Source organism: Heterodontus francisci, chromosome 30 (genome assembly GCF_036365525.1).
Source record: "Heterodontus francisci isolate sHetFra1 chromosome 30, sHetFra1.hap1, whole genome shotgun sequence".
Classification (NCBI taxonomy): Eukaryota; Metazoa; Chordata; class Chondrichthyes; order Heterodontiformes; family Heterodontidae; genus Heterodontus; species Heterodontus francisci.
In genome coordinates, this window is record NC_090400.1 from 35989421 (window position 1) to 36056578 (window position 67158).

General features: G+C 39.6%; 1 protein-coding gene across 1 annotated transcript; it reads left to right on the forward strand.

Annotated features, from left to right (window-relative positions):
- Positions 1 to 8493: 8493 nt before the first annotated feature.
- On the forward strand, positions 8494 to 57275 carry prpf8 (pre-mRNA processing factor 8). Its single transcript, XM_068010364.1, has 42 exons — positions 8494 to 8611; positions 11501 to 11605; positions 13286 to 13454; positions 14514 to 14678; positions 15776 to 15994; positions 17999 to 18211; positions 19748 to 19873; positions 20965 to 21070; positions 21190 to 21500; positions 22771 to 22960; positions 23938 to 24057; positions 25434 to 25568; positions 26226 to 26355; positions 26540 to 26736; positions 27357 to 27563; positions 27975 to 28138; positions 28301 to 28427; positions 28593 to 28785; positions 29411 to 29598; positions 30194 to 30432; positions 31115 to 31261; positions 35956 to 36166; positions 36803 to 36919; positions 37217 to 37464; positions 38872 to 39051; positions 39134 to 39269; positions 40393 to 40562; positions 40950 to 41079; positions 41174 to 41320; positions 41742 to 41902; positions 42082 to 42273; positions 42642 to 42879; positions 43069 to 43197; positions 43590 to 43703; positions 44146 to 44319; positions 47312 to 47505; positions 49610 to 49849; positions 51696 to 51837; positions 53130 to 53270; positions 53654 to 53793; positions 54788 to 54990; positions 56826 to 57275. The coding sequence occupies exons 2-42, from the start codon at positions 11512 to 11514 to the stop codon at positions 56978 to 56980; spliced, it is 7002 nt and encodes a 2333-aa protein (XP_067866465.1). The 5' UTR covers positions 8494 to 8611; positions 11501 to 11511; the 3' UTR covers positions 56981 to 57275.
- Positions 57276 to 67158: the final 9883 nt, after the last annotated feature.

The window sequence follows — 67158 nt, forward strand, 5'->3', positions numbered from 1 at the left end:
ATCCAACTCTCTCTCTTTTAAGAACCTCCCTAAATCTACCTCTATATCCAAGCTTTTAGTTACGAATTCTGATGCTGCCTTCTTCTTTATTCTTGTGTAAATTTTGTTAAATTAAGCTCCTGTGAAATGCCTTGGGACATCTTTCAAAGATAAATACATGATGCAAGTTGTTGTTATTGCTTTCCTGGCCAGCCTCCCATCCTTCAGCCTCAGTATACTTCATCTCACCCAGAATGCTCGCTTCACCTATCATGCTGCGAATCATGCTCAACTATCAATCCTCTCCTTGCTGATCTATATTGGTTCCCGGTCCTCCAATGCATCCAATTTAAAATTCTCATCCCTTCCTGTCCTTGCCCATCGTGATCTCTGTAAGTCCTCTAGTCCTACAACTCCCCTAGAACTCAACATTCCTTTAATTCCGACTTTTATGCATTTCCCCCACTCTTGGCCCACCATTTGTGACTGTGCTTTCTGCCACCCAGCTTCCGCACTCTGGAATTCCCTCCCTAAATCTCTTTGCCTTCCACCTCTTCTCCTTCAAGACCCTATTAAAACCCACCTCCTTGCACAGGCTTTTGATCAATACTGCTAACATCTTTGTTAATTCGATCCCATCCCTCCACAGATCACATAACATATAATTTTAAACTTTCCAAATTAAAGAAAGATCCAGGCAAATTGTATCATCTATTAACCCCCGAATGAGGCTAACTGAACCAGGTGTCTTTAAATCAACAAATTAACTGTTTAATTAGAAAAACTAAATTCTTAAATGCTATGAAGATATAAACAACATTTAAAATAGAAAAAATTAGAGTCCTTACAAGTTTATGCTCCTGCCGGAGGTGAAAAAGTCCAAGGTTGCTTGAAGTCCTCACAGTTGTCCAATGGGGGAGAAAAAGGTTCTTCAACAGTAGAACAGTCCGTAGTCTAATTCCAGCAGTAAGTGATGCTTTCCTTTTCCAGCGATGAATTTCAACAATTAATGACTTGTAAACACTTTTTAAATGAATTAATTTGGCTTTAGAATTTTTGAGGGATAAAAGATTGTCACAGTCTAACTTCCCTTCCTTCAGTTTAAATTATCAGAAATCTGCATTTTGGCTTGATTTTTTTTTTGAATTTTGAGAAAGAATAATAAATAGACAGACTAAATTCTCTTCCTTCAGTTTAAATGGTCTGTTTCTCCTTTTAGGTGCTAATATGTAGCTGACTGTGTCTCTGTTGGAACAGACTGTTTGCATTATAGGCCAGTTCAAAATTAAATTGTAACAAATGTATCTCTCGATGCTCAGTCCGAGTGGCTGTATCCAAGGCAACAAGAATGCACCCTTTGAATCACAGTCTCCAAATGGCTGTGTCCAAGGCAATGAGAATGCACCCTTTGACTCAGTCTTTAGACCTTGCTGCCTTAAAGCAGTATGGCTCTTTTCCAGCTTTAAAGGCATACCACATTCTTCCCAGAAAAAGACTACAGGATCATAACAAGTTGTATAAATGCTAAACACTGTCCTTGTTGGATACAAGGTGTTCAGGAAAGACAGGGATAGAAAGAAGGGGGGAGGGTCGCAATATTGATTAAGGAGAACATTAAGGTGCTGGAAGGAGAGAGGATGTTCCAGAGGGGTCAAGGCCAGAATCTATTTGGTTAGAGCTAAGAAGCAATAGAGATACCATTACACTACCTATATTCTATAGGCCACCAACTAGTGGGAAATATATAGGGGAAAGAATTTGCAAGGAAAATATGGAGTGGTGCAAGAATTATAGAATAGTTATAATGGGGACATTAATTATCCTAATATAGAGTGGGAAAGTAATAGTGTAAAAAGCAGAAAGAGGGAAGAGTTTATGAAGTGTCTTCCGGAGAATTTTCTAAATCAGTATATTTCTGGCCCAACAAGGAAGAAGGCATTGCTGGATCTGGTTCTGGGGAATGAGATGGGTCAAGTGGATCAAGTATCATAGGGGAACATTTAGGGGACAGTGATCATAGTATCATAAGGTTGGCTATGGAAGGCGGCAAGGATCAATCCAGAGTAAAAGTAATTAACGGGGGGAGGCCCAACTTCATTGGGGTGAGAACTGATCTGACCGTGGTAAATTGGAATCAAAGATTGCCAGGCAAAACTGCAAAGGAACAATCTGCTGCCTTTAAAGAAGAAATGGTTTGGTTACAGTTAAGTTACATTCACATGAAGGGGAAAGGTAGGACAAACAAATCCAGAGCTCGCTGGATGACAAAAGAGATAGAGTAAGATGGAGCAGAAAAAGGGTGCATATGACAGATGTCAGGTGGATAATACAATTGAGATCCAGGCTGAATATAGAAGGTTCAGAGGGGAAGTGAAAAAAGAAATGAGAAGCCATGAGAGAGTATGAGAAGAGACTGGCAGCTAACATAAAAGGGAATCCAAAAGTGTTCTTTAGGCATTTAAATAGTAAAAGGGTGGTAAAAGGAGAAGTGGAGCTGATTAGGCACCACAAAGGGGATTTACATGGAGGCAGAGGGCATGGTTGAGGTACTAAATGAGTACTCTGCATCTGTCTTTATCAAGGAAGAAGATGCTGTCAAAGTCATAGTGAATGAGGAGGTAGTTGAGACAGTGGATGGGCTAAAAATTGTTAAACAGGAGATATTAAAAAGGCTGGTTGTACTTATAGTTGATCAGTCACTAGGACTGGATGGGATGCATCCAAGGATGCTGAGGGAAGAAAGCATGAAAATTGCAGAGGCACTGGCCATAATTTTCCAATCCTCATTGGATACAGGGGTGATGCCAGAGGATTGGATAATTGCAAATGTTACACCCTTGTTCAAAAAAGGGTATAAGGATAAACCCAGCAACTATAGGCCAGTCAGTTTAACCTCAGTGGTGGGAAAGCTTTTGGAAATGATAATTCAGGACAAAATTAACAATCACTTGGAAAATGTGGTTTAATTAAGGAAAGCCAGCACTGATTTGATAAGGCAAATCATGTTTAACAAACTTTGCTTGAGTTTTTTGATAGGTAACAGAAAAGGTTGATGAGAGTAATGCAGTGTACTGTGCCATGGTGGTTGTCTGCCCAAGGGCAGGTCCTCTGTTCTTTTTCTCCACCCAGGACAGATGAGCATAACTAAGGAAGAGGGTGTATGAGGTGGCTCCCATTGCCTTCCTCAAACCGGAACAGAAATTGAACCTGCGCTGTTGACGTGGCTCTGAATCACACGCTAGCCATCTAGACAACTGAGCTACCTTGATGTGATGTACATTGAGTTCCAAAAGGCACTGGATAAAGTGCAACTTAACAGGCTTGTCAGCAAAGTTAAAGCCCATGGAATAAAAGGGACAGTGGCAGCATGGATATGAAAAATTGGTTGAGCAACAGGAAATAGAGAATAATGGTGAACGGTTGTTTTTCAGACTGGAGAAAGGCATATATTGGGTTTCCCGAGGAGTCAGTGTTAGGACCACTCCTTTTCTTAATCTATATCAATGACCTAGACTTGGGTGTGCAGGACACAATTTCAAAATTTACGGATGACACAAAACTTGGGAGGTATTGTAAACTGTGAGGAGTTCATTTTGTGAGGAGGATAATGATAAACTTCAAGAGGACACAGCAGGCTGGTGGAATAGTTGGATACATGGCAGTTGAAATTTAATGCAGAGATGTGTGAAGTGTTTCATTTTGGTAGGAAGAATGAGGATAAGCAATAAAGAATAAAGGATACAATCCTAAAGGGGGTGCAAGAGCTGAGAGACCTAAACATAGAAACATAGAAAATAGGAGCAGGAGTAGGCCATTCGGCCCTTCGAGCCTGCTCTGCCATTCATTATGATCATGGTTGATCCTCCAACTCAGTAGCCTGTTCCAGCTTTCGTCCCAAACCCTTTGATCCCTTTAGACCCAAGAGCTATATCTAACTCCTTTCTGAAAACATTCAATGTTTTGGCCTCAACTGCTTTCTGTGGTAGTGAATTCCACAGGCTCACCATTCTCTGGATGAAGAAATTTCTCCTCATCTCAGTCCTGAAAGGTTTACCCTGTATCCTTAGACTATGACCCCTGGTTCTGGACTCCCCCACCATTGGGAACATCCTTCCTGCATCTACCTTGTCAAGTCCTGTTAGAATTTTATAGGTTTCTATGAGATCCCCCCTCACTCTTCTGAACTCCAGCAAATATAATCCTAACCGACTCAATCTCTCCTCATACATCAGTCCCGCCATCCCAGGAATCAGTCTGGTAAACCTTTGCTGCACTCCCTCTATAGCAAGAACATCCTTCCTCAGATAAGGAGACCAAAACTGCACACAATATTCCAGGTGTGGCCTCACCAAGGCCCTGTATAATTGCAGCAAGACATCCCTGCTTCTGTACTCGAATCCTCTCGCTATGAAGGCCAACATACCATTTGCATTTTTTACCGCCTGTTGCACCTGCATGCTTACCTTCAGCGACTGGTGTACGAGAACACCCAGGTCTCACTGCATATTCCCCTCTCTCAGTTTATAGCCATTCAGATAATAATCTGATTTCCTGTTCTTGCTACCAAAGTGGATAACCTCACATTTATCCACATTATACTGTGTCTGCCATGCATTAGCCCACTCACTCAACTTGTCCAAATCACCCTGAAGCTTCTCTGCATCCTCCTCACAACTCACCCTCCCACCCAGTTTTGTGCCATCTGCAAATTCGGAGATATTACATTTAGTTCCCTCATCTAAATCATTTATGTATATTGTGAATAGCTGGGGTCCTAGCATCGATCTCTGCGGTACCCCACTAGTCATTGCCTGCCATTCGGAAAAAGACCCATTTATCCCTACTCTTTGTTTCCTGTCCGCCAACTAATTTTCTATCCATCGCAATACACTACCCCCAATCCCATGCGCTTTAATTTTACATGCTAATCTCTTATGTGGGACTTTGTTGAAAGCCTTCTGAAAGTCCAAATAAACCATATCCACTGGCTCCCCCTCATCAACTCTACTCGTTACATCCTCGAAGAATTCTAGTAGATTTGTCAAGCATGATTTCCCTTCCGTAAATCCATGCTGACTCTGCCCGATTCTACCACTGTTCTCCAAGTGCTCTGCTATGAAATCTTTGATAATGGACTGTAGAATTTTCCCCACCACCAAAGTCAGGCTGACTGTCTATAATTCCCTGCTTTCTCTCTACCTCCCTTTTTAAATAGTGGGGTTACATTAGCGATCCTCCATCTGTAGGAACTGTTCCAGAGTCTATAGAATCTTGGAAGATGACCACCAATGCATCCACTATTTCTAGGGCCACTTCCTTAAGTACTCTGGGATGCATACCATCAGGCCCTGGGGATTTATCTGCCTTCAATCCCATTAATTTCCCAAACACCATTTCTCCACTAATATTGATTTTTTTCAGTTCCTCTCTCTCACTAAGCCCTGTGTTCCCCAACATTTCTGGTATATTCGTGTCCTCCTTTGTGAAGACAGAACCAAACTATGCATTTAGTTGGTCAGCCGGTTCTTTATTCCCCATAATAAATTCCCCTGTTTCTGACAGTAAGGGACCTACATCTGTCTTCACCAATCTTTTTCTCTTCACATACCTGTAGAAACTTTTACAGTCAGTTTTTATGTTCCCCGCAAGCTTGCTCTCATACCCTATTTTCCCTTCTTAATCAATCCCTTGGTCCTCCTTTGCTGAATTCTAAACGGCTCCCAATCCTCAGGTCTGTTGTTTTTCCTGGCAAATTTATATGCCTTTTCCTTGGATTTCATGCTATCTCTAATTTCCCTTGTCAGTCACGGTTTGGCTATCTTTCCCATTTTACTTTTGCGCCAGACAGGGATAAACAATTGTTGCAGTTCATCCATGCCCTCTTTAAATGTTTGCCATTGCCTATCCACCGTCATCCCTTTAAGTAATGTTTCCCAATCCGTCATGACCAACCCGCACCTCATACCTTCGTAGTTTCCTTTACTAAGATTCAGGACCCTTGTCTCAGAATCAACTACGTCACTCTCCATCTTGATGAACAATTCTATCATATTATAGTCACTCGTCCTCAACCACTAGGTTGTCAATTATTCCTCTCTCATTACACAATACTCAGTCTGGGATGACCTGTTCTCTAGTTGGTTCCTCAATGTATTGGTCCAGAAAACCATCCCATATACACTCCAAGAATTCCCCCTCTACGGTATTGTGACCAATTTGATTTGCCCAATCTATATGCAGATTAAAGTCACGCATAATTACAGTTGTTCCTTTATCGCATGCATCTCTAATTTCTTGTTTAACGCCATTCCCAACATCTGGGACCTGGGGGTATATGTGCACAAATCATTGAATGTGGCAGGGCAGATTCAGAAAGCAGTTAATCAAGCATATGGGATCCTGGGCTTTATAAATAGAGGCATAGAGTATAAAGACAAAGAAGTTATGATGATCTTTAATAAAATATTGGTTCGACTTCAGCTGGAGTATTGTGTCCAATTTTGGGCACCAAATGTCAGGAAGGATGTGAAAGCATTAGAGAGCATGTAGAAAAGTTTACAAGAACAGTTCTAGGGATGAGGAACGTCAGTTACTAGTGGCTAGACTGGAGTAGCTGGGACTGTTCTCCTTAGCGAAGGTTGAGAGGAGATTTGATAGAGGTGTTCAAAATCATGAGGGCTCAGGACAGAGAAGATAGGGAGAAACCGTTCGCGTTGGCGGAAGGGTCAAGAACCAGAAGATTTAAAGTGAATGGCAAAAGACGTAGTGGCGACATGAGGAAAAATATTTTTATGCAGTGCCTGGTTAGGATCTGGAATGTACTGTCTGAGGGTATCTTGGAGGCAGATTCAATCAAGGCTTTCAAAGAAGAATTGGATAATTATCTGGAGACAACAAATTTGCAGGTCTATGGGGAAAAGGCAGGGGAGTGGGACTAGGTGAGTTGCTCTCGCAGAGAGCCAGCCCAGACATGATGGGCCAAATGGCCTCCTTCTGTGCTGTAGCCATTCGATGATTGAATACACACATATATTACATTATATTTAGTTTGCAGTGCCTTGAGGGGCCTGCTGTAGATTGTCCAAGTCTGCGAAGCATATAGGAACGCAGGGATCACTGCTGCCTGGTACACCATGACCTTAGTCCTGGGTTTGAGGTCCTGATCCTCGAATATGCTATTCCTCAGTCAACCGAAGGTGGAGAAGGCACATTGAAGCTGGTGGTGGATTTCGTCATCTATGACTTCGCAAAATCCTTCAAATTCGTTGGCAGGCTAGGCAGTGAGAGAACTTCTGAGGAGAGAATTCCCAAGGAAGCAGAGAAGACCGCAACCCAGCTCAGCTTTCAGCACCTGTCTAAAAGACCCTGAGAAGTCCACTGTGTTAACTCATCTCGTCTCCTGTCTTTGAAGAAAAGCCTGATAAGTTAATTCTCAACGCCGCCTGATGGCAGATCAGCTATGATCTTATTGAATGAGGCTTGATGGGCTGAATGGCCTGCTCCTGTTTCTTATGTTCTTAAAATAACTGTTCTAAAAGATCCCAGTGACCCATCCACGTGTACTTGGAGGCCAGACTGTAAGTCAGTTTTGGAACACAACATATCTCCTCTGCTGTTTCTTCAAGAATGAGAAGTATTCAGCCCAAGTGTTTTTTTTTGTCTGTAACAAAGCTCGAAACAAAAATCCCTTTTATTTTTCCGGTTAACCGGTGTATCTGTGTGTGTGTGTGTGTGTGTGAGTGTGAGGGGCTAAGGTAAAAAGGGAACTATAATATTTCAATGCGTGTTTATGTTTTACTTCATTACTGGTTAAGACGTGTTTTGTAATAAACCGATAATTTTGTTGTCCATTAAAGAAACCTGGTTAGTGTGTCTTATTCTGGGAAAAATAGAGTATATTATTCACCATATCGGTAAGTGGGAAAATTGAAATATATGCTGTGACCTGTGGACATGTGGGACTAGAATAAACAGTGCACTCCTCCCGCCTCAGTCATAACAAGGAGCATTCGGGAAGGTACCGAGTACCTCGTGAGATTTCAATGGGAGTACGCAGCAACCAAGTATTGGCAGCGAAAGGAGTGCACAGGCCCCCCCACCCCCAAGTAACTCGCCTATCCAACTCTTCAAACACCATCTGCCCCTCATGTGGTAGAGGCTGCAGTTCACGCATCGGACTCATTAGCCATGTTAGAACGCACTGGAGTGCAAACAAGTCATTCTTGGCCGAGGGACTGCCTATGAAGAGGATTAAGCTTGCAAATCACCAGTGGTTGGCAAAGAATCTGTAGCTGCAGCGTTAGTTTCTCTTTTATTTTCAGACGCTGGCTAGTCTAATGTGCACTTCACCTTTTTTTAATGTTCTATTTTATTTTCCTTTAAATTTGCTTGTGATTGTTTTCCTCACCATTGATTTAGCCGGACTGAGACTCTTGTGTTCTGTATGGGTGGAGAGTCCGTCAATCGGAAATATCCGACCAATAGGCGGTTTGCTTGGGAGCCGGAAAGCCCGCCCCTCAGCATCCGGCTGTTGTGCGTCGGTCCCTCGTTCGCTGGTCGCGTTAATGGCGCAGGGCCTGAGGCCTGGGCTAGTGATGTTTGAGTAGATATTTGCTCGGTTTTCGCTGTTCAGGTGAGTCGGATAGATCGGGGTTAATTCTGTCATCTCGGTACTCGAGTTGCAGGGAATGCAGGTTGAGTGCTGCTGACCCCGTGCCTCGTCCTGCAGTGCGGCCTAGTTGGTTTCCATTGTGGCGCTTGGCAGCCGCCACCAGTCGGTGGATTCCTGCCACTCCGCCTCCCCCCAACCCAATCTCATATATATCAGAATAATGTAACAGGATTTGTAATCCGCTGCCTGAAAGGGAATTGGATTTCTACTTAAAAAGAGAAAAGTTCGCAGAGCTACGGGGAACAAGCAGAGGAGTAGAATAAAAACAAGAAATGCTGGAGATACTCAGCAGGCCTGGTAGCATCTGTGGAGAGAGAAGCAGAGTTAACGTTTCTGGAACGTTAACTCTGTTTCTCTCCCCACAGATGCGGCCAGGCCTGCTGAGTATCTCCAGCATTTCATGTTTTTATTTCAGATTTCCAGCACCTGCAGTATTTTGTTTTTATATAAGCAGAGGAGTGGGACTAATTGATACAAAAGCAAAATGTCAGGGATGTTGGAAATCTGAAATTAAAAATAATGCTGAAACTACTCAGTAGGTCATGCATCATCTGTGGAGGGAGAAACGGTAACCGTTTCAGTTGGATGACCTTATGTCAGTACTCATTGGCTCTTTCAAAACCTTTCTGTGCTGTGAGATTTTATGATTTAGTAACATTTTTAGAGTAAGTTGTAATTCCCTTTTCAAGTATACAACATGTAAAGCCATATTTATTTTGGCAAGTGGACCAGAAGAAAATTGATATAAATCTAAGATTGTAATTCTCCCTGATAATGCTAGAATGTCTTCCCAAAATCCTGAATGCCCCTACATCTTCAAAAAGTTGGGTGGTATAGAATAGGAATGCACAAGTAAACTGTTGCTCCACTGTCTCCAACATACTGAAATGTTAAATTGCACAGTCCGTTTCTGTGCTCAGTCCTTAGGGAGTTTGTGTGTGTTTAAATCAGTGTCTGGTCCCTAGCATACATATGTTTGCAATTATGTAAAGTTACGAGAATGGGACGTTTAGTTGCTGTATTTGATGGAAAATTACTATATCAAAAGAACTTTGTTTCCAAAAAAGGTAAATGTAATAAAAACAAAATACTGTAGATGCTAGAGATCTGAGTTAACAGAAAATGCTGGAAATGTCCAGCAGACCAGGCAGCATCTGTGGAGAAAGAAATGGTATTAACATTCCAATGTATCTAACTTGGGTTCTGTCCGAAATAGTGTTGCTGCTTTTGAGGGCACTGGGTAAAATAATGCTAGCTGTTCCCTATTAGTATGATATTGGAATGTAATATATTAAAGCACAAGACTTTGGAGTGCGTTTGGTGTATGTAAACAAATGGATCTGCCATTCTGTGCCAAAATGCTACACAAATACCAATCAAATGAATGACCAGTTCATCTTTTTTGGTGGCATTGATCAAGGGAGGACTGTTGTCTAGGACAGAAAAAGGACTGCCCCTGTCTCTTCAAATTGTGCTGGGGTGCTTGATGTCTACTCCAGCTTTATATCTCATTCAGGGGACAATGCAGCACGCTATGTTCTGCACAACTGTCAGCTGAGATTATGAACTCAGGTTCCATTATGGAGATCAAATCCATAATCTTTTGGCTCATGTCAAAACCCAAGTAACTGAGCCAGACTTAGTAACTGGGATGTAACAGTGTTACATGAGAAATGTTGATTGCCATTTTTGTAGAATATTTTTCAAAACTTGACTCCAATTTGCCCATTCAAAAACATTGAAAAGATAGGTTTAAAACATGCATTTCAAGTGTTAGTACTGAAAATATAGCTGTTAAGTAAATTATTAAAATGTAGCTGCTGCACGCACATCCACAGATGTGTGTTAAGATAATAAGACAGAACTTTTAATATAGTCAATGTATTTAGGCAAAAAATGCCATATCAGAAGAAATTCCTTTGCTGAAAATGTAAAATTCTCCAGATCCTCCGATCTGCAGTATGCATCCAAATTTGGGTAAAATTAACCTTTGGATACCGGTCTATGTAGACGCTGACATTTAATCAGAACCAGTGTAATTCACATCGATCTTCATATTGCTGTAATAAAAGCAAAATACTGCGGATGCTGGAAATCTGAAATAAAAACAGAAAGTGCTGGAAATACTCAGCAGGTCTGACAGCATCAGTGGAGAGAGAAAGAGAATTAAGGTTTCAGGTCTGCAACCTTCATCAGACTTGAAACATTAACTCTGTTTTCTCTCTCCACAGATGCTGCCTGACCTGCTGAGTATTTCCAGCACTTTCTGTTTATATTTCAGATCTTCATGTTGCCACTGATTTGGAATATATGTCATTACAATGAGTAAAAATTAACTCTCTAGTGTTCAGGTGTGCACATTGCATCTTCTGCAGCAGTCATTTTATTACTGCAGTTATCAGCTTCCATTAACATTTACAGAAGTTATTTTTAAACTTTTCACTCAAGCAAGTGTATAAATGTTAAATGCATATGGGAAAAATAATTTTAATTACGAGCTGCCTCACATATAGCGTCCTGTCTAAGTGGGCAACACACCTTAATCCAGCTGCCAATTTATTTTCTGTGTAGCTTATGGAGGAAAAGAATCTTGGAGAATGAATTGCCCTTTATAGCTTTTGATTGATGTCCTTGTTTGAACCTGCATTTTAATCCTTTTTGGTTTGTCTTTAAAGTGATTGGTACTGTAGCTTGCACTGTAATAGGGAATTTTTCTCCACAAATGCATCCTTGTGTGTTACTGGTGGTTCCTTTGCTAGTAGAACGTTATTTTCATAAGTAAAAAGTATGTTATGTAATTCTTCACATGGATTTGTAGATAATTAAATTTGTCTTTTTTTCCCCCCTTAGAATCTACAAATATGGCAGCATTTCAGTACAGGGCCGCACCCGGGCCCAATCCAGTTCCGGTCCCTGTACCTGATTATATGTCAGAGGAAAAACTACAAGAGAAAGGTAAATTTCTAAATTAATCTGATCAGTTATGAAACGGAAAGGAATTCATTTATGAATGCAGTAATCCTGTACAATATTTCCCCCTATAATTGAAGTACAGATGTACTCCTTTGTTGAAATTGTATTTTATTTGGTGTTTTGTGCACTGTTGTAAGTTTGGGGCCTGGGTGCCAGTTATATGACAAAAAAACCAAAAAAGCTTTGAGAAACACCCTAGAAAATCTAGAAGTAAGATAAGACTCTAATGTTGCAGCACACTTTATGCAAATAATTGAACTTTAAACTGTATTAAAATAGATTAACTCCAAACACTAAAGCACAAGTCAGCTGTCTCGTGGTTCCTGCTTGATTTATCGTTTGTGGTGTCAAAGGAAGTACAGTCAATTCCTGTTTATTTGAAGCTCTGTTTTGTTTAGGGGGAAAAGAATTGAATTATCCAATAGTTCAAATGAAGCAATTTTAATAAAACAACAAAGGGCAGTTTTCATGCAAAGGGTAGTGAGAATCTGAAACACTCACCCCAGAAAAAGTTATGGGTGCTTGGTTAATTAAAATTTTCATGACAGAGATTGATGGGTTTTTATTGGATAAGGGTGTCAAGGGATATGGAGGACTAGTGGTTAAATGAAGTTGAATTGAGAGTTAAACTGTAAAAAAAAAATGAAGTTCATGTTTTGACTTTAGTCTTTCAGAAGGTGAGTTCTTTCTTGGATGTATGTCCGGTAGCTTGAAAATGTGCTTAAAGACTCCAAATAGTGATAACTGATTTGGGTAGCAGATGTAGTTTAAGATTCAATTTTGCTTCTAGTCCTGAAATGATACAATGGACGGCTGCCCTTGGGTGCTGCAGCTAAAAATAAAATAGGCTCTTGGGTGACGGCGCATTTATGCCAGTTGCCACTGAGCCGGGCTAGGTATTCTTGTTACTTTCAGAAAGTCATTACTAACAGTTGAGCTTGAGTTGTACTTGAGTGCTGAGATTGGCATCCAGGAGCGGGAAGGATGATCCTTTCTCGCCTCAATGGAAGCCAGTGAGAGACTAATCATGCAGCATAGTTATTTTAACATTTTTCTTGCTCAGATATTTAACATGGTTATTTCCCAAGTTCACAAAATGTGTTACGGCACACTGAGCAATGAGGAACTGCTCACCATGCCGCAGCCAGGCTGACAGGTGATTGGCAGAGAATTAAAAGTAAAATTAGATTGGTGTCATTGGGTTGGTTTGAGGTCACTTTCTCAGGAAGGACCATAATGTCTAACTCATCAGCTTGTCCGCTTTTCAATTGAAGAGGGAAGTATAGCTTTGCAAGACAGCAGTAAGATACTTTACAGGGAAAAAGCTAAAGTAATGGATAAATAAAAGCAAAAGACACCAGATGCTAGAAATCTGAAATAAAAACAAAGTGCTGGAAATACTCAGTAGGTCAGGCAGCATCTGTGGAGAGAGGAGCAGAGTTAATGTTTCAGGTCTGTGACCTTTCATTTTTTTAGATGGCTTGTTGACTCCAGATTTTGACTTTTGCTTGTACTCTAACAATGTTTTTGATTAGCTGTTGATTAAGTCATGGAATTTTTTTTAAGGAGCTGTGATGCTTTTGTATGATATGGTAGTCAATTTACAATTTCTAGTGTCACTTCACCTCTTCATTTTTCATAATATTAAACTATTTTCTCCAGCTAGGAAATGGCAGCAACTTCAGGCTAAGCGGTATGCTGAGAAGAGAAAGTTTGGTTTTGTGGATGCTCAGAAGGAGGATATGCCCCCTGAGCATGTCCGAAAGATAATTCGTGATCATGGTGACATGACAAACCGTAAATTCAGGCATGACAAGAGAGTCTATCTTGGGTAAGAAAATTTGCAATTTGGAGAACAATGGCAGTTTCATATTCAACTTTAAATTACCCTGGGGGATTTGATGCTTAATGTTTTGTTCTTGAGTTCCTCTTTCTACTATTTTAAAGGAAGCATTAACCCATTTTTGGTTTAAACACAATGTAGTTGAATGATAATATTCCAGAGCATAATTTTGATGCAATTTTTAGTGCTTGGTTGGTTACTGAATTGCCATGATCTCCAGCGCTCATCTTGTTGTGCACAAAGGTTTGCACAGAAAACTGTTATGAGGTATAATGGCAGGGGTGATGGGGAGGGAGTAGAGGTCTAAAATCTACAATGACTGACAGATTGAACATCACATGTGAAGTACACAGATACTGCATAACCTGTCTACTATAAAAATTACAATCCTATTTTTAAAAGTGGTTATTTCTGGTGGTGTATTAGTTTGTTTCTTTAGATGGCTTGTTGACTCTAGATTTTGACTGTTGCTCTGTCTAGTATTCTTGCTAGTCATAGATGCAGTATGTTGGGATGGGAAGAGGAATTGAATTAAAGGCTACTGCTTGATTGGAGTTACATTTGCAGTGTTTTTATGAGTTGCATGTATACAAAGTCAGAAAATTAAAAAACTCCAAATTGCCATATTGTACTGTTTTTTATGTTTGTAGTAATAGTTTTCTTTACAGATGCCATTGAGGAAGCTCAGCACCAAAATAGATTGCAGGTTTACGTGTGACTGAACTTGTGTCCCATTTACCACTAGTAATTTTATAAAGTAATTTTGTGAGTTTATTTAATAGCTTCAAATCTGCCTATTTTCAAAATTGTAAAGTGCCATTTTGTATTCTACTTTAAAGAATCAGTATATGCTGGCCAATTATGGTAAAATATGACACTCATCTAAAATATTAAGATAATTGATTATGCTATAAATTAAAATTGATTTATTTTTCTAATTTACACTGTAAAGTAATGTTAAAATCAATCACTAATCTTGTCATAACAGTGAGGCTGTTTGGCTACGGCTAATATATTGGCAATTGTCTTTTTCTCCTCCCTGCCCAGTGCTTTGAAGTACATGCCACATGCTGTTCTGAAACTACTGGAGAACATGCCTATGCCATGGGAGCAGATCAGGGATGTTTCAGTTTTGTACCACATCACAGGCGCAATCTCATTTGTTAATGAGATCCCATGGGTTATTGAACCAGTTTACATATCTCAGTGGGGGTAAGTAAAGTGTTGGATTTTTCAAGAGCTTTTAACAAAAGTATATCTATTTATTTCTGAAATAATTTTGTAATCTTCCCGTAATCATCTCAATCAAATTAGATGGTATAGGAGGATCGGTATTGTGGCTGTCAGTTATTTATATATGGTACATTATCCTTGTCAGCAAATTAGGCTTAATACAGATACATGTTACTAATGTATTAAAGATGTGACTTAGACGTGCTGATTTCAAACCCTGCCCTCCTGAATTTGTGTAATTGTTCAACTATCTTCCAGGTTCCTGCTGCTGTATCTTTTTTGCATTTTCCCTACTTACCAGTTATCAATGCTGGTTATGGCTACCATCTCTCAAAATATGATGTAACTGTGGTATTACCATTTAGGTAAAATGTACTTTTTGCCATATTAAGGTTGAGAAGAGCCAGGTCAGCATTTGTGGGTTCAGCCAAGAGAGCAAGAACAATCAACACACTATGTGAAGTTGTGGAAAAGTATATCTGACGGGTTGTTTGTACAATGCTGATTGCATAAGCCCAGAAATGTTTATATTGCAGCTATTTCCAAAATAAAGGGATCATGTAGTTTTTCCATGCATATATATGCAATCAAGTCATCGAAAATGATTTGGCCCATTAAAGCTTTTAAGTACCCTGAATTTCCCAGTTTAACATACAACTCCATTTTGCTATGCTTTATTTTAGCCTGTTGGACATTAAGTAGAATTATTTCAGTTGAAGTTGAGCAGTATCTGTTCTCAATAAAACGTAACTCTTTCTAGATGACTTGGTTGTTTCCACTCATAAGTATCAGCTCTTGATTAGTATTCACAGCCTTTCTAGTTCATGCACTCATCTTTCAAAAACGATCTGCTTGGATTCTTTTATTCATAAAATATTTTTTTTCTATTGTACTGGTAGTGAATTTATTGTTAAAAGTTAACCTGTCAAACATATTTTCTGAATGAGCATTTTTATATCATTGGATAAACTTTTTATTGTGTTGCTCCATTGCCATATGATAAGGAGCTGCATTTTGCCACTGAGAGGACATTTTAGTAATGAAATGCAATAACTGATAGAGCCATTTCTCATTAGAACCATGTGGATTATGATGAGACGTGAAAAACGTGATAGACGACACTTCAAAAGGATGCGGTTTCCTCCTTTTGATGATGAAGAGCCTCCCTTGGATTATGCAGATAACATACTTGACGTGGAGCCACTCGAAGCAATACAGATGGAACTTGATTCAGAAGAGGATGGACCAGTGGCTGAATGGCTATATGATCACCAACCATTGAAAGACAACCCAAAGTAAGGCTTTTGAGTCTATCAGAAAGTGCATTGATGTCATGAAAGATTGAAGGGCTAACAAGGTAGTATAGAAATGGAAACAATCGGCTGATTTTAAAATAACAAGTACATTTCAGCTCATTTGTAGAAGAATGCAAATTTAAACTCTGCTTCTGGAAATGTTATGTACACTTAAGAGTAATAGAAATGATCCACTTTTATGAATGAACAATTACCTGTGATATCATTAGGACTAACAGGTTCAAAACTAGAGAATAAAAACTGAGATTGTGTCTGTTGCTTTCCATCTTTCCACAAGTGCCCTTTGGTAAGTTCACAGGTGAAAAGAAAAATCGTATTTCATAGAAGATTCTTTTTTGAAAATTTGAACAGTTTCTTCATTATTCTAAACTATTTGTGTATAGATTGTTTTAGGCTTTTGATTGTCAGTAGTGCCTCTTTGCCAGTAATTGACCTTCAAACGAAAAATTAGAACTATTAGTCAGGAGTTCTGACTGCCCTGGTAATCTTTGAATATTAAACCTTTTACTTTTAGTACTTCTTGAATTGATATATTAACACTTGATTAAGTAATAATGCTTGACAACCTTACTACTTGGTGCAGTACACCAAATTGATGCTTACAGCTTCAAATCAATTTAATAGGCTTATTGCAAGTACAGAAATATACCAGTAGGTCAAAATTGTGGAACGAACTGACGTATAGATGTAATGATTCTCAATCTGAAGGTCTGGATTTTGTGGTTGTAATGACAGTAAAACTGTCAGCGTTCGCCGTCATTACTCCACTGAAACTGACAACAACTTCAAGAGTCCACACATACAGAATAACACGGAAATCCAGAAGTTACTATCAGTGATTCTATGCTCCTCCAGAGGGTGCGTTGTTGAAGTCACCTCCAGAATGCAATCATTGAATTGACAAAAAGTTGAAAAAGTTACACCTTGTTGAATGAGATGTAACTGGGTTTTTAACTGCGCGCTAAGTTTATAATTACTGCTAAGTGCCCTCACTGACTCTGTAAAGGTAATTTTGCATTTGTGGAATGTCAGATTTCTCCATTATGATAAATTCCACTTTTAAAAAAAATCTAAATTTGTTTATCCATTTTAGCCTTTATTTAAATCCAATCATTTATTTTGCTATCTGAAAATTTAAATTAGAAGTGTTGATAATCAGTGTTTTTTACTTCTGGTTTGCTGTCTGAGAATGCTTCAATGTGTTTGGCTGCTTAGCCTGCTGGTTGACATCACTGCTGCTGCATGTCATGAGATTCCCTTCACTTTGCGCTAGGTTTAAACAGCCGTCGGGAAAGGGGAAGCCCACGCTACAGAGATCGCTAGATCTTTGTGGGCAGCTTTCTTTGAGATCAGCGGCAAGGGCCTTTGCTTCGCCACTGACTGCAAAATCTAGTTCATTATAACAAAGCATGGTAAAGCATTGTTCTGTGTGAAGAAGAAAAATGTTTTGTTCAGCTATGGTCCTACTTCATCATTTGGTGCCTGCTAGAAAAGGGACATGTGGGCACTTCAGTTGAAGACAAGGTTAGGCTTGGTGGTGATGCCTCCATGGTCCAATAGCCTATCAGCATTTAACTGTATAGGCTTGCACATGATGTTTGACCACGAATGAGGTACCAGAAGGGTGCTGGAATCTGTGGACCCAGATCCCAAATTAAACGACTGGTTTCAGGAAAGGAACATGTCGAGGGTGATGAAAGCTGGGCTCTTTGTGTTGCTTTTATGTCTCATTATTAACTGAGTGAGATTCTCAGCATAAGTAACTTTGATTTTTTATGAGTGCTTATGCTTACTCTGTGCTATAATTAGAAGAATTGGTTTGGACTAAACCTACTTTGTTGAAATAAGAAAATCATAGTTATGTTAACCTGTTCAGCTACCTATCAATGTGCAAACATCGCTATCCACTATTGATTCATTATATTAAGTTGTAAATTTCTCTTATAAAGTGTTTGAATTGAGAATTTGTTTGTCTCAATTTAGGTATGTAAATGGATCAACTTATCGTCGTTGGCAGTTTACATTACCTATGATGTCCACTCTTTATCGCCTGGCTAATCAGTTGCTAACTGATTTAGTGGATGACAACTACTTCTATCTGTTTGATCTCAAAGCATTTTTTACTTCCAAAGCTCTCAACATGGCAATTCCAGGCGGACCAAAGTTTGAGCCTCTGGTTCGGGATGTGAATCTTCAGTAAGGATTTTTTTTTTTTTTAAATCTTGTGTCAAGCTATTAAGTAAGCAGTGAATTTAGTTGCTTGTCATTGGTATTTCTATTAGGCTGTACAGTAGCTAACTACAACCATTGAATGCTTCAGCAAAGATCAGAGGCATTCCACCTATTAAGACTTCACTGGTGTTTTTCTGCATGTGAACCATCAAGTTTAATTCTACTTTCCTGCTTGTTTCCCGTGTCCTCTATCTAGTCAGATATCTAAATTTGTTTTAAAATAATTTATGCATTCTGCTTCAACAACAGTACTATTTACTGTCTTGTTACAGTTTTACTGACCGGTGGACACAATCAATATATTGTCATCGGCTTCATAATCTCGACCTAAGTCAGCACAACCCTTAACTATCTCTGTTCAACTGAATAAGTCCTAACTTCTTTAGTCTCCCTTCATAATATCATTCTTGGCAATATCTTAGTCAATCTATACCTTTCCTACTGCACCTTTTCTATTGCTTTTATATCATTCCTATAATAGGGTGGCCAAAACTCCCAACTACGGTCCTGTACAAGTTCAGTATTACCTCTTATGCCTCTAAGGTGCGAAGTCAAGGATTCCAATTTTTTTTTAATGGCTTTATCTACATTCGCTACTTTAATCACTTGTGTATCTACACAGCAAGATCCCTCTGTCCCTTTCCTCTTTGTAAAATCTTACCATTGAATCTGCATTTTATTTTCCAGTTAACTTCACATTTATTGTCCCTCTGTTCTTGTACAGATAATTTATTTGTATATAGTAAATAAGATATATCTCTGCAGAACACCATTCACCAGATTTTTGCAACCTGAGATTTTTTTACCCCTATGCTTTCTTCCCTCAATTATCTATCCATGTGGCCACATTCCCCCTTTCCCCTTGATTTCTAGCACTAATCATTATCTTTTCTGTAAGTTTCATTAGGTGGTATCTTATCAAATGCTCTTTGACTGTTTTAATGTTTGATGGCACAGTACACTGCAGCCACCTCCATGAGGTTTTACACATATTGGTTGACTAATGAGTGGTACAGTTATAGCATAGAAATGAACTGGTTTTACATTACGTACTGTACATAATTAAACTTGTCATTTTTAGCTAGCAAATGTAAGCTTTGTACATAAGGACACTGTTAAGCTATGTCCCATGGCGAAGCTATAGGTGTAGAGTAAGTCCCAGCCAGTTACATTTCTGATCTGACGGGTGCCATTCAGAGCCTGTTGCACATGGCTGTGGGTTGGGAGAATGTGGTAGGGGAAATCAAAGGGAATGTCTGGATGATCCCTGCAACTCCTGGCCTGCAACTCCTGGTTGTTGTCTTATAACCAATAAAAGTGAGAACATTCCTGCATTTTCAGTTGCATGTTTGTTTGAGGCCATGACTTGTTCTGAGCTATTATGCTTAAATAGCAGGAAATCAGTATTCTTTGAACTGCATGATATGCAACTTGTCTTCAGTTGATTGAGAATTGCAATATTAAAGTGTTGATCATTTGAGTTTGATTTGCCTCTGTTAGGGATGAAGACTGGAATGAATTCAATGACATCAATAAGATCATCATTAGACAACCAATCAGAACAGAATACAAAATAGCATTCCCATACCTGTACAATAACTTGCCCCATCATGTTCATCTCACCTGGTAAGTAGACAAGTGTAAGCTATTTTATGTCTTTCCTAGACTTAGAATGTGCACCATAAGCATCTAAATTTCCTGATAAGTTCTGTACATTATTACTGTTGGGTCAGGAAATTGGAAATCTTTTGAAACATCATCTTCTATATTACATTTTTCTGTGTAATATTTCATTGTAATATTGTAGCCGCTTCAGTGTTGCTGATTGATTCATGATGACTGCTAACCTGATTAGTGATCATTCCCAACAATAGAAGAGTACATAAGGCAGCCATTTTTTTTACTTTTATATTTAAAAATAAAATCCTCTCCACAACCTCATAATTCCTCGTAATCTGTTCAGCCCCTCAACGTTTATTGTTATTTGTAACAAACCTGCGATTTGTTTTGTGGAATGCTACAATGAAATGCTGTCAGAATGCTAGGTTGTGGGTTTTGTACCTGTAACTGATTCTTCCAGGACTGTCTGAAACAGTTTTGAGTGGTCTCTGTTGAAACTGTCTCATAGGACAACGTTATGTAGGCCCAAATAGACCCGGGAAGTAGAAAAAATTAACTGGCCATTAAACTTTTGAAACTAAATTATGAAAAAAACTCCAATGGCTTGGTTGGTTAATAAGAGTACAATAGAGCAATACTGAACTGAAGATTCTAAGGATGTTTCTTGGTCTCTGCTGAGTAATCTGATCTCAGTTAGTATAGGAGTTGGGGTCTGTTATTGGTTTTAGTATCCCTAGCGCTCAGGAGAAAGTAAGTCATGTTCCTTTGGATTGTTATCCAGTGACCTTTGTTGAGAAGTGGATATCTATGGATGTGGCGTCATGGCATGATTGGTTGGTCTTGCTGTCATGCCCCCATGATGAAATAGCCTCCCATTACTCAACATCTTGACTCACACGTGAAGAAATGTCCATTGGGTGGGGTATTGGAGGGAACCTAACATCCATGAGTCTGTTGCTCAACAGAATTGAGCTTTGAGAGGATAACGGAAGAAGATTAACACAAAAAAAGTTAAAGTATATTCTGGGGAAAAAACTTGCTAAATGTGGTATTTGCTTATACATTAGCCTTCATTTAACTTTGTATCTGGATTTTAGGTACCACACACCGAATGTTGTGTTCATTAAAACTGAAGATCCAGATTTGCCTGCTTTCTACTTCGATCCATTGATTAACCCAATCTCTCACAGGCACTCTGTTAAGGTAATCAACTCCACACTAGAGTAGCTTTGCTATAGCAATGAATTTCTACTTTTTATCAAGTTTAGTTGCTGAAATATAGTGAACGGAAGATTATCACATGCGTTTGCATTTCTTTGCAGAGCCAGGAACCATTACCTGATGATGACGAAGAGTTTGAACTTCCTGATTGTATGGAACCATTCCTGAAAGATTCTCCTTTATATTCTGATCATACCGCCAATGGCATAGCATTGCTTTGGGCACCGAGACCATTTAACTTGAGGTCTGGAAAAACAAGGAGAGCACTTGACATCCCATTAGTTAAGAACTGGTACCGTGAGCACTGTCCAGCAGGGCAACCAGTCAAAGTTAGAGTTTCTTATCAGAAACTCCTAAAGTACTATGTACTGAATGCACTTAAACACAGACCACCCAAAGCACAAAAGAAAAGGTTGGTTGAATGTTCTGTAATTTTGATGTGTTCAAGAAATGTAAACCAATGCAATGAAAAATTAAATATTCTGGAGCTCTCTGATCTAACTATACATGTTTAATGACTAGTAAGTTATCAGCTTTGTTACTTTTGAGAATTACTAATGTTGTGAAAAAAGTTAGAGGGAGCTCCAGTACTTGTGCAGAAGAGAGAGAGAGAAACTAAGAGATCAGCAGTGCAGGTGCAAGACCCATCAGCTTTTTAAACAGATGAGAAGGCTTCATGTTCTAGGATTGCCTGGCACTTAAACATGTCTGCTATTTAAGGACCAGTGCTTGGCTGCTTGATGGTGCTAGATTGATAAAGGAAACTAGTACTGATTGATCTCATCATAACTTTCCTACTTGTGATCACTGAATGGCATTAACGACGTAACAAAATCCACTGTCCCTCATAGATCAAAATGATGAATGGCTCCTGTACAGAACAGGGTGATTTAAAAAAATATATATATAAATATGAAAGTGAGAGAAGTTGATATCGGTGAATAGAATTTTTTTTCTGTTTTGGCCATCCATCTCGACAACTAACACTCCTTTGCATGTTATAACCCTCGTTAATACATGGCCGGTATAAATGCTGAATGTAGTTCTCACTGCTCCTCTGACTGTATTGCCTAAATGTTTTTTTTTTTGGTTTCAGTTTGTGCTGTTCCAACCTGTTTATGTTGGACCTTTACAATCAGCAGAGAGATACTTTCATCTAACAAAATTATTTGGATTTGTTTTGAATCAAAGTCCCATAAGGAGAGGCAATGTTCTGAATTCATTGTCTCATCCCCCTCTTATTGTGGATCTATTCAAAGCTGATTTTGCAATGAGCAATGACTTTATGATAGTGTTCAAAACCATTTTGGCAGAATTTTTAAATTCTAATGTATTATAGTATCTCACTCGGGTGGGGAGAACAATTCCCAGTCTTAATAGACACCAATATTCTGTAAATGAGCTTGCCTGTCATGTCTTAATTCTCTGGCAGAAGTCGGGTGCGTTTGCCACATTGGTAAAGGGCATCTCCAGACATTGAATGACAAAAGTAATCTTGATGCTGTGCAGTGAAATATCTTTGGGCTGGCTGGCTGGCCTCTTGTAAAGTATAATAAGCTTTTAAATGAGGAAGGAAAGGTGTTGAATGTTTTCTTTTTAACTTCAATTTAATGCTGCTTAGCTCTTCCCACATCAGATAGTTATTCCGTTCTTTCAAATCAACAATTTTTTCCCCACATCAGGTACTTATTTCGTTCTTTCAAATCAACAAAATTTTTCCAGTCAACCAAACTCGACTGGGTAGAGGTAGGCCTCCAGGTGTGTCGTCAAGGTTACAACATGCTGAATTTGTTAATCCACCGTAAGAATCTGAATTATCTGCATCTGGATTACAACTTCAACCTGAAGCCAGTGAAAACCCTCACTACTAAGGTAAAATTATCATGGGCATTGGTTCTGCTTTTGGAAGTAAAGTGTCTCTACAACTTGCCGTGCAGATATGATTTGGAGGAGACCTGGTAAAGCAAATGCGACATTTGGCAGTTGTATTCTTTTCAGTTCAGTTAATGAGTATTAAAGCTCTTTCAGAATTACTGAATTGGACAGTTATTTTATGTTTTGATATCCTTGACCTTTTGGACTTAACACCTTATTTTCACTTTTTAAATTGTGCTTTTTTGCTATTGAAACAATCTAATTAAACTGCTATGTTGTTGCATGTTTGTACTTTGTTCTTGAAACTAGAACACAGGCTCTAGTAACTACGGCTCTACCAGAAAAAGTTATTGGCAAATTATGAGAACAAGAAATTTGTCTTTACTGTAATTTGCCTAAGTTAGATTTCGTGTTCAGAGAATGTACTCCAATAGAAAGATTAAAATAACATTGAAATTTATGATTTGTAACCACCAATATAATCCCAAGACTAGGCTGTAGTCTTTAATGCATGCCATAGTGCTTGTGTTTTTATCATTTAGTGGATTGAGTTAAATTATTCATCAAGATTGTGTCAGAACATCATGGATATAAGCCCCATTCCAGTGACTTGAATGCATGCTCTTCAGTGCAGTACCGAGGGAGTACCATGTTTCAAATGGGAAGTTAAACCAGGGCCACATCTGTCTGATCAGGTTAAAGATCCCATGACACAATTTGAAGAACAGGAGAGTTTTCCCAATGGCCTACCACAAACTATCCCTCAACCAGAAAGGGATTATCTGTCCACTTATCTGTCCTGTGTTGGCTGCTGCTGACAAATGAAGCCAACAGGATGTGAAAGATGCTCATAAATCCAAGTTTTCTTTGAATAAAGATTATGGTGATTAAACTGTTGGTGCAAAAGCAGATTTTGAACAATTGCTGTGGCCTTTAAAGACTATGAAAAATTACCAATATGTTCATTTTTACAGGAACGTAAAAAGTCTAGATTTGGCAATGCGTTTCATTTATGCCGTGAGGTGCTCCGTTTGACGAAGCTTGTCGTTGATAGTCATGTACAGTACAGGTTGGGGAATGTAGATGCCTTCCAGGTACTTAAATTTTAAAATGAAACTTTTGGAAATGTAGTAACTATTTCAAGTATATTGTGTGTGTGCAGAGACCATTCTTTGGATCATCAGGATTTTGCAATGGAAAGCTTTAATTTTCTTAATACTATCTGCTTTTCCTTTCCAGTTGATCTTGAAATTGTTACTTTTTACATTGCCTTTTTTAAACTAATCTATAAATAATTAACAATTAGGCTTTACAGATATCTCATTATGAAAGGTGTCACAAAATAAATAGAACTATTTACTTTTATGGGCATGCAAAATGGTTTTGCTTTGCACCCATGCAGCAATAACATTTTAATTTCTTTTTAATTGTTCTTGGAATGTGAGCGTTGCTGGCAAGGTCACCATTTATTGCCCATCCGTAATTGCTCTTGAGAAGGTGTTGGTGAGCCACCGCCATGAACTGCTGCAGACCATGTCGTGCAGGTCACCCACTGTGCTGTTAGGGAAGGGAGTTCTAGGATTTTGGCCCAATGACAGTGAAGGAACGACAATATGGATCCAAGTCAGAGACGTATGTGACTTGGAGGGGAACTTGCAGTTGGTGGTGTTCTCATGCATCTGCTCTCCTTGTCCTTCGAGGTGGTAGAGGTCATAGGTTTGGAAGGTGCTGTTGAAGGAGCCTTAGTGAGTTTCTGCAGTGCATCTTGTAGATGATACACACTGCTGCCACTCTGCACTGGTGGTGGCGATTATGAATGTTGATGATGGTGGTTGGGGTGGCAATCAAGTGGGCTGCTTTGTCCTGGATGGGTCGAGCTTCTTGAGTGTTGTTGGCACTCATCCAGGCAAGTGGAGAATATTCCATCACACTCTTACTTGTGCCTTGTAGACGGTGGACAGGCTTTGGGGAGTCAGCGGGTGAGTTATTCACTGTATAATTCCTCTGACCTGCTCTTGTAACTGCATTATTTATATGGCTGCTCCATTTCAGTTTCTGGTCAACGGTTGACCCCTCATCAGGATGTTGATGATGGGGAATTCATGAGAACATAAGCAAGAGTGATGGTAATGCTGTTGAACGTCAAGGGAAATTGGTTTTGAGTTTCTGCTGTTGGAGATGGTCATTGCCTGGCAGAGAGTGTGGGTTATGACACTAGATGAAGCGAGTAAGACTGTCTGGATGAAAGTAACCCTCCACTTTGCTTTGGAGTCACTTTGAGCCTTACCACTCAATTTACACTCTTCAAGATTAGTGTAGTTGTGCAACACCAAACTTGCCTAGTCTACATGCACACTAACTTGTTTTTTAAATCGGGAAAAAGAATAATTGTTCTTAGTTCAGCTTGAAATAAAACATCAACTCGACTCTACATCTACAAAATTAAATGTGTTTTGTTTTCTGTCTCCAGTTGTCGGATGGGTTGCAGTATATCTTTGCTCATGTCGGACAATTGACTGGAATGTACAGATACAAGTACAAGCTGATGAGACAGATCCGAATGTGTAAAGATCTGAAGCACCTTATCTATTACAGATTTAACACAGTAAGCATTGCGTTTTATGTAACTGTTTACACATGAATTTACAAATGCGTGTTATGTTACCAATGCAAATTTTGATTGTGTCAGGCCTGATCTTTCAGTGGGTTGGGCAATATTACTCTGATTTGCATTTGTTCTTGCAGTGTTACAGTTTTGTGATGTTTTGACAGAACATTTTTTCGAACAATTTTGAAAAATGTCTTTGTTTCATCCCCTCCCCCCTGCCTATCAAAAACATGCCATTCAGTAACTGTGAGTGTAGGTGTTTTATTTCCATGCCTCAGTTTCTGATGTTCTCAACCCCTTTGGTGAGTACGGGCCAAGTGCTGGAAAACGGGATTAGAATAGATAGGCTTGATGACTGGCGCGGATACGGTGGGGCGCAGGGCCTGTTTCTGTGCTTTATAACTCTGACTCTCTATCTCCATCTAAAAAGGCTATGGTTGTTCCACGTGTGTTGAACTCTCAATCATGTACAACTCTCTTTCAGAACACATCAGGGCAGTATGCTGCACTGCCAAGACTCTTATTTAATTTTTGGACAGCCCATGATTTAAAAAAATATGAATATTCAGTACAATGTGTATACTAGATATTATGTCTTTTTAAAACCATATATAATTTGCTAATAATTGCATATGGTATCGTTTAATTTTATAGGGGCCAGTAGGCAAAGGACCTGGCTGTGGATTCTGGGCTGCTGGCTGGAGAGTGTGGCTTTTCTTCATGAGGGGCATAACTCCTCTGTTGGAGAGGTGGTTGGGAAACCTGCTTGCCAGACAGTTTGAAGGTTAATAACATTTCTATCTTTTAAAAATTTAGCTTTCATATAAACTGAAGAGAAAACCCTGTTGAATGTTTAACCTATTTTACCTCCTTCCTGCACTTAAAAAGACATTAGTAAAGCTTCTTCACTCTCAGTTCACTGAAATAACCTATCCCATCTCTCACTCCTCCGATCCCTCCCTGGTCAGGTCGCCATTCCAAGGGGGTGGCTAAGACTGTGACGAAACAGCGTGTGGAGTCTCACTTTGACCTGGAGTTACGAGCTGCTGTTATGCACGATATCCTAGATATGATGCCTGAAGGAATCAAGCAAAACAAGGCCAGGACAATCTTGCAGCATCTGAGTGAGGCTTGGCGATGCTGGAAAGCAAATATTCCTTGGAAGGTATGTATTTGAATGATTAGCCCATGAATGAGTACTTTGTGAACAAAAGAATATGCTGTTAGAGAATATTTTCTCAGACACTTAATTCTTCTATGTGTTTTAAACAAGGAACTGAATATCTTATTTGCTTCAAGGTGTTCTATGAATAGTGTAATTGACCGAGAAAGTATAGAATCCTGGCTGTCAGGTCTCAAATGTACTTGAAAATCATCTAAGCCTCTCGTTTCCCCATTACTTCCTCTGCAGTTATAGAAGTCTTTGATCCCTTTGCACTATGTTTTTAAGTCCACCAAAATCGTCTATGTGTACTTCCCCAAAACATTTAACACTATTTATGGGATTGATAAATTCTTAATTTATGACCTTTGTCTTTAAATATGATATTTTTGGCACTCAATTCAGCTCCCAGTTCTTTTTTTCATTGTTAGTGGAGCAGCAGGGATGGGCCTGTTTTTATTTGTTCAGCATTTAATTATAACACAAGCTTAATTTTAAATAGGATGTGCACACTTGTATCTGTATATATTATTTTAGTTTGCTTATAGTTTACGTTAATTAAAGTTTAAATGTAAAATAAATTAAATAGCATGACCTCCTGAGACTTGGTATTGATACAATAGGTTCCAGGTCTGCCAACTCCAATTGAGAACATGATCCTTCGGTACGTGAAAGCTAAAGCTGATTGGTGGACAAATACTGCTCATTACAACAGAGAGCGCATTCGTCGTGGTGCAACTGTTGACAAAACTGTGTGCAAGAAGAACCTGGGTCGCTTAACCAGATTGTACTTGAAGGCAGAACAGGAAAGACAGCACAACTACCTGAAGGTGCGTTCTACAGTTTGTACATTATTGAAAAACATGGTTTAATCTTTTGCTGAAAATCTCGAGAATGCAATATGGATATCTAATCACAGCCCTCTTAATGATTAGTAAAATGTCATTGTTCGAGTGAATACATTTACATCTATTGCAAATGAAAGAAGAGATACTGCTGGCACGGAAAAGTGATGGGTTCCCTAATATTTTTCTGGTGTTTTAAATAATTGCATCAAAATGTGAGGCTACTCGAGTCTGTCAGTTGCCTTCATTTAGTATTAAGCACATGTAATTTTATATAAATGATCTAATTGTAGTGAGATTACGTTAATGTAATACATTTTCTCTGAAAGCTCAAGGGTTGTTTGCAAGACTTGTCTAATTACTTGAAAGTATTAAAATCTGCTTTGTGCTGAATAGGATGGTCCCTACATCACTGCTGAAGAAGCTGTTGCCATCTACACCACCACTGTGCATTGGCTGGAGAGCCGACGTTTCTCTCCAATTCCTTTCCCTCCTCTTTCCTACAAGCACGATACAAAGCTGCTGATCCTTGCTCTAGAGAGACTTAAAGAAGCATACAGGTAAATATACGTGCTTGTGAATGAAACAGCGAATTGCATAGATTAAAACCATTACTGTGAGACTTGACTGAGCTTTATTTATATCTGACAGAGCATATGTTGAAATTGAACTGTTTTAAAAGAAATAAAAGTTTTTCTTCGATTTTGTGCACTTAATTTCAGTGTGAAATCAAGGCTAAACCAGTCACAGCGGGAAGAACTGGGTTTAATTGAACAGGCCTATGATAACCCTCATGAGGCTTTATCCAGGATCAAACGACACTTGCTCACACAGAGAGCTTTCAAAGAGGTTTGTGAAAATATCATAAATTCAAGATTGTACCTACCTAGTTCTAAATATATGCATACCTTCATCTTGCATCAACACATTACTTCTGTTATATTATAACCTAATCTTCACTTTCACAATCAGTCTTAGAATGATTTTGTATTTCAAACCTTTCTTCACTGACAGGTTGGTATTGAATTTATGGATTTGTACAGCCACCTGGTGCCGGTTTATGATGTTGAGCCACTAGAGAAGATCACTGATGCTTACCTTGATCAGTACTTGTGGTATGAAGCTGACAAGCGCCGGTTATTCCCCCCCTGGATTAAACCAGCTGACACAGAACCTCCTCCATCGCTTGTATATAAGTGGTGCCAGGGTATGTTCATTTGCAGTTTTTAGACTTTGTCATTTAAACATTAGTTTAATATCATTTAATGCACAAATAGCAGAACCAAATATATTTCAACAAAAATGAAAATGTTTGTGGCAAATTAGCTTACAAGGCAGAAGGATACTTTTGCAACTTCTTGGCACACATTGATTGCAGTGGAAGATTTTACACAAACATCTGTCTCTGACTCCTATTTTAACTTGTGTAGAAATAGAAAGCATGCAGTTTTGGTAAGTACGTAGTGTTCACCAAATTGGATACTCAGTTTCCATACACACGCACATACTCATTGAGTAGAACAATTTTTATATTGTTAAACCTTAAAAAGTATGAAATGTTTGTGCTTCCAATGAGGAAGAGGCATTTTCTATATTATAATGGCTATGTATCTTCATTTTTTTTGTGACCCATTCCACGTAGTTGTGGATGACAACCTTTTTAGATCATGGCCCTGCTAAATTGCTTTCCATTGGGAAAATGAAGCTATTTGTATTAAAATAGCAGATGTAAAAACATTTTTGAGACATTTGAGAAATCTGTATATTCCTAGGAGGGCTTTAAGTTTTGTTAACAGTAAAATTTATCATTATATAATGATTTTTTAACATAGGCATCAACAATCTTCAGGATGTGTGGGAGACAGCTGATGGCGAATGCAATGTCATGTTAGAGTCACGATTTGAGAAGATGTATGAGAAAATTGATCTGACTTTGCTGAACAGATTGCTACGTTTGATTGTTGACCACAACATTGCTGATTACATGACAGCGAAGAACAATGTTGTCATCAATTACAAGGTATGCATAATTTCTGGAATGGTGATTATCCTTTGCTGTAAGATGGATAGTTTCACAACAGTATCGAGTGTATGTTGATATTCACTGTTGAAATTGCAAGAATAAAGGATGACTTTTAAAACATTTGGGTAGAACAGAATAGTTATTTGTAAACTTTGCATATGCCAATATATTTTGTTAAAGAAGTTAAAAACAGAAGAATGCTTTATATTGTGTCATACATTTTTAATGTAATTATGTACTGCTTCTAAAACTTGATGTCGTAAATGGTATAAACTTATAAGGATGGTTCTTGCTACCTTGAATGTAGGTAAAGTAGCTTTGTAATGGTCTCATCCTGGTACATTGCAGCTTATCAAGGCTTCAGCTCAATTATTGCAGCTTGTGTAGAAATTGCAGTAGCATGAAGTTTACTGAGGTATGAAATGGATATATATAAGATTTTGGCAGCATGTTATGTTTGCTGTTGGAGGCATTGTTTTCTGAACTGGAGTGCATTATTGACAGTGCAAGTTCTTTTTTTTTTATCATAGCTTCCTTCTATGTTTTAGAACGCTATTATTTAGAAGACTTTTTTTTCTTCTCTGCATAAAAGGACATGAACCACACCAATTCTTATGGCATTATTCGAGGGCTCCAGTTTGCATCCTTCATTGTCCAGTACTATGGGCTGGTGCTGGATCTGCTTGTATTGGGTCTCCATAGAGCCAGTGAAATGGCTGGCCCACCACAAATGCCAAATGATTTTCTGAGTTACCAGGATGTTGCCACAGAAGTTGCTCATCCTGTGAGGCTTTTCTGTAGATATATTGAGCGTATTCACATTTTCTTCAGGTAAGAAAGTATTTCCTTAATGCTAAGCGTGATACTTTTTTAGCAAATGGTCTATAAAATTGCATCCATCCAATAACGAGATTGAAGTAGCCAAAATTAGATTTGCCATCTCTTGCTGTTGTAAAATGTAGACTCTCAATGCAAAATTACAATTTATTTCAACCTTAGTTATGCAAGCTTCTGTCATTGTTGATAATTGTCAAATAATATTGGAACATTAGTTTTCTAGGAATATTGCTTTTTAAGTGATTTAATTTTTTTATATCAAACCCCCCCCATTGTTGTTCCCTCTTCCCTTGAAGGCACTATCTGATGCTGGAGTAGGGGTCCACAGATAATGTCCATCATGCAGTACTACTTCTTGTGCAAGGCAAGACAATGAGTGTTGATGGGCTTTTCAAGTTCTGAGCCTAATCCTGTTTTAACTGAGTATCCACGTAAACTTTCCCACAGGTCATTTGATAACAGTTGTCTGTTAACAGAAGGGTGATCTTCTGACCCTAAAGGGATAATGAGCTTAGTTGTAATACCCAGTTGGTGCTGTTCGATTAAAAATTGGGAATTGAACTTTGGACCTTCTGATTTGCGTAGCTAAGTAGTACCTTTGACCAGTAGGCTGTTAGAGGACTGCTAAGAGTATATCTTTCTTCAAATGTGTGTAATAAAATCTTTGTATGTACAGGTTTACAGCTGATGAAGCCAGAGACCTGATTCAGCGCTACCTGACAGAACACCCTGATCCAAACAATGAGAACATTGTAGGGTACAATAACAAGAAGTGTTGGCCAAGAGATGCACGTATGAGGCTAATGAAGCACGATGTCAATCTGTAAGCATCCTTTCAAGAGTGTTAACTGGATGTTTTATCTGCTGATCATTGGAAACATTTATTAGCTCTTTGCCTTTGTCTGTTTTATATAACCTGTAATGTATTGGACTTCATCCTAGGGTGTTAAAAGAAGTGCTAGTGAGATAGTTGATGCGTTAGTTTTAGTTTTTCAGAATTCCCTAGATTCGGGGAAGGTTCCATTAGATTGGAAAATAGCGAATGTAAGTCCTTTATTCAAGAAGGGAGGGAGACAGAAAGCCAGAAACTGCAGGCCAGTGAGCTTAACATCTGCCTTAGGGAAAATGTTAGAAGCTGTTGTTATAGCAGGACATTTAGAAAAAATCAAGGTAATCAGGCAGAGTCAACATGGTTTTGTGAAAGGGAAATCATGTTTAACCAATTTATTGAAGTTCTGTGAGGGAGTTACAGGTGCTGTAGATGAATGGGAACTGGTGGATGTATTGTACTTAGATTTCCAGAAGGCATTTGATGCAACATCAAAGGTTATTGCAGAAAATAAAAGCTCATGGTGTCGGGGGTAACATATTGGCATGGATAGAAGATTGGCTAGCTAACAGGAAACAGAGTAGGCATAAATGGCTCATTTTCTGGTTGGCAAGATGTAACGAGTGGTGTGCCAGAGGGATCTGTGCTGCGGCCTCAACTTTTTACAATTTATATAAATGACTTGGATGAAAGGACCGAAGGTATGGTTGCTAAATTTGCTGATGACACAAAGATAGGTAGGAAAGTAACTTGTGAAGAGGACAGAAGGGGGCTACAAAGGGAGATAGATAGGTTAAGTGAGTGGGAAAAGACCTGGCAAATGGAGTATAATGTGGAAAAGTGTGAAATTGCCCAATTTGGCAGGAAGAACAAAAAAGAAGCATATTATCTAAATGGTGAGAGATTGCAGAGCTCTAGAGATGCAGTGGGATCTGGATGTCATAGTGCATGAATCGCAAAAGGTTAGTATGTAGGTACAGCATGTAATTAGGAAAGTTAATAGAATGTTATTCATCGCGAGGGGAATCGAATACAAAAGTACAGAAGTTATGCTTCAGCTATACAGGGCATTAGTGAGACCACGTCTGGAGTACTGTGTACAGTACTGATCTCCGTTTTTAAGGAAGGATGTAAATACGTTGGAGGCAGTTCAGAGAAGGTTTGCTAGTTGTTGCTGGGAAGAGGAGAAGGCCTGCAGAAAGAATTGCTAGACCTTGGCTGAAAAAACAAACAGTTACATATTCACACCATGCTTGTAGACAAAGGAGCTATTCCCTGCTCCAATTCAATCCACAAACAGACATGGTCAGACCAGTTATGACCAGGCGAGTTGTCTTATGAGGAAAGATTGGACAGTCTAGGCTTGTATCTGCTTGAATTTATAAGAGTAAGAGGTGACTTGATTGAAACATATAAGATCCTGAGGGGTCTTGACAGGGTGGATGTGGAAAGTATGTTTCCCCTTGTGGGAGAATCTAGAACTAGGGGTCACTATTTAAAAATAAGGGGTCACCCATTTAAGACAGAGATGAGGAGAAATCTTTTCTCTGAGGGTCGTGAATCTTTGGAATTCTCTTCCTCAAAAGGCAGTGGAAGCAGAATCTCTGAATATTTTTAAGACAGAGGTCGATAGATTCTTGAGTGGAAGGTTATCGGGGATAAGTGAAAATGTGGAATAATCAGTTCAGCGATTAACTTATTTGAATGGCAGAGCAGGCTTGAAGGGCCGAGTGGCCTACTCCTGCTCCTAATTCACATGTTAGTAATTTTTCAGATGCAACACATCCGCATATGTGCTGCAGTGTTTCTCACTTCCCCACCCCCTCCCATTTAATTTGTGCTCAGAAGTGCTATTCACTGTTGGCTTCTGCAATGTAGCTCTCAGAAATGTATGTAATGCATAATAGTGTGAAAGTTGATGACTTACAAAATTCATCTGCAGTAAGCTGAAATTCATTTTGATGAGGTTATTTATATTTTAATTCAAGCAATTTCATTTTCAGTGTCAGGTTGGTAGCATTCATCCCACTGAGTTAAAGTGTTGTGAATTCAAGTCCCACTCCATAAGCTGGCACTTGAATCCAATAACTGAGTGAGGGGTGCTGTTATTCGAATGAGATGTTAAACCAAAGCCCTGTCTCCCTGATCAGCTGAGTCTAAAAGGTCCCATGATTCTTCGCAGAAGAGCAGGGGAATTTTCCCAATAAAAAGTGACTCCTGACAACACAGCCCCCCGCTGACGTCATCAGAGCGCTCATAATTTTGCACCTGCACAGAACAGGCGTTTACTGCCAGTATGGTGCTGTCCACGCACAGCCTGCACCAGCACCTGGCTTGCCACGCGAACACGGCTAATGCACACATGCCCATAAATTAGTCATTCGTCACTCGTTACTCCTGCCACTCGGCTCTCCCTCCCGTTTCTGGTCCCCACTCCCTCATGCGATCACAGCCTTTTTTCTGAGAGAGCATGGCAAGATAGGCAGGGAGACTGGGAGCAGGAGGGATCAGGGGAGCAAGCGGCCAAGGGGGAAGAAGGAGCGAGGCCACGGATTCTGTTGTAATGCACACACAATCCTGCACATGCAACTATCCTGGAACTCTGGTCTAAACACAAAGCTCACTGAAGTGATGCTGGATCTAGTTGTTGATTTGGCTCTTACTACAACACAGAAGCAGCTCTCTGCCGGTGTTCATGCTGAACATGAACTCCCAGGATTTATCTGTTCCAACTTCCAAAATGTTAGAGATCTCTTTTTAAAATGCTCACTGGTTTAAAATTCGGGTTTGTGTCCTGAAATAATCGTCAATAAAATTCATTAAACAACCCATTGCGGGGAGCAGGAGTGGAGACCAGAAGTGGCCATTTTGCTTTCATTTGTTTTTGTTTTTGTGATGTATTGAGCAGCGCCAACATTGCTACTGGCAGCTGCCAAAACACCGCAGTGACGTTAAAGTGCAGGAGGCTGAATTTGCGCATGCGCAAGTACTGCGCCACCTAGTGGTTGCATTGTCAGCAAACGCAGCCTTCCCAATAACCTGAAATTTATCCTTCAACCAACACCACCTGGAACAGATTAACTAATCATTATCTTACTACTTACTGTTTATTTGTGGGACATTGTTGTGTGTAATTGACTGCGACATTAGCCTTTGTAACAACAGTAACTATTTCACTAATTAATTAATTAATTGTGACATGCTTTAGGATAGCCTGGGGAAATGAAAGGTGCTAGTCCTTTTCATTTTCCTTCCTTTCTCATAGAATATTTGAAACCTTACTGGGTCCAAATGGTCCTATTGCTTTACAATCAGGAAGAGATTTTATACGAAACATTAGGTTTCAAGATGTACTGTTGTCTCTCAGTGAAATTTATTAGAGGATTGACCAAATTAGTGTGTTAACCATTGCACATTGTTATGACCAGATGAGGAAGAGGTCTAGGGTTCCCTTTCAGCCTTCACCTGGTCTTCCTGTAACAGGATTTTATTTTTAAACACTGTTTTTAGCTCCCCCTTGCTGAATCCTTGTTCACCACTTACCAATTATAAGGCAAAGAAACCAGCACAACCAGTTTTCTCAGGTTTAAAGAGGAAAAGTGAAATTTATTAAATTTAAGCTCTAATTCGGTTAACGCCTACGGATACATGACGTGTCCATGCTAGCATGCATACGCGATACATGCAGATAGGGACGGAAAAGAGCAGAAGAAATAAGTGGAAAAGTTTGAGCCAATATCTGAAGAGTTTTTGTTATGGGTCTTTGAGCTCGCTGTTGAGTCGTTGATTGTAGGTAGATCTTGCTTTTCATTGGGGCCCAGTATTCTTCTTAAACCTTGTTCACTGTAGGAGACTTTTCTCTCTTGGGGTTCATGTGTCTTCAGTGGATTAGGGAGTTCTGTGAGAAAGAGATGGGCGCAGACAGACAGGAGAGGAGGTCTGCTTCAGTTCAGGAGTATTCTGCTTTCTGCCAGTGTCTCAGTTCAAATTCTGCAACAGCCAGTTAGTCATGTGACTAACTGGTCTGACCATGTCTGTTTGTGGATTGAATTGGAGCAGGGAATAGCTCCTTTGTCTACAAGCATGGTGTGAATATGTAACTGTTTGTTTTTTCAGCCAAGGTCTAGCAATTCTTTCTGCAGGCCTTCTCCTCTTCCCAGCAACAATTTGAAATTTAATGCCCATGTGGCTAAATTGATGTGCCTCATTTTTGGCAGGTGGGGGCCTGCATGACAACATAAAGGATCTTTGCAAAATATGTGGATAAAGCTTTATAGTCAAAAGGGAAGCACTATAAGAGGGTTTTGTATGAAGAAACACTTTTCTAATATAGAAACAAGAGTTCAGTAATTTTATTGCTTTCCATAGTGCTGTCTCTTATAATGCATTGAAACTGTTTGTATTGCTGCTGGCAGGTTGTAACAGCAGAGATTATTGGAAATAAACAATTGCAGGTACTGAGCCTGCCAGAAAAGGCAATAACAATCTTCTAAGCTTGGAGTAGATAGCCAATCAAATTAAAATCAATTTGAAAGTTTTCTTATTGGATGTTTACATTTGGTTAAGAGCTTAAATGAACTATATGACCAAAAGCTTAACCCAGTCAACGGAATTATTTTTAGGTGGTTTTGTACAGTCTCTGAAGGATTGTTCATGGAATTGCTTATATATTGCACCTTTTCTTGCAGTGGTCGAGCAGTGTTTTGGGACATTAAGAATCGGCTACCTAGGTCTGTTACCACTATTCAGTGGGAGAATAGTTTTGTATCTGTATACAGCAAAGACAATCCCAACCTGCTATTTAACATGTCTGGCTTTGAGTGTCGCATTCTTCCCAAATGTCGTACAAGCTATGAGGAATTCACTCACAAAGATGGAGTCTGGAACTTACAAAATGAGGTATAAACATTGCAGTAATTATTCTAATAATTTTAGTATTACTGTGCTTCATTAGATCGTTTGTTATTTGATCTATTATGTTGCAAACATAGCTTCAGTGTCAAATGAGGTGGAAAATTTACAATTGTCAAATACATATGATCGAATAATCAGGTAACAGGGAAGCAGTTTGGCAAAAGTGACAGTTAATTACTGAAATGGGCATAGCATTGTTGCACACCATGGAATCCAATATAAATAAACACAAGTTGCAATTTACAGAAGCATTACTCCATTGCATTTTAGAATTTTCTTAACACATGGTTTGACTCGCCCAAATACTACTTGTATTTCAAAAAAAGAAGCAAGAGTGTCTGCTTTATCTTACTGGTAGAACTGTTGCTTCAGAAAAGCTGGGGAGTTCTTCCAATGTCCCAGCAGACATTTATCTTTCAAACAACACTGTTAAAAACAGAGCAACTATTATTAATTCATTGCTGTTTGTGGAATCATGCTATGCACAAATTGGCCATTGCATTGGTCTACAAAACAACAATGACTTTGAAAGTCATTTATTGTCTAAGAAATGGATTGGTGTGTTCTGAGGGTTCAAAAGATGCTAAATAAATGCAAGTTATTCTCTAATTTGTATTACAGGTTACCAAAGAGCGTACAGCTCAGTGCTTCCTCCGAGTGGATGATGAATCTATGCAGCGATTCCATAACAGAGTACGTCAGATCCTCATGGCTTCTGGTTCCACCACTTTCACTAAGGTATAGTCCCTTCATTGATGCGAAACACAACATAGCACTAGTTGTATCAAGCATTTGCTTTTAAACCACAATTTTAATTAAGTCTGTCGGTGGTTATTGTGGATCCGAAGTTAGTGCCAGAAAGTTCTGAAGCGGATTTTCTTTTTTAACATAGTTTTGCTGTTGGGTCTAATATATGTTATCTGTGGCAAGAAAGGCATAGGAATTGAATAATAGGATGTTGCAACTGGTTTATTTTAAAAAGGTTTTTAACTTTATTATATTCATTATCTAACAACAATCTTTGTGCTTTTCTAGATTGTGAATAAGTGGAACACTGCTCTGATTGGCTTGATGACCTATTTCCGTGAAGCAGTTGTTAACACTCAGGAGTTGTTGGATTTGTTGGTGAAATGCGAAAACAAGATCCAGACACGTATTAAGATTGGTTTGAACTCCAAGATGCCAAGTCGTTTCCCTCCCGTCGTGTTCTACACACCCAAGGAGCTGGGTGGTCTTGGCATGCTCTCGATGGGCCATGTTCTCATCCCACAATCTGATTTGAGGTACTGTCTAAATACATATCTCCTTTTCATGAATTTAAATGAGCAAAGTAAAGTACTGCAAATTTAATCAAATGTATTGTGTGATGGTCTATAAGAATGTGTGTATGTAATCACGTGGATTGTAGCAATTATGGGGTGAGAGTGACTGCCCTTGACATCAAGGCAACATTTGACCGAGTATGGCATCAAGGTGCCATAGCAAAATTGGAGTCAGTGGGAATCGGGGAGGAAAACTCGCCGCTGGTTGGAGTCCTACCTAGCACAGAGGAAGATGGTTGTGGTTGTTGGAAATCAATCATCTCCGCTCCAGAACATCATTGCAGGAGTTCCTCGGGTAGTGTCCTAGGCCCAACCGTCTTCAGCTTCTTCACCAATGACCTTCCTTCAATCATAAGGTCAGAAGTGGGGATGTTCAATGATTGCACAATGTTCAGCACCATTTGCAACTCCTCAGATACTGAAGCAGTCCATGTAGAAACGCAGCAAGACCCAAACAATATCCCTGCTTGGGCTGATATGTGGCAAGTAACATTCGTGTTGCACAAGTGCCAGGCAATGACTGTCTCAAACAGGAGAGAATCTAACTATCTCCCCTTGACATTCAATGGCATTACAATTGCTGAATCCCCCACTATCAACATCCTGGGGGTTACCATTGACCAGAAACCAAACTGGAGAAGCTGAATGAATACCATGGCTACAAGAGCAGGTCACAGGCTAGGAGTCCTGTGGCGAGTAACTCACCACCTGTCTCCCCAAAGCCTGTTCACCATCTACAAGGCACAAGTCAGGAGTGTGATGGAATACTGTCCACTTGCCTGGATGGGTGCAGCTCCAACAGCACTCAAGAAGCTGAACATCACCCAGGACAAAGCAGCTTGCTTGAATGGCACCCCATCCACAAACATTTACTCCCTTCCCCACTGATGCACAGTGGCAGCAGTGTGTACCATCTACAAGATGCGCTGCAGCAATGTACCGAGGCACCTTAGACAGCACCTTCCAAACCTGCGACCTCTACCACCTAGAAGGATAAGGGCAGCAGATGCGTGGGAACACCACCACCTGCAAATTCCCCTCCAAGCCATACACCATCCTGACTTGGAACTATATTACCGAACCTTCACTGTCACTGGGTCAGGATCCTGGAACTCCCTTCCTGATAGCGCTGTGGGTGTACTTACCCCACATGGACTGCAGCGGTTCAAGAAGGTGGCTCACCACCACCTTCTCAAGGGCAATAAGGGATGGGCAATAAATGCTGTCCTCGCCAGCAACACGCTCATCCCATGAACGAATAATAAAAATTGTTTCAGATGTTAATGTTGACATCTTGCTTGTAACTTTAAATAGAAAAGGGTTCCTTTTTTTTTAAGTAATGTTTCAGCATAAATCTTGATTTTATAGGTGGTCCAAGCAGACAGATGTGGGCATCACTCATTTCCGATCAGGTATGAGTCACGAAGAGGACCAATTGATTCCTAATCTTTATCGTTATATTCAGCCTTGGGAGAGTGAGTTCATTGATTCGCAGAGAGTGTGGGCAGAATATGCGCTGAAGCGACAGGAAGCTATTGCACAAAACAGGTCAGTTTTGAGGTTATTTGTAATAATAGTGACAAGATTGTGTTGCTAGTTTGGTTGATTGACAAACTATTTATAATCTCAGGCGCCTAACTTTGGAAGATCTGGAAGATTCCTGGGATAGAGGTATCCCACGTATTAACACGCTGTTTCAGAAGGACAGGCACACACTGGCTTATGATAAGGGCTGGAGAGTGAGAACTGATTTTAAACAGTACCAGGTATGACTTCTTTAAAAAAAAAAAATGTTTTTTTAAGATATGCTATTCTTCACCCACAACCTTTTTAGCCTCTCTGACCTCCCTCAATCAGAGGTCAGTGCTGTTCTAAAACTGGCCATTTGTGCAGAAGATGCACCAAAATCAACCTTTGAAAACATTTCTCGTCCTGTGGCTTCCACTTAACAATTCTTTCATAGCACAGTTGAGGTTGGGAACTCGCTGTTTGTGGCACTCTGTCAAATCGTTTCATGGTTCAGCACTTGGAACGTCACCATGTCGAAACTTTTGTGTTTCGGCTGTCCTGGTGGTGAATTTATCCATTTGGCAGCTGGGCCATGCAGATAAGTAAGGTCCCCAAACTTAATCTCAGGTCTGTGCTGTGTTAACTGATCTCAGCCAGGATGGTGGCAATTAATGAGGGAAATCAATAAGAATTCCTGCTACTGGTAACCTTTTCAGAAGTCTTGCAAATCAATAATCACCTCTTTTATGAGCGATGGAAGGGAAACTAACAGCTGTGAAACTGAGACTTGATGCCATGATGGGTTGTTGGGAGGCCAATGGAGGTGGTGGTGTTGAGTGGGAGGGGGTGCAGTTTGGTCAAAAAGAATCCGGAAAGAGAAAAACTACCTCTTGAAAAGTTTAGAAGTGACCAGTTACGATAAAAGCAAACAAATTTTGCTTCTATAAATATTGGGTGTCCATTTCATTGAAATGAATGCAATATGGAGAGGGATGGTAAGCTTTTAAATGTTATAGAATTAGTAGATTGGTATTTTGTTTCCATTTTCTTTTTCTTTCTCCCCACCTGTCATGTGCATAGAGGTGGATTGTAACACCTATACTTCTGCACTGGGTAGCAGTGAATATTTGGTCCCAACTATCAGTGGTAGTACTTCAGTTTTGAAGAAGTAAATCGCAAATGGCTAAGTTGAGCATTAACTTAAAATTCCCACCTAGGACTTGAGTTTATGTAAGAGGCAGGTGCTTGTAACCTTGTTTGCTGCTAATCATAGAATTTCTAAATGATAACAGACAATGCATTAATGGTAAGGAAAATGCAGACTATCCCTGTGTCTTTAATCGTTGAATATGTGTAGCTAAGATATTTTATTGTTCCCAGGTGTTAAAGCAGAATCCATTCTGGTGGACCCATCAGAGACATGATGGCAAGCTGTGGAATTTGAACAACTACCGTACAGACATGATCCAAGCACTAGGTGGTGTTGAAGGCATTTTGGAGCACACACTCTTCAAGGGAACATATTTTCCTACATGGGAGGGTCTGTTCTGGTATGTGGTTTATTTTTTTTTAAATCTTCTTACTGATTTAATGAGTGCATTAAGGAGGTCCTATAGGGGGCATGTAAATGTTATCTATGTTCTGATCATCTTTATATGCAACTCTGAGGACCATTTGCTTCAACCATAGAACAGTTACGGCACAGAAAGAGGCCATTCAGCCCATCATGTCTGCGTCGGCTGAAAAAAACTAGCCACCCAGTCCAATCCCACTTTTCAGCACCTGGTCCGTAGCCTTGCAGGTTACAGCACTTAAGGTGCAGGTCCAGGTACCTTTTACCTTTCAACTCCTATTTTATATTTTTAACCAAATGTACATGTTTGATTTTGGGTAACAACAAGAAATTTTCAAATGTACCTAAAATTCTATACTTAAAGGGAGAAGGCAAGTGGTTTTGAGGAATCCATGAAGTGGAAGAAGCTGACTAATGCCCAGCGATCTGGTTTGAACCAAATTCCCAACAGAAGATTCACTCTTTGGTGGTCACCAACTATCAACAGAGCTAATGTAAGTTTGTGTGATTACTGTGAAATTAATCTTACATTTTTTTTAATAAAATGGGTTGTCAAAAACGAGCTTAAAATATTTTTTCTATCCTCAGGTTTATGTAGGTTTCCAGGTGCAGTTAGATCTAACAGGAATTTTCATGCATGGCAAAATCCCCACTCTCAAGATTTCTTTGATCCAGATCTTCAGAGCCCATTTGTGGCAGAAAATTCATGAGAGCATTGTTATGGACTTGTGTCAGGTCAGTGTTCACAGTACTGCTTCAGGTTTAGAACACTTTCATTGGTTTGGAATTGGATTGGGGAGGACCATGAAAACTGAAACAAAGGAGAATAGATTTAAAAGCAGGAAAAAAAAGGGTGGAAGGAAGTTTTACTGATCAAGGGATGAACTTATGGAAAAAAAGCAAGAGAGGAAGATAAAGGTCCAAAGAGCTAAATTGCTGAAGGGACAACTTCCACTGAATTTTTTTGTGTACCTATGTTTGAAGTTAAAATGCACACCTGTGATATAACTAGTCTTAATACACCTTAGCATGGAAAGAGACAAAGTGAGCAGTTTAGCTTCAGAATCATGCAAAGGGTTCAAATTATCTTGCTTGCAGTTTTTGAAGAGTTGCTGTTTCAGGGATATGGATTTCAAATCAAAGATTTTCTCTGTAGGTCTTTGATCAAGAGTTAGATGCTTTGGAGATTGAGACTGTGCAGAAAGAGACCATTCACCCCAGAAAGTCCTACAAAATGAACTCCTCCTGTGCTGATATTCTACTGTTTGCTTCATACAAGTGGAATGTTTCCAGACCATCACTACTTGCTGACTCAAAGTATGTCCATTCTACCATTTTCATGAGAGATGGAATCCTTGCTGTAAGATGCAATCTATGCTTAAACCGTGTTTATCTTGATAGCATTGATCTAATTTATGAAAACTCCAAATTTTCTGCAGTTTTTGCATTCCTATTTTGAATCATACTGTATATACTGATGAGATTTCTTTTTTTAGAGATGTGATGGACAGCACTACTACTCAAAAATACTGGATAGATATTCAGTTGCGGTGGGGTGACTATGACTCTCATGATATTGAGAGATACGCCAGGGCCAAGTTCTTGGACTATACAACAGATAACATGAGTATCTACCCTTCACCTACTGGTGTGTTGATTGCTATTGATCTGGCCTATAATTTGCACAGGTACGTATTGTACTAGGCCTGCAGCCAGTCGTATAAATTCATAATGTATTCTTAAATGGATAGGAGGAAGTGTTACGGATAAATATGTTACACATTTATTTTGCTCATTATACCTTGGTAATTCAAAGACCAGCATTTTTATTGTTTTCACTTCTTAGGCAAAAAAACATTTTTGGATAGGGATTTGGGCAACACATGTAGGTGTACAAATATGATTTTTTTTGAACTGCACCAAATCAATTGCCATAATAAACAGTAAATTCAACAGAATATGTTGCACGAAATAGCATTTCTTGAGAGAAATTTTGTCCAATTTCTGTCCTGAAATTGCTTTGGAAAAATTTACTGATACTCTCTTTATCTTGCAGTGCTTATGGTAACTGGTTTCCAGGTGCCAAGCCATTGATCCAGCAGGCAATGGCAAAGATCATGAAGGCTAACCCAGCTTTGTATGTGTTGAGAGAACGTATTCGAAAGGGTCTACAGCTGTATTCTTCTGAGCCAACTGAACCTTACCTATCCTCACAGAATTATGGTGAACTCTTCTCCAACCAAATCATATGGTTTGTGGATGATACTAATGTGTACAGGGTCACCATTCATAAGGTAAGAAATACCAACTATGTCCAGTAACTATGCTTGGCTAAGAGTTCATTCAGGTTATACTATGCAATTTTAGAAGATGAAAAGTATTTGAACAAAAAAATTGAGTGAACTGTCTCTAATGGTTAGCTGTGCTGCTTCTATTGTACTGCTTTTCATAATTTAATTGCCATAAATGTGTTCCTTCCACAGACTTTTGAAGGTAACTTGACAACAAAGCCCATTAATGGAGCCATTTTCATCTTCAATCCCAGGACAGGACAGTTGTTCCTTAAAATTATTCACACTTCAGTTTGGGCTGGGCAGAAACGTTTGGGCCAGGTAATATTCAGAAGCAATATTTCACACTCCACGATATGCATACAAAATACAGGCTGTTAAAAGCCTTAATGACAAAAAAACTTGGTGTTTAGGTCATGTACATTTGATGTTTTGGTTTAACTTTGAAAGAGGGTTGTAATGTCAGTTATTTTTCAGTTAATTTTCAGCCCCATTTGATATAGGAGAAGGCAAAAAAAACAATTAAAACAACTTTGTCATGGTATTGTAAGGATTTTGCTAATTTAACCAATATTGGTAGATGGGTAAAATCTTTCACCTGGATTAATTTCTGCATCTGATTTTGTCATTTTAGAGCTGTCTACTATTTTAAGCTTTTGCTTAATTTTAATGCATTGAATGTGCAAATAGTAATGGGTTGTTTTTGTGTTCAGTTGGCAAAATGGAAAACTGCTGAAGAAGTGGCTGCCTTGATCCGATCGCTTCCAGTTGAAGAGCAGCCTAAACAGATCATTGTTACAAGGAAGGGCATGTTAGATCCACTGGAAGTGAGTAAACTTTGTTTGCACTCGGAAGATAATTTGCCGTAAGGTGAAATGGAATAAAAATTGAACTATTAGAAAGTCTGCAACGTGCTGCATTTAGAACTGATAATTAAAACATGGCGCTAATTGAAGATCGCCATGCTGTTTTCAAAGTCTGAACAGTGTACATAAATCAAGCTTTAGTAGAGATGTTTATGTAAATTAAATAGTTCAGTACCTCCAGCCCTGTTGAGTGATGCTTTAGGCAAGGGAAGCCCAAACAACCTGAAACCCAAACAACCTGATTAGTTTGGCCCTGAGCCTTGGTGGAGCACTGAATTAGCCTATAGTTGAAATCTGGTCTAAATAGCTTGTTTGTATTTTTAAGCCATTTGAAAAACCTTGGTAGCAATGCTTGTCCTCACTCAAAATTCACTTTTTAAATGGTCATGTTTGTTTTTTTTAGGTGCATTTGCTGGATTTCCCCAACATTGTGATCAAAGGGTCTGAGCTACAGTTGCCTTTCCAGGCTTGTCTGAAAGTGGAGAAGTTTGGTGATTTGATTTTAAAGGCAACTGAGCCCCAGATGGTGCTGTTTAACCTGTATGATGATTGGTTGAAGACCATTTCCTCCTATACTGTAAGTAAAATTATGTTTTATTTTTTTTTATGGGGAATAAAGCCAATGGGTAAGTCACTAGGATGCAGTTGGTCTTGTGGATCCTGTGAACTTGTGCCTCGCCTGTTTTTACCTCCTTCCTATTCCCAAATAATCTGTTGCATGTGGTATTTTGTGCTCAAGGAATTAACCTATTCTACAAATCTGAGCTACTTTTCATTAGACTTTTGTAGGGACCACAGTTTGTATATGTGGCAGGGGATAGTGGGGACCAGTGGACAAACCAAGAAGGATTTCCTATTTCATTCCGCCTTCGTGCTCATAAGGAAAAATTACAAGCCTGTACTGAAGTTTTGTCATTTTTGTAAAATGCTGTGTTCTGGTACATTGAAATTTTTAGTTTGGTAAACCCTGTAGGTCATAGACTGGTGAAAGGAGTTTAATGGGAGAAACTATTTTATATATGTCTACCTACCTGCGTGTTTACATCTTAAAATCCAGAATGGATTCTTGACTTTAATGTGGGTATTAATCCTACTTTAGATGTGCAATCAAATGAGAAGAGGTGATATATATGTTTTAAGCTTATATATAGTGTGGTGGATTTTTGAAGGGAGTCTTTGGGCTTATTTCAAAGTATTGAATATTCCATTTGTGGTTCTTTATCTTTTCCATTCTAGAGCAATTCAGCTTTTCTTTATTGACCTGACTGTTCATCAGTTGCTCATAATGTATTTTAGGTTCAGAGAATTAGATTGAATGAAGATGGGTTTCTGGACATGTACAAACTTATTTTTTTTAATGAACAAAGCCAGTTTTTAAAATCATAGAATAGTTACAGCACTGAAGGGGGCCGTTTGGCCTGTCATGTCTGTGCTGTGTCTATGCAAGAGCAACTCACCTAGTCCCACTCCCCCTGCCTTTACCCTGTAGGCCTGCAATTTTTTTCTCTTCAGATAATTATCCAATTTTCTTTTGAAAGCCTCAATTTAATCTGCCTCCATCATACTCTCAAGCAGTGCATTCCAGATCCTAACCACTCGCTGCATTGCTTTTTTTGCCAATCACTTTAAGTCATTATCCTCTGGACACTGATCTATCACCCTACCTACTCTCTCCAGACCCCTCATGATTTTGAACACCTCCAGCAAATCTCTTAATCTTTTCTTCAAAGAGAACAGCCCCAGCTTCTTCAGCGTACCCATGTAATTGAAGTCCCTTATCCCTGGAACCATTCATGTGAATCGTTTCTGCACCCTCTAATGCCTTCACATTCTTCCCAAAGTGTGGTGCCTAGAACTGGACACAATATTCCAGTTGAGACCGAACCAGTGCATATATGTCTCTCAAAGAAATTAACCAGTATTGATGGCTGTAGGACGGAATAGAAGTTAGAGTAGATGACATTTGTTTATTTGGCCTATCATTACGTGTCTATCTTGCACGTTTCACCTACTAGTGCTGAAGTGTCACCGCCTTGACTTTCAACTTTCCTAGATGCCACCTTGGCATATTCCTCAGTTCTGAGGTTCCACTCTACATCTACTCTTTGCTTTCTTCCACCTATGCAACATTGTGTGTCTATGTCCTTACCCCTTTCCTATCTCTTCCAAAACCTTGAGGCTAAACTGTTCTTGTGCTGTCCTGGTTGTCTGCTGTTACAATTTATTCAGAACACTTAAGCCTGCATTCTCGCAACCATGTATCCACATTCACATCATCCTTATTTTCTTTAAGCTTTACTAGATCTCTAAGTTCAGTGACATTACTTCAAAATTCTTACTCACTGTCAGATCATTCCATGGATTCACCTCACTCTAAATTTTCTCCAGCCTTACATAACTGTACGTCCGCTCCCATCCCACTTGACAGCAGGTTACTCCTTATTCTCAGTTCCTCCTGCTCCAGCATAGGTACCTGCTTGCTTTTTTTCCACCATAGTCCTGTCCTTCAGAACTCCCTTTAACAGTTCCCTCAAGTCTACTACCTTTTTCCTTTCAAAACATTTGTCTTTGGTGTTCTCCCTAATCCTCCTTCCTCTTTCCCTGCTGTTCAGTATTCATGGTTTTTCTGTGCGTATGTGCGTGTGGAAATGCAATTTGGAGTTTCTGATGAAAGGTCACAGACCTGAAACGTTAATCTGTTTCTCTCTCCACAGATGCTGCTAGACCTGCTGTGTATTTCCAGCACTTTGTTTTTGTTGGAGTTTCAGGAGTTAGTTATTATATTTGTGTTTTTATATAGTTATTAAAATGCAGCGGAAGTTGGTAATACTTAAGCTACTATTTTAGTAATCAGAGACTAAATAAGTGGCTCTTTTGTTGCACGGCCAATTGTAGAAATTATAAAAGGCAAAAAGATTAGAACAGTTTTATTTAGTTAGCTGGTTATCTGATTATTGCAGAAACCCATGGCCGTACTTCAATCTAAATCAAATTTGAGAAATTCGCGTAAGTAGTGTTTGCTTGCCTGATGTAGAGTGCATACTCCATGACCATAGAGACACACTTCAACTTAAGCACAGAGAGAACTTGGATGTCTGTTTGAAAGAGTCCATGCTTAAAGACCCCCATATGAGTGTCCAGGGACTGTTAAGACTCCATTGTTTACTAGCACCGAGCAACAGGAGCAGGAAGAGAACAATGTTTGTTTAAAAGGTGTCTGTTGGGAAAGGAGGCTGTTTGCAGGAAGAAAGTGGAGCAAGACTGCAAAATGTGGTTGCGAAGCAGGAAGACTAGATAGAGCATGGTGAATGGTATACAAATATGGCAGAGTTTCTGATCTAGGATAGTAACTCCCATTGCTTTTTTTCTGTTTCTGTGGAAATGATTGTTCAATCTCATTTGGTGACTATATGACTATAACACTAGGTGGGAAGTCAGAAGAATCTGCAACATAAATTTCTACAGATCAAAACATTTAATTATGTAGATTTTCAAAAAAATTTCAATTCTCAATCATCAACCAATGTGTAGCCTCAAATATATCTTTTCCCCCACTGATGGGTTTGTAGGCATTCTCTCGACTGATTTTGATTCTTCGAGCACTGCATGTGAACAATGATCGTGCAAAGGTCATCTTGAAACCTGACAAAACTACAATAACAGAGCCTCATCATATCTGGCCAACGCTGACTGATGAGGAATGGATAAAAGTGGAAGTGCAGTTGAAGGATCTCATTCTGGCTGACTATGGCAAGAAAAACAAGTGAGTGACCGTGACCATGGGAAGACAGGGAAGTGAGAAAGAAGCTTCCTGATGTTTTACATTGTATCTTGGCTTGAAATCGGAGAACCACTATTTATGGAGGAATTTGCAGTCTCTGCTTCTGCTTTGAAGCTCTCCAAAATATTAGACTGTGGTTAAAATATGATTGTGGCTACTCTGATCAGATCATTTCTCGCTGTACATTGAGCAAAGTTATGACTGGGTCTAAGGCCGTCATTTTCGGCCCTGAAAAGTGCCCAGTCTACCTCAAATTACCCCGGAAGGGTAATGTATCCCAAACATTTGAGCAACAGGTGAAGCTAGCTGTTGCACGCTGCTACTGTGCAGTAGTAACACATATGGTGTTCGCCACTAACAGGATGCTGCTATTGTGCCAAAAAGACATCCTGCCTATCACACAAATTAATAATTTAATATATGAATTTCAGTGTCATGTGTTGCTAGGTATATAGCCCATACATCCCAAAGACTGATGGATCGTATCAAACATGTCCCTTCTGCTGTTCACAACAGGCAAGATACAGGCCGTACCCAACCAGCCCGTGCTTGCAAAACTCCAAACACAGTGTCCAACATTAAATATGATTCCGCGATTGGACAGCATTTGCTAAATAATCCTCTGTGCTAAGAATTATGCTGACAATTAATTTAAGGTGTCAGTAGGGCCTGCAGGGTGGTACATTTGCGCATACTGTAAGCTACACATATTAAAACACAGGGCCCTGTTCCTTGCAGACAGAAAGAACATGTACAAACATTGTGCCTGTTCCAGCTAAACAAAATACGTGACAGCCATTCACTGGTTAATTCCTCGGGGCAATGCCGTGACCAAACAGAGTCAAGCTGCCTGGTTTAAATTTCAAACAAAGCTTGGCAATTAACTGTCAGTCACCATAAACTGGTGCATTCTCCATGGCAATGCCTCTACCAATCAGAGTTCACTTGCCAACCAATCAGCACTCTCTTATACAGTATAAAGTTGTTGTTTTCCCTTACATTGGTATTCTTGCGGATTCTTGCATGTAACATTCGCGCCACACAAGTGCCAGGCAATGACCATCTCCAACAAGAGAGAATCTAACGATCTCCCCATGACATTCAACGGCATTACCATCGCTGAATCCCCCACTATCAACTTTGACCAGAAACTGAACTGGAGTAGCCATATAAATACCGTGGCTACAAGCGCAGGTCAGAGGCTAGGAATCCTGAGGCGAGTAACTCACCTCTTGACTCCCCAGCGCCTGTCCATCATCTACAAGGTACAAGTGAGGAGTGTGATGGAATACTCTCCAATTGCCTGGATGGGTGCAGCTCCAACAACACTCAAGAAGCTTGACACCATCAGGACATATCAGCCCGCTTGATTGGCACCCCATCTACAAACATTCACTCCCTCCGCCACCGACGCACAGTGGCAGCAGTGTGTACATCTGCAAGATGCACTGCAGCAATGCACCGAGGCTCCTTAGACAGCACCTTCCAAACCCGCAACCTCTACCAACTTGAAGGACAAGGGCAGCAAATACATGGGAACGCCACCACCTGCAGGTTCCGCTCCAAGTCACACACCATCCTGACTTGGAACTATATCACCGTTCCTTCACTGTCGCTGGATCAAAATCCTGGAACTCCCTTCCTAACAGCACTGTGGGTATACCTACCCCAAATGGACTGCAGCGGTTCATGAAGGCAGCTCACCACCACCTTCTGAAGGGAAGTTAGGGATGGGCAATAAATTCTGGCCTGGCTAGTGACGCCCACATCCCATGAATGAATAAAAGATTGTCCTGATGAGTGCAAGACACAAAGCTTCAACAACATGTCTCAATTTTCAGCAATACTGAAATGTTAGACTCATTTTTAATTAAGCTGATGGTTTAAATTGCAGTATCAGGGAGTTGTCTGCCTGGACAATATTTTAGAAATGTCAAAGGCCAGTGATACAATCAAAGTTGTTGTTAACTCAAACTATGTTAACTCAGTTTATGTAAATGTTATATTTTATTTCCATCAACAGCAACTGATTCTGCTTTATAATTATCAGTCATATGGTATTTCATTTACTTGTTTTGCATTCTAGTGTAAATGTGGCATCTTTGACTCAATCTGAGATTCGTGACATTATTTTGGGTATGGAGATTTCCGCACCTTCGCAGCAGAGACAACAGATTGCTGAAATTGAAAAGCAGACCAAAGAGCAGTCTCAGCTGACAGCCACACAGACACGTACTGTAAACAAGCATGGTGATGAAATCATCACTTCAACAACCAGCAACTATGAGACCCAAACCTTCTCATCCAAAACTGAATGGAGAGTCAGGTATGATGTATTTTTAGTATTAATATGGCAAATCGGAAGATTAAACTTGGAACAGAAATTGTTTATTACCTCATTTATTCATAAATGTGTTTGCAGTTACCCTTGATAACATTTCAAGTACTGTTGATTTTATTACAAATGAGCTAAATTTGTGCTTTGCCACCTGAGATAATGAAGTACAACATCCATTACTTAACATTTTAGGCTGGGAAATTCACACTCTCAAGTTGCTTATAGAGTTTCAATTAGTAATGAAGCAGGTTCCATTGGAGAAGAGTCACCTCAGGTTATTGCGTGCAGATAATGGTGTGGAAACCTTTATGAATGAACTTTGATCTTTAGCAGGGCCTGCAGAATTCTGTGGCACCTGAAGACAAATTTTTTTGGCAAACCCAACCAAATTCTGTGGTATGCGAATGTAGATTATGTGGCATCTGCTTAGTTGAGGCATTCTCAGCAGAATATTTTTAAAACTCCTCGCACATTGTTATCATATAATATATAATTTTAAAATGATTGTAGGAAACAATGGTTATGTATGCGCCTGCTGTTGACATCAGCTGCCTCTTATTTAAATATCTTCTCTCACCACTGACTGGATGTGGCAGCTAGCTGTTAGGTGGTAGCTAGCAAAGCTAATGACTTTAGTTTAAAGCATCATAATTTGCAGTATCTCTTAGGATGATGCAGGGTCTAAATAATAAACACACTGTGTTCCCTGTCACAAATTAAGAGTTTAAAAATCTAATATTGTGTTTCCAAGCCGCCATGGGCACGATGGGTCGAATGGCCGCCTTCTGTGTCCTGAATTTTTTGTGATTTCTAATATATCTATAAAGTGCTGTTAAGTTCAACACTCTGACAAGTTCAATATCAGATACTGTTAAGTCAATAACATGCACTAGACTCACAAGTAGATATATTGTCATTCATTAAATAGAGAAAACCTTGGTGGCCTTTTTGCAATACTAGAAGATACTATCTGTCAATACTGACCAGAAACATTTAAAACAAAGACTGAATTAAGAGATTCTGCAAACCAGCTGAGTAAGGACCTGAGATCAGTCATAGAGTCATACAGCGCAGAAACAGGCCCTTCGGCCCATCGTGTCCGTGCTAGCCACCAAGCCTATCTATTCTAATCCAATTTTCCAGCATTTGGCCCGTAGTCTTGTATGCTATGGCATTTCAAGTGCTCATCTAAATACTTCTTAAATGTTGTGAAGGTTCCTGCCTCTACCATCCCTTCAGGCAGTGTGTTCCAGATTCCAACCACCCTCTGGATGAAAAAGGTTTTCCTCAAATCCCCTCTAAACCTCCTGCCCTTTACCTTAAATCTATGCCCCCTGGTTATCGACACCTCTGCTGAGGGAAAATGTTTCTTCCTATTTACCCTATCCATGCCCCTCAATTTTGTATACGTCAATCAGGTTCCCCCTCAGCATTCTCTGCTCTGAGGAAAACAATCCTAGCCTGTCCAGTCTCGCTTCATAGCTGAAATGCTCCAGCCCAGGCAACATTCTGGTGAATCTCCTCATTAAGAAAATCATTGGAGTTAAATAATTCAGTATCCTACCTCGTCGATGAAATGTACAAGGTGTGAAATGGTGCAAGCTATGAAATGCAAGGACAATTTAAAAAGAGGCAAATATATGAGGTTAGAGTAGAAGGTTGGCATAATCTGATCATTCAGCTTTGGAACCCATGGTATATTTTTAAACATAATTACAATGGAGGAAACTGGGGCAAAAAATTCTGCAGTCACAGGATTACTGAATACTAGCAGCTTCACGCTTAAATGAGATCAGCTCGTGCTTCTGTCATTTGCTTTCTTTATTCTGCACAGAGCGATATCTGCTGCCAACCTTCATCTGCGTACCAATCACATCTATGTTTCCTCTGATGACATCAAAGAGACTGGCTATACTTACATCCTGCCCAAGAATGTGCTGAAGAAATTTATCTGCATTTCAGATTTGAGAGCACAGGTAAACTCCCCTACAACTCCTCTGTTGAGTGTGGTGACATGGTTCGTTTATGTTGGCCTAATGAGAATATACTTGTAATGATTTCTTGAAACCTGATTTGAGCTGGTGAAAATGCACTAATACATGTACAATTTGTACCACATTCTACATCATTTCCAAATGTGAATAGCATGAGGTTGAAAGCTTCAGATTTTGGATCCTTTTAGTTGTCACTTCAGCTTTGTGTTGATTGAAAATGGTTGGTTAGGTTCTGGTTAAAACTCTTTGCCTGGAATGAATGGGAATTTAACTATATCCAGAATTGCATAATATTACTGTTTTATAAACCTAAATTTAAAATTAACATTTAGTAATCACCTACAACACCCATAACAATGAATATTAATATCCACATGGTACATATTTCTGTTCGGAATTGTTTTCAATCCACAAATTGTGATGCATGAGATATTACCAGATACATGGCTCTGCATAATGCTGAACAAAATGTTATATGGATAATGCCAATTAATTAAATCAAACACATGTAAATACATATTTAAATTGAAAGGAGCTTTCAAAGTTATTAGCTGGTGTTTCCATATTTAAAGCTTCTTGTATTATCAAATTATGGCATTTTTTTCCCTTCACACAACACCCTTCCCAGTTTTTTTTCCCCTTCTGAGAATAATGGCCCACTCTTGGTATGAGCTTTGCAGCACCTTATCCAAGTAAGTGTCAACAGGTTATTCAGCCATGAAGCATTGCATCTGTAACCCAGTCCTTTTCTAACAAGTGCACAGTCCATCACGGTTCACTGGATAGTGGTCAGAATTGAGAATTCTGGCTCTTTTTCTCCCGTCCTGCTAACCATACTGCCCCCAGACCCCACCATCACCACCCTGGTCTGGAAATGCTGTGTCAATTGTGATATCGTAATCTATGGCTTTATAATTTAATTTAATACAATTAGCCACTGACATTGATTCAGGGGAATAGGTGCTGGTTGGTGCATTTGATGTTTATATAAACAGCATTTGATGTTTATATAAACAGCATTTGATGTATATAGAAACATTGAGAGAATGTGACTTAAAGTGTTTAGACCAGAATTAGGTAATTTGATGTTCCTTTGTTAATGCAGGCATGAGGGGAAAGGTGAGTTTGGTTTGAGTATTGTTTTGGGAATTGACTGACATAGTTCGTATTTGTCAAATATTTTCACATAAGATTCAAATTTCACCTAAAAGCTGTCATGAAAATTCAGTTGATTATGATAACGGTGACTGCCGTAAAAATGTTTCTGTTTATAGATTGCAGGATATCTGTATGGTGTGAGTCCTCCGGATAATCCCCAAGTGAAGGAAATCAGGTGTATTGTGATGGTGCCACAATGGGGAACCCATCAGACTGTGCATCTGCCTAACCAGCTGCCACAACACGAGTATCTGAAGGTATAGAGTCTTGTTGCACCATAAATATTATTTAAATGATAGAATTCATGCTGATTGTTGCTGAATTATATATACTTTTACTACTTGAATTTAATGTGATATATATAATGTATACAGCAAATTATACATCTTGCAAATAGGAAGTCTCAGCTGCATACAAGTTTACAGGTGTTTTTCTCCCTTAATATCAACTTTTAAGTTTGATTACTGTTCCTGCACTATGCAGGATTGTAACTGTATTAATACATTTTCAAATACTTGGTCATGTAATTCAAGTTTTTAATTTTTTATTAGAGGCATCAATATAAATTTACATAAATTGAAGTATAACGTTCTTGGTATTACATTTTATTATCAATATTATTTGGAAATTATTACTTCAGGAAATGGAACCTCTTGGTTGGATTCACACTCAACCCAATGAGTCTCCTCAGTTGTCACCACAAGATGTCACCACTCATGCAAAAGTAATGGCTGACAACCCATCTTGGGATGGAGAAAAGACTATCATAATAACGTGCAGGTAAAAAGTCGAGAATTCCCTTGGCAACTTACGGTCATGGCACATAAAGGTGGAATTTCCTGTGTATTTGTACTCAAATACATGTAATTGGGGGCTAAAACAAGGACCTGACTTTTAAAAAATGTGGACAAGGGTTTTTTGCATGTAATTATGCTGCACTCAAATGTCCTTGCTCTTTAATGCTCATCTATCAAGTCCTGTGCTGAATACATGGAATTGTAGAATGGTTACAGCACAGATGGAAGCCATTCAGCCCATTGTGTCCGTGTTGACTCTCCGGAAGAGCAACGCACCTAGTCCTGCTCCCTCGCATTTTCCCAACTCATTTTTATGGCTGTGATTCTAGGCTAAATTTATTTCGAAGATCCCTTTGTGGTGTGTAATGAATTTGAAATCTAACATTCATTGGTATTTTCTGTATTCTTTGGAGTGACTAATGATTGCTTGAAGCTATTTAATTCCTTATGTTCACAACTTGATCAAATACAGCACAGTAATTTAGGTAGTTAATGTCCAATTTTCTTTTTGAATTAAACTACCTTTGAAAATACCTAGTGCACCTTTCATAGAAAGTTGAGCGCATTTGGTTTCAAAAGGGAGAAAATGATCAAAGGAATTTGTTTTGAAAAGCTATACCAAAAAATGTATTGGTTGCAATTATTCATGAATATGGTATTATTAGCTTCACCCTTTCACTGGCATAGTTTTTAAATCTGAACCAATTGTGTACTCGAGACTAAAAATTACTTTGGAAGTTCATTTTAAGTTCAGTTTTTGAGTTTGGATGGAACTTCATAAGATGTAGAAAAATATGAAGAATCCAAATTAAAAGACAAACATTGGAAAAGCCTGACCATACCCAAAGTTTATTGGTAATCTGAGAGCAGAACTGGCCAGTGATAAGGTTAGAATGCAAGATGACTACAGCATGGTTTGAGAACATTTTTCTCATACATATTTCTGGTAGGTGGTATAACTTTATCTTTTTCTTCAGCTTTACTCCAGGTTCCTGCACACTGACCGCATACAAGCTTACCCCAAGTGGATATGAGTGGGGTAGACAGAACACCGACAAAGGGAATAACCCTAAGGGATACCTGCCTTCCCACTATGAAAGAGTACAGATGTTGTTATCGGATAGATTCCTTGGTTTCTTCATGGTACCTGGCCAAAGCTCCTGGAACTACAACTTCATGGGTAAGTACTTTTTAAGTCTTTTTTTTTTCCAAAAAAAACAGTTGTATTACACCAATCTCATTACCTGCCATTTGGCAGCTTTTCCAAGTAGCTGCTGTAATAAAGTAATATGGACCTATCTTTGGATGTTGTTGAAGTGATAAAAAGTATGTTCACCAGCCAAGCCTTATTTTTTGTGCCCGTTTTCTTTCCTGATTACCTGAAGGCGTTGAATCTTTGCTAGGATGCAGTACTGTCGACTGCAGTGTCCACTGGTACTTAACTGGAAAGGCACTATTTGTGAGTCAAGAAAGTACACAGCAGTGTCTGATCCAGTCCTCCCAAATACATGCATTTCTAGGAGGTCACTGATGTCAAGAAGGTCATGTTCCTATGTTTGACCCGAGGATGCTAAGACCAATTTGTAGTAGCATACTGCATATCTTACTGAGTTCGTCCACTTGGGTTCAGACTGGGATCTTGGATTCCTGGTTTAGTTATTTTCTCACCAAGGCTAATATTTCTATAGTGCTATTGGGGCTTATTTCCCAGGTTGTCCAAACCTTTTTTTATTTGCATACAACTCATGCTTATTGTGAAGCTCATAAGTCATATCTATAACTACTAGCAATAAACCTGCTTAAGGTGGGTAGCCCAAAGTTTCTTAGTCTTTTCATTTCCTTTACATTCTTTGTCACTTTTCTCCTTACCACTTAAAGAAGACAATCCTTTTCCCTTGTACTTCCCCACCTAGATCTCCCCAACCCTCATCAGTTTTGTGCTGCTCCTGTTGTTTCTTTCTCCCCAGTCTTCCCCATTTCATGCAGCCATCTGCTGCCTCAGTGGAAATTTATATGCACGCTGCGCCATGGTTGAAAGAGTAGCAGGAGGAGGTGGGGACTGGCACTTAAGGAATTCATGCACAGAGGATATGGAGTGTGAGCTGCAGTTTAGATAACTTTGGTTTACCTGGTGGTTTAACCTTTCAAAAAAAAAACACCTTTCATGGTCAGATATGACAAATTGTGCCTCGGAAATTAGTTTAATGCGGCGCAGTGGTTAGCACCGCAGCCTCACGGCTCTAGCGACCCGGGTTCAATTCTGGGTACTGCCTGTGTGGAGTTTGCAAGTTCTCCCTGTGTCTGCGTGGGTTTCCTCCCACAGCCAAAAGACTTGCAGGTTGGTAGGTAAATTGGCCATTATAAATTGCCCCTAGTATAGGTAGATGGTAGGGGAATATAGGGACAGGTGAGGATGTGGTAGGAATATGGGATTAGTGTAGGATTAGTATAAATGGGTGGTTAATGGTCGGCACAGACTCGGTGGGCCGAAGGGCCTGATTCAGTGCTGTATATCTAAATCTAAAATCTCTTGTTTTAAAAAATGCCATTACCATGACTTCTGATTTAAAGCTATCCATTTAATACACATCTGATTATTTTGTCAGCCCGATTTGTATTAACATGGTACAGTTTATGCACTTTGGAGGTACGTTTTCAAGCATGTCCGTTTTACCAATGTATTAACAGAAAGCAATTAAAATTCTATGTAAAACACATTAAGCAGCATCAGTTTCGATACTTTGATTCCTTGTTTTACTACTGACAGAAAATATGGTTGTTGAAATCTACGAACATATAGGTAGCATTGTAGCTGATAGAGCTCAACACTTCACTCCAAACCTGAAGGAGTCCACAGGCCAACTATTATTTGAACTTATGTATCTTTGTTAGGTTCTTGGTTAAGTCACTGTCTGGACTACCAAACTTGTCTTTCCTGACTTAGTGGAACGATTTTTAATTTTTGAAAATTCTTCAAGCACTGCCTCCTGCATTAAATATTTAACTTTTAATTAGGTGTTCGTCATGATCCCAACATGAAATATGAGCTGCATTTGGCCAACCCTAAAGAGTTCTACCATGAAGTTCACAGACCATCTCACTTCCTGAATTTTGCTTCACTGCAAGAGGGGGAGATCTACAATGCAGACAGAGAGGACATGTACTCCTAGAAAACCTAGAGCAATTTACAATGGAACTTCTGTACTGTTGATATTCAACAAATGAATTTAAATTCAGTTTATGGCTTCTGTTAAATTCCAGATTTTGTTTGTAGTATATGTTAACACCAAATCTTGTGTGATATGTGAAACATAGTAGTTTTTGTGTTAAATATTTGCCTGCAACTGTGGCATCTATATGAGAACTAAAAAGTTTTAAACATTTAGTATATCTAATAATTTTCTGTTGGGCAGTGATGTGTACACTGTAGAAGGAATTAAAGCTTAAATAACTTTTTAACTAAAAGTGGAGTTTGTGTATGAGTTTCAGAATATAACAAACTGATGAACATGTTATGATCATACTGGCTGGGAGGTACCCCTCATGAAATGTGACGGTTATACCTGTTTTGAAACACACATTCAACTCTGCTGGAGTTGGTTGCTGGTAGAAGATGGGGCTGAGCTGAAAGTGGTGTATATATGCAAATGACAGGATGATGAGCGTCAATGGTCCTGTTCCAGAAATTACATCTGACTTAAGCTTGTTGAAAAGAAGGATAAGCTACCTTCAGAACTTGTCAAACCAGGAAATGGTCGGATGCGTAGGCTTTCAATTTGTACAGTCTTTTGAACCATCAACTTTGACAGAATTAACTGGAAATAAACTTGCACTGTTGTACAATTCAAAAAGAATTCAGCAAGCTGTCTTTCAGCAGCTTCAAAAAGGAAAATCTTTTGCTTCTTGCCCTGTCATGGAGCCATTATTTTTAGACTCTATATGGATATTTCTATATATGTCCTTTTAAATGGAGGTAGAAGAGGAAGCAACAGGCACATAGGATAGGACTACACAAGGGGGGTGTTGACCTGCAAGTAAGACCCTCTTTCAGGAGAGTTTGCAGACCACCCTGTTCCCTCAATGGTGCATAAGTTTGCAACCGTTGAGAAAGGAGCTCTGCCTCCCAATACAAATTGAAGTCCAAACATTAAAAAAAAACTTCACACTGGACTTCATATCACTGATTTTACAATGAATATAAATGATTACTAGCCTGGTGCTGCATCGAGGCGATGCCTGAGAGCTAGAATGCTGTGGTATCATGAGCCTCTTGGGATCACAGTGGTCCTCAGCTCACAGCTTCTGGGTCTTGGGAGCTTTCTTCTGTGATTGCATTGCCCCTGCAAGTGCCCAGTCATCCAGGTCCTCTATTCTGACTTGTGGGTGAACAGGCAACTGATGGGATCACATGAGCTATCACCAGGTGAGGATGCATCATGGCAGCATGGGCCAGATCCTGAATGAGTTAGATCTTAGAGATGTCACCCAAAAACTCTTTGAAGCCAGTTGCAATTTTCTCTCTCAAGTTATCGAAGGCCTTGAAGGTAATGCACTGATTATGCTGGAGGTCTCTGTTAAGGGTGAGATTGGTCTAAGTGTTAGTCGTGCCACCTGTTCTAGATCGAGTTTCCTTTTTGACTAATCCTATTGTTTCAAATTTATTGGCAAATAAAAGTAACTGGAAATTAGCAGAGCAAATTTAGAACATTAGAAAACATGACTGCTAATTTTTTGGAATAATTAGTGAGATAGAGGAAAAACCTGTGGAGTTATTCAAAATAGAATTATATACCACAGTGAAAGTAAATGTACAAAAAATAAGTTTCACTAAGCAGAGTGTCTTTCACCCTTGACATTGAAATTTTAATTTAATTTTATCTTATTTAGTAGCTGCACTGCACAATGTAAAATCAGGTTTTCAATGGATTCTCATTAAAGACACCATCTAAAGAACAAGTTTGTCAGTTACTCCTACTTCTGCTCATTGTCTGACCAGCCTCTAGCTTGGGACATATACTATATTAAACTTGCTAGATACATGTAAATTGCTTTGAAATATTGATGGATTTGAGTGTACTCTATTATGATTTTCTTGCTCTAATAGCTAATTTCTCACCTGATTAGCAGTCATTGAATCACTGCAGGCAGATATGGACAGAATTGCATGTTTGGCAAGCCAATTATCTTCAGCCCTCAAAACATTGAGCTCCTTGGCTTTGTAATCAAATCAATACTAAACAAATGAGGCAACAGCTAGAGAATATAATAAACATGGAAATCCTCAAAGGACCTCAGTGATATTTGTTACTATCAGGAACAAATTCATCTGATGGTGTACAGTAGAAAAATCATGTATTGTTCTACTAAATACACTATTTAACCCTACACTTCAGTCATGTAGACCAGTGAACTGGATATGGATGGCAACTGGAGTACCCCATAGTTTCATCCTTTGTTATTCTTCCTTATGGACATGCTCCTCATCATCCATAGATGTGGAGTCAGTTTCCACATAGGTGCTGATGGCATCCCAGCCAAACCTCTCCTACTACTGCCCTCAACTCCATGTCCATCTTTGAGGTGTTAGACTGTCGATGTGACATCAAATCTTGAATGATCCAGAGCTTATTTAAATAACTTAATGTGCTTCCTACTTTCATTCTGATCTTGAGAATTTCGTTAAGTAGGTTTCCAATCATCCCTCCTTTATATGGTCCTTCTGAATCTTCTAGCCTAGCCTGGCCTGGCCTCGTGAGGAGAAAGTCTCTTGTTTGAAGCCAAGAACCAAGAAGAATCAGAAGGCTAAACAGTGACCCCTAGTTCTAGATTCTCCCACAAGAGGAAACATCCATTCCACATCTGACCTGTCAAGACCCCTCAGAACCTTATATGTTTCAATCAAGTTGCCTCTTACTCTTCTGAACTCAAGCAGATACAAGTCTACCCTGTCCAACCTTTCTTCATAAGACAATCTGCCCATTCAAGGTATTAGTCTAGTAAACCTTCTGTGAACTGCTTCCAATGCGTTTACATCCTATAAATAAGGAGACCAATACTGTACACAGTACTCCAGATATGGTCTCACCAATGCCCTATATAGCTGAAGTATAACCTCCCTACTTTTGTATTCAATTCCCCTCACAATAAATGATAACATTCTATTAGCTTTCTTTTTACTTGCTGCACCTGCATACTAACCTTTTGTGATTCATGCATTAGGACACCCAGATCCCTCTGCATCTCAGAGCTGTGCAATCTCTTACCATTTAGATACGTTTTTTTATTCTTCCTGCCAAAGTGGATAATTTCACAGTTTCCCACATTATACTCCATTCGGCAGATCTTTGCCCACTTGCTTAACCTATCTATGTCCATTTGTAGCCTCCTTATGTCCTCTTCACAGCTTACTTTCCTACCTATCTTTGTGTCATCAGCAAACTTAGCAACCAAACCTTCGGTCCTTTCATGTAAGTCATTTATATAAATTGTAAAAAGTTGATGCCCCAGCACAGATCCTTGTGGCACACCTCGTCAGAACATTGCTGAAAATTCAGGCCTCCACTATATCCCATCCACCTTTATCTTTACAGTTAGGGATGTGGGATGGTGTTGACATCTGGGGAGGTTAAAAAAATATATTGTTGGTGTAGACCCTTCATCAGAACATAGTTCTGGTGGGGATGAGGGGGGCGGGTGGACAGGTCAGAGCTTGGTTTGTAAATTTTTTTTCTCTTTGGTTCTTGCATTTTCTATTTTAATTTCAGACCTCTCATCTCAAGATTGTTCTTCCTCTTCAAATTTCTCCCATTTCCTTACAATTTTCCTTTAAGGGCCTTTCCCTTGCTTTTCCATCATTTTAGCTGATGCATCTTCTTTAGTAACTTTGCATTACATAGAAACATAGAAAATAGGAGCAGGAGTAGGCCATTTGGCCCTTCAGGCCTGCTCCGCCATTCAAAAAAGATCATGACTGATCGTCTAATTCAGTACCCTGTTCCTATTTTCTCCCCATATCCCTTGATCCCTTTGATCAACTGGTGTACAAGGACACCCAGATCTCGTTACAGCTCCCCCTTTCCCAATCTATCACCATTTAGATAATAATCTGCCTTTCTGTTTTTACAACCAAAGTGGATAACCTCACATTTATCCATGGTATGCTGCATCGGCCATGCATTTGCCCACTCACCCAACTTGTCCAAATCACATTGAAGTCTCTTTGCATCCTCCTCACAGCTCACATTCACCCCCAGCTTTGTGTCATCTGCAAACTTGGAAATGTTACATTTAGTTCCCTCACCCAAGTCATTAATATATATTGTGAATAGCTGGGGAGCAAGCACTGATCCCTGCAGTACCCCACTAGTTGCTGCCTGCCGCCTGGAAAAAGACCCGTTTATTCCTACTCCCTGTTTCCTGTCGGTCAACCAATTCACAATCCATGCCAGTATATTACCCCCCATCCTATGTGCGTTAATTTTGCACACTAACCTCTTATGTGGGACCTTATCAAAAGTTTACCTCACAGATAATCTTTTATATGATCTAACAGTTTCCCAGTAACTTATCTGTGTAGATATTTTGATTCTTACTCCCTTTTTCACAACCAAAATGCTCACTTATCTTTTAATTTTCAGCTCTCATGAAGGATTACATTAACATTAGCCAAGTTCTTTGCATTTACAGATGCTGTTAGACCTTCATACTTTCAGCATTTTCTTTATTTCTTTTAGTGAATGCAACTAAATGTTCTCCTTTCGTTCCTTTTAAGCTTCACCCCACACTCTTCCAAAACGCTACTGCAGACATCCAAATAGGTTCCACTTGCAAACCGCCCTCATCGCCACCACTCACCTTCATTGGCTCACTGTCCCGCAACACATTTAATTCAAAGTCTCTCTCATTTCAAAATTACTCTGTTCACCTTACCTTCGCAGCCTTCTCATTCTTTCCAATCCATGTTCAATCGTTCTCTCAATCTGCAAATCTAGTCATTTCAACAAGCTCAACAGTTCAACACGGTGATTATGATGGGAGTGGCATTTTGCATTCAAGTAAAAATGGAATAAGTCCCATTCTTAACATAGAAACAGGAGTAGGCCATTCAGTCCATCGAGCCTGCCCTGCCATTCACTATGATCATGTCTGATCATCCACTTCAATGCCTTTTTCCCACACTATCCCCATATCCCCTTATGTCATTTGTATTTAGAAATCTGTCAATCTCTGCTTTAAACATACTCAATGACTAAGCTTCCACAGTTCTCTGGGGTACAGAATTCCAAAGATTCGCAACCTTCTGAGTAAAGAAATTTCTCCTCATCTCCATCCTAAGTGGCTTCCCCCTTATTTTGAAATTGTGCCCCCTGGTTCTAGACTCCCCAACCAGGGGAAACATCTTAGCTGCATCTACCCTGTCTATCCCTTTAAATATTTTGTAGATTTCAATGAGATCACCTCTCATTCTTCCAAACTCTAGAGAGTACAGGTCTAGTTTCCCCAAACTCTCTTCATAGGACAGTCCCGCCATCCCGGGAACAAGTCTGGTGAATCTTCGTTGCACTCTCTCTATGGCAATAATATTCTTCCTAGGGTAAGGGGACCAAAACTGCACACAGTACTCCAAGTGCAGTCTAACCAAGGTTCTATACAATTGAAGCTAGACTTCACTACTCCCGTACTCAAATCCTCTTGCGATAAAGACTAACATACCATTGCCTTCCTAATTGCTGGTTGTACCTGCATGTGAGCTTTCACTGACTTATTGACAAGGACACTTGAAACACCAGAGCATACAAGGCTATGGGCCAAGTGCTGGAAAATGGGATTAGAATAGATAGGCTTGATGGCCGGAACAGACTCGGTGGGCCGAAGGGCCTGTTTCTGTGCCGTATAACTCTATGACATCCAGGGTCCCTTTGCACATCTGCACTTCCTAATCCCTTACCATTTAAGAAATACTCTGCTACCAAGTGGATAACCTCACATATTTCCACATACAAAGATCAAATAAAGGGAATCAGCAGCACAATAGTTTGAATGATTAAACAGCAGGACAACATTTATAAAATGTTCAAGTTGCCCCAGCAATCAGCAGGACCCTGCACTACACAGCAGTGCGAAGTGGCTCAAAAACAAGAAATGCTGGAATCACTCAGCAGGTCTGGCAGCATCTGTGGAAAGAGAAGCAGAGTTAACGTTTCGGGTCAGTTACCCTTCTTCGGAAGGGTTCCAAAGAAGGGTCACTGACCCGAAACGTTAACTCTGCTTCTCTTTCCACAGATGCTGCCAGACCTGCTGAGTGATTCCAGCATTTCTTGTTTTTGTTTCAGATTTCCAGCATCCGCAGTATTTTGCTTTTATTTTAGTGCGAAGTGGCTGGTGTCTCAGCAAGTTACTGGCTCTTTTAAATCCCTTTCCACATTCGGAGCATTTGAACGGCTTCTCGTCAGTGTGAACGTGCTAACAATCCGACTTTATCACAATCCCATGGCTGCTGAAACCCTTATCCCTGTTGTTATTATCTCAGAATCAATTTCTCCAGGGCCTTTGGCTCTGGCATTCTGAACTTCATCCTATGCAAACTCCAACCCGTTTAAAACATTACTGCCTGCATCCTATCCCACACTCAGTAGTGCTGGCCTATCACCCTTATGTGTAGTGTCAAGCTGCGGGATGTTAAATCCAGTGGTGATATAACTAACACCCATCCTCCGTTACCTGGTTTAGGAAGTGAGCACTTCTCTAAAATAAAAGCTGTCTAATACGAAAGCTGTTTAATAGTGGAAAATTGATCAGAATATGTTTTTTAAAATTTAATTTCATAATTTATAAACCTTTTGTTTGGCCAATTAAACCTGTCAGAAAAGAAAAGCCTCTTTATGAGACAATGTCACCCTGTTGCATGAAGATCAGGGACAGGCACAGAATGATAGGGAGAGAAATATGAAACTGCAGTTAATTGAGAATACGAGAGATTACACGCTGAAAAATACTAAATATAGTAAAAAAAATAAAATGTAACGAAACAACAGAAGCATGACGCACTACTTTGTGGTAAAGCGTGGGCGTCGTGGCTTAGTTGGTTAACGTGCTTGCCTAATAAAGAGGCGATGTTTAGTTCACATCTCAGCAGTGGCTTTCTGTGTTTTAATGGTATGAGGTGATGTATCTTGGCAGGAAGAATGAGCAATCATAGAATGAAAGAGATATAAGAAGATTTATGATAGAAGGTGGCCATTTGGCCCATCATACCCGTGCTAGTCAAAAAAAGAGCTATCCAGTCTAATTCCACCTTCCAGCTCTTGGCCTGTAGCCTCTAAGTTACAGCACTCCAAGTGCCCTTTTAAATGCAATGAGTATTTCTGCCTCTTAACCACCCTTTCAGGCAGTGAGTTCCAGACCCCCACCACCCTCTGGATGAAAGAATTTCTCCTTAAATCCCCTCTAATCCTACTACCAATTACTTTAGATCCTGATGAGTTCTAATGGAAGGTCATAGACCTGAAACATTAACACTGCTTCACTCTCCACAGATGCTGCCAGCCCTGCTGAGTATTTCCAGCACTTTCTGTTGTTACTTTAGATTCTTGTCGCCTGGTTATTGACCTCTCTGTCAACCGTTATAGGTCCTTCTATCCACTCAATCTAGGTCCCTCATAATTTTAGTCACCTCAATTAAAGCTCCCTTGAGCCTCCTCTGTTCCAAAGAAAAACAACCCAGTCTATCCAACAGGTCTGTCAGCATCTGTGGAGAGAAACAGAGTTAACAGTTCAGATCCGTGACCTTTCATCAGAACTGACCTGAAACATTAACTTTGTTTCTCTCTCCACAGATGTGTGTCAGACCTGCTGAATATTTCCAGCACTTTCTGTTTTTATTTCAGATTTACAGCATCTGCAGTATTTTGCTTTTATCCCAGCCTATCCAATTTTTCCTCAGTTAAAATTCTCCATTCTTGGCAACATCCAGGAGAGGTAATATGCACTAAATAACACAGCTTTGAAAGGGGTGCAGGAACAGAGAGCACTGCGTTTGTATGTATATGAATCCATTAAAAAAGCATACAGGATCCTTGGCTCTAGTAATAGAGGAATCGCGTACAATCCCAGTGGCACTCTGGCAGTTCATAGAATGATACATTCCCATGGCCCCTACTGCCTGTGCCAGCTCATTGGTAGAGCTATCCAATTAGTCTTCCCTTCAAGTATTTTCCAGTTCTCTTTTGAATGTTACTACTGAATCTACTCCCATCACCCTATCAGGCAGGGCAGTCCAAATCATAACAACTTTCTGTGTAAAAACAGTACAGGGCGTTGGTGAGACCACACCTAGAATATTGCGGACAGTTTTGGTCTCCTTATTTAAGGCGGGATATACTTGCATGGGATGCAGTTCAGAAAAGGTTCACTAGGCTGATTCCTGGGATGAAGGGGTTGTCTTATAAGGAAAGGTTAAGCAGCTTGGGCCTATGCTCATTGGAGTTTAGAAGAATGAGGCGGTGATCTTATATAAGATTCTGAAGGGACATGACAGGGTAGATGCTGAGAGGATGTTTCCCCTCGTGGGGGAGTCTAGAATGGGGGGCACAGTTTCAGAATAAGGGGTTTCCCATTTAAGATGGAGATGAGGAGGAATTTCTTCTTTTGGAGTGTTGTAAATCTTTGGAATTGTCTACGCTATCAGCAGTGGAGGCTGGGTCATTGAATATAATTCAAGGCTGAGCTAGACAGATTTTTGATCTACAAGGGAGTCAAGGATTATGGGAAGAAGACAGGAAAGTGGAGTTGAGGCCACAATCAAATCAGCCATAATCTTATTGAATGGCAGAGCAAGCTCGAGGGGCCGAATGGCCTACTCCTGCTCCTATTTCTTATGGTCTCATGTCTCTTCTGTTTCTTTTGCCAATCACCTTAAAATGTGTCATTTGCTTACTGACCCTTCTGCTACTGGAAACAGTTTCTCCTCATTTGCTCCATCAAAACCATTCATGATGGTTGTACTGTTTAATCATATTACCTGTCTTCATTCTTCCTACCAAAATATATCACTTTACCATTCTCAGTGTTAAATTTCATTTATTCTGATATGTCTGCCTATTTCACCACTCTGTCTATGTCCTCCTGAAATCTGTTACTATCTTCCTCATTGTTTACTACATTTCTGAGTTTCATGTCATCTGCAAACTGTGAAATTATGCTCTGTTTTGCTAATAAGTCTATTATGTTGCACTTTGTCAAATGCCTTTTGAAAGTTCATCAACCACACTGCCCTCAACAACCTTCTCCATAACCTCATCAAGGAGCTCAATCAGATTAAAGCATGGCTGCCTGCCCCGAACCCGACCAGACCCGATGACATGTGTCGGGTTTGGGCCAGATCGGGTCTCTCTTCCTGCTCCAACATTCAAGCTCGGATCGGGTCGGGCTGCATGCAGACACAGTGCTGCCTTGTTCAAGGAGGGAACTTCTGCACGATTCTGCAGGAATAGACTGCTTTGGAACGGAGGATCACAGCATTTGGACAAGGTATGTTTGATATAATTAACTTTATTACGGTAGTCGGGTCGGGTCAGGTCGGACCGGGCCGGGCGTGGGAAAAATCAAAGGCCTCCGGCCCGGGTTGGGTTCGGGTTGGATGTGGTCGGATCGAGCCTGGGTTGGGTCAAGCATTTTAAAACTTGACTGTGCCATATTTCCTAAGTTTTTCCACTTTAACCATACTACAAAGAAGGGTTCTAATAAAGCTAAATGTTAGTTTATGATAATAAGTTAGTTGTTAGCTTATAATAGCTAGATTTTAACAATCAGTACTCTGGTTAGTAACCTCATAATCTTACAAATCACTGTTCTAAAGCAGGAAACACTACTGCCAAGTTGTGTACAGCAAGCTCCCACAAATATCAATGTTGGACCATTCCTTTTCCTTCATGGGAATATATCTACTCTGTACCCGCAACACAACCTTCTTGCTTTCACTGTTCAAAGATTGTTTTGCCTACCTGGGCCAAATCGCTTTTCAATTCACTTAAGTTAGCTCTGCTCCAGTTAAGTATTGTTACACCTGATTCTACCGTGTCCTTTTCCATAACTATTCTAAACCCGATCACATCATGATCACTGTTCCCCAAAAGCTCTCCCAATCAAACATGCTTCACTTGCCCCAGAACTCGATCCAGCACTGTTTCCTTCCATGTTGGACTAGAAACATACTGATCAAGAAAGTTACCTTGTACACATTTCAGGAATTCCTCCCCTTCTTTGCCCTTTGCACTGTTACTATCCCAGTCTATAATTTTTGTATATGATACAAAAACTGGTCATGTGGTCAATAGTGAGGAAGAAAGCT

Bases quoted from the DNA above. Each gene is read 5' to 3' on its own strand.
- prpf8 (XM_068010364.1), top strand. From the start codon at position 11,512: ATGGCAGCATTTCAGTACAGGGCCGCACCCGGGCCCAATCCAGTTCCG. The intron at 11,606-13,285 runs GTAAATTTCTAA...TATTTTCTCCAG, and splicing joins GGAAAAACTACAAGAGAAAG to CTAGGAAATGGCAGCAACTT. The intron at 42,274-42,641 runs GTACGTATTGTA...TTTATCTTGCAG, and splicing joins CTGGCCTATAATTTGCACAG to TGCTTATGGTAACTGGTTTC.